Source organism: Salvelinus fontinalis, chromosome 16, assembly GCF_029448725.1.
Source record: "Salvelinus fontinalis isolate EN_2023a chromosome 16, ASM2944872v1, whole genome shotgun sequence".
Taxonomy (NCBI): Eukaryota; Metazoa; Chordata; class Actinopteri; order Salmoniformes; family Salmonidae; genus Salvelinus; species Salvelinus fontinalis.
In genome coordinates, this window is record NC_074680.1 from 46231951 (window position 1) to 46291802 (window position 59852).

Genomic DNA, 59852 nt, shown 5'->3' on the forward strand with positions numbered 1-59852 from the left:
TCCCTCTATCCCTGACCCCAACCCTGACAACACTCCCTCTATCCCTGACCCCAAGCCTGACAACACACCCTCTATCCCTGACCCCAAGCCTGACAATACACCCTATATCCCTGACAACACACCCTCTATCCCTGACAACACACCCTCTATCCCTGACAACACACCCTCTATCCCTGACAACACACCCTCTATCCCTGACAACACACCCTCTATCCCTGACAACACACCCTCTATCCCTGACAACACACCCTCTATCCCTGACAACACACCCTCTATCCCCGACAACACACCCTCTATCCCCGACAACACACCCTCTATCCCTGACCCCAAGCCTGACAATACACCCTATATCCCTGACAACACACCCTCTATCCCTGACAACACACCCTATATCCCTGACAACACACCCTCTATCCCTGACAATACACCCTCTATCCCTGACACCACACCCTCTATCCCTGACCCCAACCCTGACACCACACCCTCTATCCCTGACCCCAAGCCTGACAACACTCCCTCTATCCCTGACCCCAACCCTGACACCACACCCTCTATCCCTGACCCCAACCCTGACAACACACCCTCTATCCCTGACAACACACCCTCTATCCCTGACCCCAACCCTGACAACACTCCCTCTATCCCTGACCCCAACCCTGACAACACTCCCTCTATCCCTGACAACACACCCTCTATCCCTGACAACACACCCTCTATCCCTGACAACACACCCTCTATCCCTGACCCCAACCCTGACACCACACCCTCTATCCCTGACCCCAACCCTGACAATACACCCTCTATCCCTGACCCCAACCCTGACAACACACCCTCTATCCCTGACCCCAAGCCTGACAACACTCCCTCTATCCCTGACCCCAACAACACACCCTCTATCCCTGACCCCAACAACACACCCTCTATCCCTGACCCCAAGCCTGACAACACACCCTCTATCCCTGACCCCAACCCTGACAACACTCCCTGACCCCAACCCTGACAACACACCCTCTATCCCTGACCCCAACAACACACCCTCTATCCCTGACCCCGACCCTGACAACACACCCTCTATCCCTGACCCCAACCCTGACAATACACCCTCTATCCCTGACACCAACCCTGACAACACACCCTCTATCCCTGACACCAACCCTGACAACACACCCTCTATCCCTAACCCCAACAACACTCCCTGACCCCAAGCCTGACAACACACCCTCTATCCCTGACCCCAACCCTGACAACACACCCTCTATCCCTGACCCCAACAACACACCCTCTATCCCTGACCCCAAGCCTGACAACACACCCTCTATCCCTGACCCCAACCCTGACAACACTCCCTGACCCCAACCCTGACAACACTCCCTGACCCCAACCCTGACAACACACCCTCTATCCCTGACCCCAACCCTGACAACACTCCCTCTATCCCTGACCCCAACAACACTCCCTCTATCCCTGACCCCAACAACACACCCTCTATCCCTGACCCCAACAACACACCCTCTATCCCTGACCCCAACAACACACCCTCTATCCCTGACCCCAACAACACACCCTCTATCCCTGACCCCAACAACACACCCTCTATCCCTGACCCCAACAACACACCCTCTATCCCTGACCCCAACAACACACCCTCTATCCCTGACCCCAACCCTGACAACACTCCCTCTATCCCTGACCCCAACCCTGACAACACACCCTCTATCCCTGACCCCAACCCTGACAACACACCCTCTATCCCTGACCCCAACCCTGACAACACACCCTCTATCCCTGACCCCAACCCTGACAACACTCCCTCTATCCCTGACCCCAACAACACACCCTCTATCCCTGACCCCAACCCCAACAGCACACCCTCTATCCCTAACAACACACCCAACAGCACACCCTCTATCCCTAACAACACACCCTGACAGACACACACTATGCCTGATTCCCACTACAGGGCCAACCAGAACCGGTCCACATTGTCCTTTCTTGTATGTGGGTCAAGCAACTATGATGGATGCTGGATATGTAACCAGGCCAGCCTAGTACAGTTTGGCTCAGTATGGAGAAGAGGATACTAGTGTAACACACCACCTGAGCTTTAGAACACCCAGCAGGCTGTCTGCTAACCTCTAACCCCTTTCACAGATGGCTACGGAGACGACGAAATCGAGCCTTACTGAACTCTGACATCACATCCTGTCTTTAATGCACAACGGCACCACTTCTGTTCCCTTGTTCAATATGGTTTCCATGGTTTCAATCAGTCAGTGTTTGCATACTTTTCTTTCAAACCCCCCAGGCAGTCCTACAGAATAACCCTGGGTCTTATTCAAACCCCCAGGCAGTCCGACAGAATAACCCTGGGTCGTATTCAAACCCCCAGGCAGTCCTACAGAATAACCCTGGGTCGTATTCAAACCCCCAGGCAGTCCTACAGAATAACCCTGAGTCGTATTCAAACCCCCAGGCAGTCCTACAGAATAACCCTGGGTCGTATTCAAACCCCCAGGCAGTCCTACAGAATAACCCTGGGTCGTATTCAAACCCCCAGGCAGTCCTACAGAATAACCCTGGGTCGTATTCAAACCCCCAGGCAGTCCGACAGAATAACCCTGGGTCGTATTCAAACCCCCAGGCAGTCCTACAGAATAACCCTGGGTCGTATTCAAACCCCCAGGCAGTCCTACAGAATAACCCTGGGTCGTATTCAAACCCCCAGGCAGTCCGACAGAATAACCCTGGGTCGTATTCAAACCCCCAGGCAGTCCTACAGAATAACCCTGGGTCGTATTCAAACCCCCAGGCAGTCCGACAGAATAACCCTGGGTCGTATTCAAACCCCCAGGCAGTCCTACAGAATAACCCTGGGTCGTATTCAAACCCCCAGGCAGTCCGACAGAATAACCCTGGGTCGTATTCAAACCCCCCAGGCAGTCCTACAGAATAACCCTGGGTCGTATTCAAACCCCCAGGCAGTCCGACAGAATAACCCTGGGTCGTATTCAAACCCCCAGGCAGTCCGACAGAATAACCCTGGGTCGTATTCAAACCCCCAGGCAGTCCTACAGAATAACCCTGGGTCGTATTCAAACCCCCAGGCAGTCCTACAGAATAACCCTGGGTCGTATTCAAACCCCCAGGCAGTCCTACAGAATAACCCTGGGTCGTATTCAAACCTCCAGGCAGTCCTACAGAATAACCCTGGGTGGTATTCAAACCCCCAGGCAGTCCTACAGAATAACCCTGGGTCGTATTCAACCCCCCAGGCAGTCCGACAGAATAACCCTGGGTCTTATTCAAACCCCCAGGCAGTCCGACAGAATAACCCTGGGTCGTATTCAAACCCCCAGGCAGTCCGACAGAATAACCCTGGGTCGTATTCAAACCCCCAGGCAGTCCTACAGAATAACCCTGGGTCGTATTCAAACCCCCAGGCAGTCCTACAGAATAACCCTGGGTCGTATTCAAACCCCCAGGCAGTCCTACAGAATAACCCTGGGTCGTATTCAAACCCCCAGGCAGTCCTACAGAATAACCCTGGGTCGTATTCAAACCCCCAGGCAGTCCTACAGAATAACCCTGGGTCGTATTCAAACCCCCAGGCAGTCCTACAGAATAACCCTGGGTCGTATTCAAACCCCCAGGCAGTCCTACAGAATAACCCTGGGTCGTATTCAGACCCCCAGGCAGTCCTACAGAATAACCCTGGGTCGTATTCAGTAGTCGCAAAACAGAATAAAACACTTTGAAACAGAGAGGTATTAGTTGAACTTGTTTCTGTTTTCCTTGCAAAATGTTTTGCTACGGTGTGCCCAAATGAACAAGGACCCTGGTTTCGCTCCTCCTGTGGCACTGCTGTAAACAGCTTGACCCAGCTGTGGGTTAGTTGGTGTGTGTGTGGCCTTTTAAACTGTGCTTTGTATTAATGGTCTTGATGAGATGAATTAATAAATCACCCAGTCTTTATCACATTCTGCTGTATTCTCATTTCACATTCACGTGTATGCATCCCAAATAGCACCCTATCCTCTATATAGTGCACTACCTTAGACTAGAGCCGGGGCTTTCTGATCTAAAGTAGTGCACTATATAGGGAATAGGGTGCTATTTGGGAAACGTAATCTGGCTTTTCATTTCTCTTGCTGCCTGAATGTTCCAGGGGTCTTTTTGCCCAGGACCTCGGTGTTGGTCGGTGTGACTAGAATGGGTTTTACTTGTTTCAGGTGCTTTCTTAACGACCTTTAGTCTCTGTAAGGACCCTTGTACAGTGGTGCTGAGTTAAACACAGGCAGCTCAAATCTGATCTTTTGACCCAAAAAATCAAAATTACGCTGCCTGTGTAAACGCAGCAATTGTAGCAGAGCTCAGTAATACACGACCGTAGTGCTATATGTTATCGCAACAGATCTGGGACCAGGCTAGTAATTGACAAGACAGCACAAACAGATCTGGGACCAGGCTAGTAATTGACAAGACGGCACAAACAGATGTTGTCGACGGAGCATTGCGCTTTTCCACCAACGTGCATGTGATTGATCCGCCAGGGTTTCATAAAGATGGACCTGTTGTGGTGATTTATCCCAGATAGGTGGGAAGGAAAGGTGGTGACCCTGTTTTCATACTAGGGTCTCACTGGCCCTGGTGTTTGACCCTGTCCCTCCAGGCCCGCTGGTCCTACTTGGTGTCGAGGACTTTGAGGAGAGGGGTGCTGCAGCCTGGGTATTTGCCATCTCAGACTAGAGCTCTGCCGGACATTATACATCGGGTTAGGGCCGGGGTTTTTTTCTCTCCAACTAAGGGTACTGGCAGGGCTCAGGGATCACTAGATTCATCATGAACATTTTGAAACTGAGCCAAGATAAGGTAAAGGAAACCCTTTGTAACTGGTAAATATATTTTCCACAGTGGTAGCATACGTCCTAAATAGAACCCTATTTTGTATGTAGTGCACTACTTTTGACCCTTGTCAGAAAGTAGTGCACTGTATAGGGTGGTATTTTGGTTTGTCCGTACTATGGCTCCAGATCCAACTGAAGGGCAGGAGATGTTCTGTCATAAAGAGCCGAGGTTTAACGTCACGCTTCTATTCTGAGTGGGGAGAGCTGCATAGTCACCTGATGCCTTGCAACTATGGAAGAGAAGCGTGAATATATATATTTTTTTAATACAAACAACTATGAACTTCTAATTGGAAAAAATATTACGAGAATAAAATGTGTTGTAGTTCTGCCAAAGAAAATGGATAATATAAATCTTGTTGATAAAGCATTAAAGTCTCTTTGTTGTTCTGATTTAAGGGCTAAACTGATTCTAGATCAGAACTCCTGAGACACGTTTTATGAATAAACAAGTCAAGGCAGTATTTCCCAAACTGTCTTGGGGTCACCATTTCATTTTTTTTTTTGCCCTAGCAGGCACGACACAGCTGATTCAAGCTTGATGACTGTGTAGTGCCTGCTAGGGCAACAACAACAAAAATGAACGTGGTCACCAGGACCCTAACAAAAAGGTATTTAAAATGTTTAGGGACCCACAAGTCCCCGCGGAGCAGGACGCACCCGGTAGAAGAGGGTGATGGGCTCCTCCCATTCACCACAAGACCTGTATTACTACTCGATAACAAATATATTTTTTTGTGATTTCCCAAAGAACTTCAGAACGAAGTTGACTACCAATGTCTTTGCAATTGTTACAAAGTCATTTTCCTCCTGGTAACAATTGTGTACATTTTGACCGCTCCCGTAGGTGAAGGTTTAGCTAAAATGTATATATACTTTTTACGTTAATGTCCCTTCTAGCCATGACCCTGTTTTCTGGAGGGTGGTAAGTCCACCACCTAGCTCATGTTTTATACATATCAAATTGATTAGCTAGAGAGCTAACAATTAATGTATAGCGGAGTTCTCTCTTTTAAAAACGTCCATCAGCAGTTGCGACATCCCCGCCCGTGTCTGTAAAAAGATGAGGAGAAATGTAACCGCTCAAAATTATAGCTATGGATGCAAGTAGTGACCATCCTCAATATCAAAATTATAGTTTTTACCATGTTTAAATATTGGCGTAAACAACTTTTATATTTTGATTTCTGATGAGGTAGGACAATTTAACTAAAGTTCATGAAGCATGTATAAGTTATATTCGAGGATCAATGATTTATAAATCCAATGCCTAGCAACCGAAAGGTTGTTCGAATCTCGTCACGGACAACTTTAGCATTGTAGCTAACCCGTACTCTGTCACCTAGCGTAGCTAACGTTATCCACAACAAATACATTTTAATTCGTAGCATATACTAAATGGAGGTAGATGGTGATTTAGTTTACATTATCTATGTGCAGCAGAGAGCGTTAAGTCATACTGATGTAGGATCTTAATTTGCTCACCCAGTTGCGGGAAAATGTCAAACTTGTGGCGTATTTTAGGTTTAAAAAATAAAATAAAACACTTCTGAAGTTAGTAGAATTCCACACCCCACACAAAATGTCGTAGTATATCACTCAGATTTAAATAGTTTCTACCCAGCAGCACGTGTGAGTTTCAACAGCCCTAGCTACCTCACTGGAAAATCAAACCAATCTGGTACAGAGTATAGTAGGGGTAGGTTTATTTGGATTCATAATTCAAGTTGTCATTCACTAGGTGAAATGAGCTACCGGTACTCTAGTATAAATACATTGAAGTTAAAGCCCCCCCCCCCCCCAAAAAAAAATATGGATGTAAAACACACAAGCCAACCTCTGATTTTACAGGGTGGGAAAACTGGTAAATACAGAAAAGACTTATATAACATTCTTTTTATAGAGTAATCCCACAATCTGTAAGTACTTGGAGGAAAATAAAACATCACTGCTCCAGCAACATCCGTGTCAGGTTGTAATGTAATTGGAGTGAAACATTCAAGGTGGAGGGGGAAGAACTAAATTAAAATTATGGAATTGGTTTTTCTTTGAGCTCATAACAGGTTCAAATGGTTACAGATATTCCTCGTAAGGAACTTTTCATGAAATCACTTCTTGGGATTTCTATAGCTTCACGCAGCATCTACTGACAAGAGGGGGGGGGGGGGGGGGGGGGGGAACACCTGTTAAAGCAAGGATGTATGACAAGGGCTATAAAAGTAGAATGAGACGACCAGAAAGCATGGCAAACCTAAAACAACCATACTAATGGCCCTCGTCTATGCAACACGTTTTCCATCCGATGATGAAGACTACTCGACCCTTTATACCCATTTAGGTGAGTTCAAGTTTTAAATGTGTCTGGGCAAGAAAACTATTTTATTATGATAAACCCCCCCCATTGCATACCTTAAATACATTTTAAAAGCTTGGCATCTAATTCAAATCCACATTTCCTAATAGTCAATTAAGTGTTAGATTCAGAGCAGCCTGCTTACTATTAACTGACAATGCACATTTGTTCAGTCAAAAGTAGGGATTATTAAATAAAAATGTTAAAAGCATGAAATAATGGAAACAAACGATTCTGAGGTCAGTCATTCTTCCTCTCAAAAAGCATTGTGTTGACTGTTGAACGAGAGGACAGCTGCGACTGAAACCGACAATATTCATTTAAGGAAGAAAAAAAAGGGGGAGAAATGTTTTTGTATAGTAATGGCACACTGCGTTGGTGTTGAGTCAATCCAGCCTCTTGAAAACGGCAGCCATCTTGAATGGTCGGTCTTCGCAGCAGATCCCACTTCAGCTTCTCCTGCGGCCACTAAAACCAGTTTTATCTCCGACATGCAGATCTTTCCCCTCTAAGAGCTCACCAACACATAGATCATCCTGTAAGAAAAATAAATAAATTGTTTAGGGGGAAACTCGTCATTGAAACTAACTGTAACATTCATTAAGACACTTCAGTTAAACTGAGGACATGAGCCCAAAACAAAACTCAGCCTTTAAGGCAGATCAGTTAATACTACATACCCGTAGAGATAACATACCCGTAGAGACAGAAGGAGATGAGGTAGAGAACATACCCGTAGAGACAGAAGGAGAGGAGGTAGAGAACATACCCGTAGAGACAGGAGAGAGAACATACCCGTAGACAGGAGAGGAAGTAGAGAACATACCCGTAGAGACAGGAGAGAGAACATACCCGTAGAGACAGGAGAGGAAGTAGAGAACATACCCGTAGAGACAGAAGAGATAACATACCCGTAGAGACAGGAGAGGAGGTAGAGAACATACCCGTAGAGACAGGAGAGGAGGTAGAGAACATACCCGTAGAGACAACATACCCGTAGAGACAGGAGAGGTAGAGAACATACCCGTAGAGACAGGAGAGAGAACATACCCGTAGAGACAGAAGGAGAGGAAGTAGAGAACATACCCGTAGAGACAGAAGAGATAACATACCCGTAGAGACAGAAGGAGAGGAAGTACAGATAACATACCCGTAGAGACAGAAGGAGCGGAGGTAGAGAACATACCCATAGAGACAGAAGGAGATGAGGTAGAGAGAGACCGGAGAGGAAGTACAGATAACATACCCGTAGAGACAGAAGGAGAGATAACATACCCGTAGAGATAGTAGAAGAAGGAGAGGAGGTAGAAGGCCAGTTTGCACCAGCCCTCCTTTTGACAGTAGGCCAAGACGTCAGCGTTCATGATCGTAGTTGGATCATAGAGGCCTGGACCACTCATCACCGGCCTGCTCGTATACCTGCAGAGAAACATGACGCATGGAAGTCAGCACACATGTTGCTGCATTTCAACAAATGATTAACCAGGAAACGTGTTGGTTCATACCAGTGGGACTATTTAAAAAAAGGTCCACAGGGTTTGAATCTGTTAAAAGTAAAGAGTATGTCCCTGCAGAGAAACACATTTAGGCCTATTTATAGAAACGCATTAAACAGATAGGCTTACTTATAGAAACATGACACATTTAGGTTAAGTCCATTACATTGGTTTCCGCAGAATTTCAAGTGGCGCATTTCCAAGAGAAATTAAATCTGTCATCCAGGCTGAGATTCACTAAATGGTTTTAACAACTCATGAACCATGAAAATTGCCATTGGAAGGTGAATGTCGCAGCAGAAATATATATATATTATGGTTAGAATGTTTTCAAAGAAAGTGTGTTACTGTTTTCACTGGGGGGGGGGGCAAAACAAAAAAATAGCATGTGTACATTGCTTAAAGTGACACATCAAACCCCTTGAACGTACCTCCAGACGTGGTAGGCCAGCAGCGGCATGTTGAGGCCGAGGGTGAGCCACTCTGCAGCACACAGGAACATCACGCAGAAGAACACATGGATGAGATACTCCGGGAGTACCAGCTGGGAGGAACATGTAAACAACACAGTATCCTTACACTGAGGTAGTCATAGCAACATGAGATACTCCGGGAGTACCAGCTGGGAGGAACATGTAAACAACACAGTATCCTTACACTGAGGTAGTCATAGCAACAATAAAATACACTGACATGTACTCACTGCTATGCCAGAAAACAGATACAGTAGAAATTAGAGACAGACTGTAAATGTGTACAAGTCTTGCATATTGCGTTGGCCATAGAATGATTGTTGCCTTTGTACAACAAATGTTCAAGTACAGAGGACACCATGAGCATGAATTAAATAGATATTTGGACTAACAGAACAATTTAGGCCTAAACTGTTTAGATATGCGTTTTAAGCCCTTGATACCGTTCGAGACAGTAGCTTCTGCAGCTGTGCGTCCTATTCCATAAATAGTGCACTACGTTTGACCAGGACCCGTAGGGCTCTGATGTAAAGTAGTGCACTACTTTTGACCAGGGCCCTGATGTAAAGAAGTGCACTTTTTAAGGAACATTCTGTCTGATTCCATCTTTCCCCACAGGTCAGGGACAGAGCTACTGTGACGTCATCTGGTGTAGGCTCAGGCATAAAAAAAAGACATGCATCCAAATGAAGGAGAGGTTGTGGAGAGGTGGGGTGACGACCCACCAAAGCCCACAGATGGAGAGGGGCGGTGTTCCCAGCACTGCTACATTGAAACATGTGATAGTAGATGTCATGTTACACTAGATGTATGTCTACGTCTCAAATGGAACCCTATTTCTTATGAGCCCTGACAAGCACATAGTAGAATAGTTTATCTAGTCGGCTTGTTGTTCTGTGTTCTATGTGAGATAAATATCCCACTCGAATTAACAGAATCTAATATAGGCTGCAAAAATAAACAACATTTATTTAGTAGGCTACTCAAACCTTTGCCAGCTGCACATGTTTACCATTTATATGGCCTGTGTATGTCTAATGAACGAAAGCCTGCATAAAGGAGGCCGCACAGCGGTCTAAGGCAGTGCATCTCAGAGCGAGAGGCGTCACTACAGACACCCTGGTTCGAATCCAGGCTGTATCACAACCGGCCATGATTGGGATAGGGCAGCGCACAATTGGCCCCAGCGTCTTCCGGGTTTGGCCGGTGAAGGCCGTCATTGTAAATAAAGAATTTGTTCTTAACTGACTTGCCTGGTTAAATAATAAATAATTTAATAGGCTTATTAACAATTATTGAAAACAAATCGGCCTACATGCTTGCACTTTGTGCAGGCTGCGTAACCCATCTACCGCGTTGTTGTCCTCGCGCAGCACCCGTTTCCACGGTGACGACGTAACTTAATTCCCTTATCAGAAAGGTTTTTATTTCTCCGGTTAGGCCTACGTTAGATAGCCATTTTAGCATAAACTAGACTAAGGAAAGTAAACTTGGCAACGTGTCGTATTCTAACATGGAGAGAGATTACATAAACGCTGCGCGTCGCAGAACACAAGAGACAATTCCCTACTACACACTATGCTGCTAGCCTTGTCTGCCTCGTCGCTCACAGAATGGAATTCGCAACAAGCTCCAGTGTTGTTAAAAAGTGTATTTTTTTTTCTAATTTGTATTTATTTAAAATGTTTCCGACCTGCAATATAATTGTTGTGACCCACGAGCCAACACCCACACGTCGAAAGTGTTTTCATTCCACCCGCCAGCTGATTTGGTTTCCAGCTCACCTTGCTACTAACGATCAAACCAACAGACAGGCGACCCCATATTTCAGCCCGTTTATAGCAGTTGGGCTACAGGTGATAATGCTTATTGCTAATAGCATACCTGATCACTTATTTAAATAAAAGGTTAACTAGGCAAGTCAATAATATGGACCATGCATAGGCTAAATAGATGGTCCAATATGTTAAAACAATTTATCAATATGTTATTGGGCTCATTTCTGGAGGTGGAAATTATATTTTAGATGGCATCAGTATAATTTTATTTTCATTTATTTTAAGAGTAGAATGTCCTCTAAAGTCACCAGAACTGAGCTTCTCAGTCCTCCTACATGAACATGATCCAGGGGGGACCCTGGACCCCCCCAAAACATGGGGATCCACAACCCCCGCAACACATTTTTCAAGGCGGAAACACTATAGTGCACTATATAGTGAATAGGGAGCTATTTTGGACACATTCTATATAAATGTCCATAGCAGAGAACTGAGTGAACATTGACCGAAACCATTTAGGGCAAAATTGCCAAACCCGAGGTTAAACCGTAATGTAAAAAAAAAAACTGCAAGTGTGCTAACGTCCACCTTGAACAGAAATACAAAAGTACGAGTGCTTCTCATATGCCACCATACTACCTATATATTAGTGCCCTACATTTGACCAGGGCCCATATGCCACCATACTACCTATATATTAGTGCCCTACATTTGACCAGGGCCCATATGCCACCATACTACCTATATATTAGTGCCCTACATTTGACCAGGGCCCATATGCCACCATACTACCTATATATTAGTGCCCTACATTTGACCAGGGCCCATATGCCACCATACTACCTATATATTAGTGCCCTACATTTGATCAGGGCCCATATGCCACCATACTACCTATATATTAGTGCCATACATTTGTCCAAGGCCCATATGGCTCTGGTCTAAATTGCCCTGGACAAAAAGGTAGTACCCTATATAGTGAACCGGTTGCCATTTGGGAGGTGTACTACGCCTAGATGAATCATTTGGTTTTATGTAAGGTAACTCCTCCTAATGTCTTTACTATCCAATCAGTGACCTCCTAATGTATTGACTATCCAATCAGTGACCTCCTAATGTCTTGACTATCCAATCAGTGACCTCCTAATGTCTTGACTATCCAATCAGTGACCTCCTAATGTCTTGACTATCCAATCAGTGACCTCCTAATGTCTTGACTATCCAATCAGTGACCTCCTAATGTCTTGACTATCCAATCAGTGACCTCCTAATGTATTGACTATCCAATCAGTGACCTAATGTCTTGACTATCCAACCAGTGACCTAATGTATTGACTATCCAACCAGTGACCTAATGTATTGACTATCCAACCAGTGACCTCCTAATGTCTTGACTATCCAATCTGTAACCTCCTAATGCCTTGACTATCCAATCAGTGACCTAATGTATTGACTATCCAATCAGTGACCTAATGTATTGACTATCCAATCAGTGACCTAATGTATTGACTATCCAATCAGTGACCTAATGTATTGACTATCCAATCAGTGACCTAATGTATTGACTATCCAATCAGTGACCTAATGTATTGACTATCCAATCAGTGACCTCCTAATGTCTTTACTATCCAATCAGTGACCTCCTAATGTCTTTACTATCCAATCAGTGACCTCCTAATGTCTTTACTATCCAATCAGTGACCTCCTAATGTCTTTACTATCCAATCAGTGACCTCCTAATGTCTTTACTATCCAATCAGTGACCTCCTAATGTCTTCACTATCCAATCAGTGATCTCAAAAAATAAAAAAGGCTGAGCTTCAGGGTGTTAAGATTCTCCGTTCCCGAACGACAGATGTGAATATAAAAAGGTTGAGCCAAAAATCACATCTACTGTCGTGTTCGCAAACGACCCTTAAAAAAACAAGTCTAGAAAGCAATTTGAGAAAAAAAATACTCAACATTTTGAAGCATTACATTATTTTGTTACTGATTCTTCCCCAGCTGCTCTTTTGTATTGGCTGCCTTAAGTCATAGAGAAGGCAGTAGGGTTGTCGTACGACACTACAGCTGAATAGTCCAGGCGAGGGTAACACAAAGCACGGATTAACCCGTCCTGAGAACCACAGTTAATGTGTTGTTTAATCCCATACACTCCTGGTTTAAAGAGCCTCCTGTCTGTCCTCACAAAATCCCACAATCAACTGTAGGACATCTGTCAGTGTGACTAGAATACTTTAAATATTATAGGCACCCTAGCACCCTAAATGTAGGCTAACCCCTACTTCAAAAACATTGACTTAATAAAATAATCTCCTTGGGAAAAGACGGTATTATATAATAGTAAATCCTGGTTATAACGGGTCATTTTATAGTAGGGATATTACAAAGGTACTCTTTTTTTTTTTGGTAACCTTTATTTAAACTAGGCAAGTCCGTCAAGAACACATTTTTATTTACAATAACGGCCTACCGGCGAACACTGCCTTGTTCAGGGGCAGAACGACAGATTTATTTTTTTACTTTGTCAGGTCGGGGATTCGATCGAGCAACCTTTCGGTTCCTGGCCCAACGCTCTAACCACTAGGCTACTTGCCGCATCTTATCCAAACACTACATGCAAACAGAAGTTGGCTGTCATGCTCTGAGCATTTGCAAGTCTTTTCAGTTAACCTCTGTATATGTAGCACTACGGTCATCAATAACAACATTGGTACCTACGTCCATGTGTCTCTGCACGTCCCAATGCTTTTGATGAACCCTCTTCCTGTGTAATATAACTAAACCTCCTACTGACCAAGACCGCCCCAAATGGGACCCTATTCCCTATATAGTGCACTACTTTAGACCAGAGCTCTATGGCACCCTATTCCCTATATAGTGCACTACTTTAGACCAGAGCTCTATGGCACCCTATTCCCTATATAGTGCACTACTTTTGACCAGAGCTCATAGGGATCCAACCTTAATGTTTAGAATAAAAGTGTCCCCAAATACATTTCAGCCCAACTTGAAAAGAGGTTTCTCTTAAAATGGTTTAATCTTCACCCACTTTCATTACACTTTGATGTTTAAAAAAAAAAAAATTGTATGAAAAAGCCCTTACATCAGCTGATGTCTCGAAGTGCTGTACAGAAACCCAGCCTAAAACCCCAAACAGCAAGCAATGCAGGTGTAGAAGCACGGTGGCTAGGAAAAACTCCCTAGAAAGGCCAAAACCTAGGAAGAAACCTAGAGAGGAACCAGGCTATGAGGGGTGGCCAGTCCTCTTCTGGCTGTGCCGGGTGGAGATTATAACAGTACATGGCCAAGATGAAAACAATGAAGTCAAGAGCCCTTTACATACATGGAAGTCTGGTAAAACGGGTTCAAACTCCCGTCTACCCTGTACTTTCCAATCGTTAAATATCTCATGGAGAAAATACACTGGGTGACACAGCAGGCACACACACACACATACACAGGAAGCAATGCAACGTAGTGACATTGAGACCTGTTGTACACATGACTGTTTTTTTCCCCCCACATTTACTTGACTTCCTCATTGGACTCAACTCTTGAGGATGTTAGGCTGACTGAGTCGAGGTCTAACGGTCTTAGACAAGACATCCTATGAACTGCATAGAGCCAAGGTCATTTCTAATACCAATGAGCACAGAAAGTTCAGGCTTGAATCAATAACCCTGCTGTAAATTAGTCCAACACTTCTTGAGATTTGTTGACTGAAAAAGACATTTGCAAAACACTCCCCCTGTGCAGAACGACAGACTGGAGACCGAAACGGCATTTTATATCAGAGATTGGTACAAACGTTCAATTCTTTTAGACCTTTTCAACTGTCTTTATGCCATTAAAAATGGTACATAAAAAAATGCAGATTACAAAAAACAAAGTGTTAAGAGTTTGACAACTGACAAGATCACTATAGATTAATAACAGTTAGGTTATAATCTGGCCTGACCGCAACCTCATCCGGCCTGACCGTAACCTCATCCGGCCAGACCGTAACCTCATCCGGCCAGACCGTAACCTCATCCGGCCAGACCGTAACCTCATCCGGCCAGACCGTAACCTCATCCGGCCAGACCGTAACCTCATCCGGCCAGACCGTAACCTCATCCGGCCAGACCGTAACCTCATCCGGCCAGACCGTAACCTCATCCGGCCAGACCGTAACCTCATCCGGCCAGACCGTAACCTCATCCGGCCAGACCGTAACCTCATCCGGCCAGACCGTAACCTCATCCGGCCAGACCGTAACCTCATCCGGCCAGACCGTAACCTCATCCGGCCAGACCGTAACCTCATCCGGCCAGACCGTAACCTCATCCGGCCAGACCGTAACCTCATCCGGCCAGACCGTAACCTCATCCGGCCAGACCGTAACCTCATCCGGCCTGACTGTAACCTCATCCGGCCTGACTGCACATATTATAGAAAGCAGATCAGTATACAGTCAAAGAAGTCCTGAGAAAGATGTTCCCTGCGACCATTAAGTCTCTACTTACCGGATTTAATGTGTTACATTGGTCTATCGGATTCTTGTAATCGGTCTTCAGTTCATCAAATGCAATGATCTGGAGAGAAAGAGAGAACATGTGTTAAGTAAATGACTTCCCCATTCATTGAACAGAAACAAAAGGCAATGGCCATAAGCAGTGAGGGGAAACATTAACAGCTGTTGTCTTTCATAGAGAACACATATCCTCCTATTTATTTTTTTCAATGCCCTCCGGGTACAACTCGCCTACAACAATGGCTGGTACGACAAACCATAACACGCTGACCACACCACTTACGTTGCGTGCGTGCGCGAGCGTTGCAAAATAAATTTAAACACACGTTATTCAATTATTGCACACACACTGCTCACCAACGACCGTCTGCGCTGCCAAGCGCTAAAATAGAAGTCAGTTCTATTTGTGACGTTGAACGAGGTGCAAGTCCTGCCTCTCCCATCTCATTGGTTTATAGCAGCATATACCCATGTGGGTGATTGACAGACAAACTGAGTTTGGTCGGTCGACATGGTAACTATGAGATGCCAATCGCCATATAAAGTCCAAAGAAGAAAAAGCCTGGAAGGAGGAGAGATGACTAGAAACGAGTCGGTTGACCGTTTTGTGTGTGGATTAATTGTAGGAGTATAAACGTTGAGTTGTTACATATCCCAGGACAAATTAGCTAGCAACCGCAAGCTAGCTAGCTTAAATTGCCATAAATGTTTAATGCTTTTCGACCTGTCCCCAAATTAATATAATTGGTTCAGAGTTTGTTTTGATATTTTCCTGATAACATTTGGTGTGGGAGGGACAAAATCAATTTGCGCACACGTGTGGACAGTTTGGGTACAGTGTTAGGGCCAGCAACATTATGTGAGTCTGGGGATTAGAAAATGAAATCCCAACACAGTAAGTCTTTAGCTAATGGGACGATTCAAAGGGATCGAAAATATCTAGGTAGAATTGAAAGGTTAGAATATAGATGACTGGGACAAAAAAAAGGTAACATGACCGAGAATTTCCATCACCTAACAACGAGGCCCCGGTTAATTACTGCATAAGCTAGCTAGTTTAGCTTGCTAGTTAACTACCGTGTTCACCCGTTTGAAATGTATGAAGCTAATGTTAACTACACTGAACAAAAATATAAACTCAAAGTGTTGGTCCCATGTTTCATGAGCTGAAATAAAATATCCCAGAAATGTTCCATACGCACAAAAAACTTAATTCTCTCATTTTGTGCACAAATGTGTTTACATCCCTGTTAGTGTAACAGTATAACTTTAGTACGTCCCCTCGCCCCGACACGGGCACGAACCAGGGACCCTCTACACACATCAACAACGGTCGCCCACGAAGCATCGTTACCCATCGCTCCACAAAGGCCACGGCCCTTGCAGTGCAAGGGGCAACACTACTTCTAGGTTTCAGAGCAAGTGACGTAACTGATTGAAACGCTACTAGCGCGTACCCGCTAACTAGCAAGCCATTTCACATCCGTTACACTAGTGATCATTTCTCCTTTACCAAGATAACCCATCCACCTGACAGGTGTGGCATATCAAGAAGCTGATTAAACAGCATGATCATTACACAGGTGGACCTTGTGTTGGGGACAATAAAAAGGCACCTAAAATGTGGAGTTTTGTCACATCAATGACAAAGATGTCTCAAGTTGAGGGAGCGTGCAACTGGCATGCTGACTGCAGGAATGTCCACCAGAATTTCTCTACCATAAGACAACTCCATCGTTTTAGAGAATTTGTCAGTATGTCCAATCTTCATCAAAACAGCAGACCACGTGTAACCACGCCAACCCAGGACCTCCACATCCGGGTTCGTCTGACAAGCCATCCGGACAGCTGATGAAACTGAGGAGTATTTCTGTCTAATAAAGCCCTTTTGTGGGGAAAAACTAATTCCGATTGGCTGGGCGTATGGCTGCGATTAGGGCCCAATGATGGATTTATTTCAATAGAGATTTCCTTATATGAACTGTAACTCATTAAAATCGTTAATTGTTGCGTTTATATTTTTGTTCAGTATAGTTGACTACCTAGCTAGTATAAACTGATAGCGTTACCATTTAGCTTGCTCTGGTAACGTTAACGGATGTCGATCTAATTTGCTAGCTGGCTGACGTTTATATAAGGAGTTTAACAAAATGTTAGTTTAGAAAGGTAGGACAGACATTTTTGATAGCGAATGAAAACAATGATTCGGTCTTTTCGGTCAAACAGCACGGATGGGTGCCATTCATTCTTGGTTAGTTTAACGGATGACAAGCCTCTTCGCAACTGGTTCATTGCAAAACGTTGGTTATCTATATTGCCTAGCTAGATCATTATAGTTCAAGTCATACTGTTTGATTATGATACCAATATAGCTACTTACATGCCAAATAGCGAAGAAAATGAGAGCGGCCGTAAGCAATAACGCAAGCATGTAACAAAAGGCCGCGAATGTGAACGCCATTTTTGTGTTGCTTGTTGGCTGATTTCTAGCCACAGAGATCTGTCACCCGTTGCCTTCTAGAGTGAAGCAAGAAACTACAGAACGCAGACAGGGAAAGGGATGCTGCGTTCAAAACACCTGGGAACTCGGGCATCTCTGACTTCAGTGCTTCCAAGACAACTGGGTAGTCGGGAAGAAACGAGCTCCAACGGGGGAGGGGATATTTCTTGAACTGTCATCCAACTCGGAATTCCAAGTTTATAAATTCGGGCATCTTTCTAGAGCTCCGACCTGATGATCACAGACTTCATGATTTTACTTCGTTTTTTTTCTTCAAATTCGCAGTTCTTCTTGGATGAGGTTTAACGGCGGTTTGGCATCCAAGAAATGTTGCATTACCGCCACCTACTAGACTGGAGTACAACTCCCTTGTACTTCACTTTTTTTTTTAATAAAAAAAACTACCATCTAACACAGGGGTGGACAATTCCAGTCGTCGAAGACCTGATTGGTGTCACAGTCTAACACAACACTCACACTTTTATAAATAATAATAAATAAAATAATACAAAATAACACCACCCTACTCAAATCAAATTTATTTATATAGCCCTTCGTACATCAGCTGATATCTCAAAGTGCTGTACAGAAACCCAGCCTAAAACCCCAAACAGCAAGCAATACAGGTGTAGAAGCACCTGCACTATTTAAATATATTTAATCCTACTTCAGACCAACAACCTGAAAGGATGGGACACCACCACTTAACACACCCTGTAACTCTACTGATGTCAAGTCTCACACACCCAAATACCTCTCTGTAGCTGCCACCACAACCTCTGATTCAGAGGGGTTAAATGCAGAAGACTCATTTCAGTTGAATACATTCAGTTGGACAACTGACTAGGTATCCCCCTTTCCCAACCTCCATTTTCTGCGACTTATGTTCCATCGCTGCAGTACAGTTGATAACCATTGCTATAAATGCTATAAATCCAATCTTACTGAAACATATCACTTGTTGGTTTATCCCTCTGTACTGGTACAGATCTACTAATCACACCAGTCCTCTCAGGATCCCTCCCTCTGTTCCTGTACAGATCTACTAGTCACACCACTCCTCTCAGGATCCCTACCTCTGTTCTGGTACAGATCTACTAGTCACACCAGTCCTCTCAGGATCCCTCCCTCTGTACTGGTACAGATCTACTAGTCACACCAGTCCTCTCAGGATCCCTCCCTCTGTACTGGTACAGATCTACTAGTCACACCACTCCTCTCAGGATCCCTCCACCTTGACCCATCTTCCTCTACTTTCTTCACTGCCTCAGCATATGACAACTTCTTCACTACTGTAACCCTGGAAACCTCAACCTGCCTCTCTCACACGGGACATTTCTGATCCCCAGCCCCATGGGCACCCCTACAATTAACACAGACCACTACTTTCCCCAATGCTACACATTCCTTTGTCTCATGCACTTCTGCACACTTCTCACACCTAGGAACCTCCCAGCTACACACTGCTGCCACATGCCCATAAACTTCACACCTGTAACAACGTAATGTATTCGGCACAAAAGCTCGTACAGGATTGCTTATATATCCTAACATCACTTTGTTGGGCAAAGACAACATCAAAACTCAAAAGAACAGACAATGACTGTTTCCCTCTGACCAGCAGAAACACAAACAATTATCACAAGACCACTTCTGGTTACCGTCACTGATTCCACAGCAACCAACTTTGTTTTCACCCACCCGGAAACCACAAATGGATCAGCCAAAAGGCAAGGGTCCACTTTTTCCAAAAACGTCACTCCTACTGTCACGGACTCATCTTTAACCTGACCCTCGGTGCCAGCCTCAGGCTCTGAGAACTTCACCACACCGACCACCTCCGATACTTTGACCTCATTCACTTCCATTTCTCCTCCTGTCTTCCTCTGCTAACACTTTCTACCATTCTTTAACAAACCATCTCCCCTTTTCCACAATTTTTAACCGACTCAAGCTCAACCTCTTCCTCCTCCTCCTCCTCTCTCTTAGACCTCCTCTTCCTCCCTCTCTCTCTCAGACCTCTTCCTCCCTCTCTCTCTCTCTCTTAGACCTCCTCTTCCTCCCTCTCTCTTAGACCTCCTCTTCCTCCCTCTCTCTTAGACCTCCTCTTCCTCTCTCAGACCTCTTCCTCCCTCTCTCTCTTAGACCTCATCTTCCTCCCTCTCTCTCTTAGACCTCATCTTCCTCTCTCTCTCTCTTAGACCTCCTCTTCCTCTCTCTCTCTTAGACCTCCTCTTCCTCTCTCTCTCTCTTAGACCTCCTCTTCCTCCCTCTTAGATCTCCTCTTCCTCCCTCTCTCTCTCAGACCTCCTCTTCCTCCCTCTCTCTCTCAGACCTCCTCTTCCTCTCTCGCTCTCTTAGACCTCCTCTTCCTCCCTCTCTCTTAGATCTCCTCTTCCTCCCTCTCTCTCAGACCTCCTCTTCCTCCCTCTCTCTCTTAGACCTCCTCTTCCTCTCTCTCTCTTAGACCTCCTCTTCCTCCCTCTCTCAGACCTCCTCTTCCTCCCTCTCTCTCTCAGACCTCCTCTTCCTCCCTCTCTCTTAGATCTCCTCTTCCTCCCTCTCTCTCAGACCTCCTCTTCCTCCCTCTCTCTCTTAGACCTCCTCTTCCTCTCTCGCTCTCTTAGACCTCCTCTTCCTCCCTCTCTCTTAGATCTCCTCTGCCTCTCTCTCTCAGACCTCCTCTTCCTCCCTCTCTCTTAGATCTCCTCTTCCTCCCTCTCTCTCAGACCTCCTCTTCCTCCCTCTCTCTCTTAGACCTCCTCTTCCTCTCCCTCTCTCAGACCTCCTCTTCCTCCCTCTCTCTCTTAGACCTCATCTTCCTCCCTCTCTCTCAGACCTCCTCTTCCTCCCTCTCTCTCTCAGACCTCCTCTTCCTCCCTCTCTCAGACCTCCTCTTCCTCCCTCTCTCAGACCTCCTCTTCCTCCCTCTCTCGCTCTCTTAGACCTCCTCTTCCTCCCTCTCTCTTAGACCTCCTCTTCCTCCCTCTCTCTCTCTCCCTTAAACCTCCTCTGCCTCTCTTTTTCCCTCCATTCCTCCTCCGCATTCCAAGTATACGTCTCCTTATGATAATACTGCACTTCTCCTGACATACATCTTGTTCTTGCCTTCTCAAGGGATGCCATTTAACCGGCTGTCACAACCTCCGTACGATCAGCACGAACCCCTCGGGATGTAGCGCTCAACAGTTCATCCCACTTATAAAACAGCTGCTTCGTCTTGATGTCCTTCTTTATCGAAAGCTACCGCCAACGCTTTTCCATTTCAAACAAGCGCGCTCTTCCAACCACCATAAACCGTCTCGCTTCACCGCAGCCCGAGAACAAACTCAGCCCAAGTTCCCAGTTGTCCTGAAAGCCCCAACTAAAAGAGATTCCTTGAGACGGCCCAACTCTGATGACACCCCATTGAAGTTGAAATGTAAAATGGGGCCTCCCGGGTGGCGCAGTGGTCTAGGGCACTGCATCGCAGTGCTAACTGCGCCACCAGAGTCTCTGGGTTCGCCCCCAGGCTCTGTCACAGCCGGCCGCGACCGGGAGGTCCGTTAGCGTCGTCTGGGTTAGGGAGGGTTTGGCCGGTAGGGATTTCCTTGTCTCATCGAGCTCCAGCGACTCCTGTGGCGGGCTGGGCACAGTGCGCGCTAACCAAGGGGGCCAGGTGCACGGTGTTTCCTCCGACACATTGGTGCAGCTGGCTTCCGGGTTGGAGGCGCGCTGTGTTAAAGAAGCAGTGCGGCTTGGTTGGGTTGTGCCTTGGAGGACGCATGGCTTTCGACCTTCGTCTCTCCCGAGCCCGTACGGGAGTTGTAGCAATGAGACAAGATAGTAATTACTAGCGATGGATACCACGAAAATTCGGGAGAAAAGGGGCTAAAATAATTTTTAAAAAGAAATTTTAAAAAAAGAAATGTAAAATGGGTTAAGGGTAGGGGTTAATGCAGGGTTCAAAACAACTGAGAACTCTGAAAAAAGAACTGGGGAAAAATCAATTTGAACAGTCATCCAACTCGGAATTAGAACTCAGGAAATCAGGCCTCTTTCTAGATTTAAACTCGTATTTTTCCGAGTTTCCAGTTGTTTTGAATGCAGCATAAGACAAAGATTATTAGTGTTTTCAAGACAACTGGGAACGAGGTCAAATCATGACGTCAGTGATCTTCAGGTCGAAAAGTCGGAGCGCTACAAAGAGGCCCGAGTTCCCGAGTTAGAATTCCGAGTTGGATGACCATTGAAACCAGTTTTTCCAAGTCAGAACTACCCCCCCCCCCCCCCCCAAGTTTTTATGCTGCATTCAAAACAACTGGGATCTCGGAAATCTCAGGCTAAAGTGTCTTCAAAACAACACACTTTTGTCCAGATAATTATCGTTGTGTTCCACCCAGAGAGAATAAGCCGTTTCTTGATGTGAGTGTTCCCGGATATCAGGACACATCTATTGATAGCTGTCGTTGATCAGTTCCGGTGTTATGAGACTGATGTTTTCTTGACACAGATGATTTGTTTACATAACAGGTTAGTATAATTAACGTGGCAGGTTAGTATAATTAACGTGGCAGGTTAGAATAACTAACGTGGCAGGTTAGAATAACTAACGTGGCAGGTTAGTATAATTAACGTGGCAGGTTAGTATAATTAACGTGGCAGGTTAGTATAATTAACGTGGCAGGTTAGAATAATTAACGTGGCAGGTTAGAATAACTAACGTGGCAGGTTAGAATAACTAACGTGGCAGGTTAGAATAATTAACGTGGCAGGTTAGTATAATTAACGTGGCAGGTTAGAATAATTAACGTGGCAGGTTAGAATAATTAACGTGGCAGGTTAGAATAACTAACGTGGCAGGTTAGAATAATTAACGTGGCAGGTTAGAATAATTAACGTGGCAGGTTAGTATAACTAACGTGGCAGGTTAGTATAATTAACGTGGCAGGTTAGAATAATTAACGTGGCAGGTTAGAATAATTAACGTGGCAGGTTAGTATAATTAACGTGGCAGGTTAGTATAACTAACGTGGCAGGTTAGTATAATTAACGTGGCAGGTTAGTATAACTAACGTGGCAGGTTAGTATAACTAACGTAGCAGGTTAGTCTAATTAACGTGGCAGGTTAGAATAACTAACGTGGCAGGTTAGAATAACTAACGTGGCAGGTTAGTATAATTAACGTGGCAGGTTAGAATAACTAACGTGGCAGGTTAGTATAATTAACGTGGCAGGTTAGAATTATTAACGTGGCAGGTTAGAATAACTAACGTGGCAGGTTAGAATAATTAACGTGGCAGGTTAGAATAACTAACGTGGCAGGTTAGTATAATTAACGTGGCAGGTTAGTATAATTAACGTGGCAGGTTAGTATAACTAACGTGGCAGGTTAGTATAATTAACGTGGCAGGTTAGTATAATTAACGTGGCAGGTTAGTATAATTAACGTGGCAGGTTAGTATAATTAACGTGGCAGGTTAGTATAACTAACGTGGCAGGTTAGTATAATTAACGTGGCAGGTTAGTATAATTAACGTGGCAGGTTAGTATAATTAACGTGGCAGGTTAGTCCAATTAATGTGGCAGGTTAGGTGAATTAGTGTGGCAGGTTAGGAGACTGAGGTTAAGGTTAGGAAAAGGGTTAGGCTCAGCTACAATGCTACAGTTGTCAACAACTGTCGTCCCCAACGCGAAAGAAACGGCCACGGACCACCACGGACCAACCACCCTCTGGAGAGCCCTGAGGTTGCGGGCGGTGCAGTTACTGTACCAGGCGGTGATACAGCCTGACAGGATGCTCTCAATTGTGCATCTGTAAACGTTTCTGAGGGTCTAATTGAACAGAGCAATACTTAATCATGCGGCATCAAAGCCAAAGGAACTACACAATATTAAGAAATGCTATAGATGGAAATAATGCAGTGTAAAAACCTAGCAAAAAACAATTATGCAACAACAAATTCAATCCGTTTTAGACAACTTCCTGGACAAAACATTCCACTGTAATAGTGAAGGTTAAAACTTCACAGTAGTGTCACGGATCCCCCCCGGTTCTGCTGCTCATCCCGTTCACCAGCTCCAGAGGTCTACGTCACCGGGCCTTCTAGGAGTCACGGAACTGGATTCATCACCACCGACCCCGGACTGTCTTGTCTCATTACGCACACCTGGGTTCCTGTTCTCCCTGATTAGTATGTGTATAATTCTGCCCTCTGTTCCCCATTGTCTTCGTTGATTATTGTTCCATATCTGTTGGTCTTGTGAGTACCTGTGCTCTGTGGTATCGGCTTTCTGGCTACGTTTACTGTACATTGTATTACGGTTTACATACCGTGTTACTTGTTATTACACCTCGCTCTTTTGTTTGGGTTATACAGTTGAAGTCGTAGGTTTACATACACATAGGTTGGAATCATTAAAACTAGTTTTTCAACCACTCCACACATTTCTTGTTAACAAGCTATAGTTTTGGCAAGTCGGTTAGGAGATCTACTTTGTGCATGACACAAATCATTTTTCCAACAATTGTTTACAGACAGATTATTTCACGTATAATGCACTGTATCACAATTCCAGTGGGTCAGAAGTTAACATACACTAAATTGACTGTGCCTTTCAACAGCTTGGAAAATTTCATAAAATAAAAGTCATGGCTTTAGAAGCTTCTGATAGGCTAATTGACATAATTTGAGTCAATTGGAGGTGTACCTGTGGTTGTATTTCAAGGCCTACTTTCAAAACTCAGTGCCTCTTCACTTGACATCATGGGAAAATCAAAAGAAATCAGCCAAGACCTCAGAAAAAAAATTGTATAACTCCACAAGTTTGGTTCATCCTTGGGAGCAATTTCTAAACGCCTGAAGGTACCACGTTCATCTGTACAAACAATAGTACGCAAGTATAAATACCATGGGACCATGCAGCCGTCATACCGCTCAGGAAGGACTCGCGTTCTGTCTCCTAGAGATGAATCTACTTTGGTGCAACTCAATCCCAGAACAACAGCAAAGGACCTTGTGAAGATGCTGGAGGAAACAGGTACAAAAGTATGTATATCCACAGTAAAACGAGTCCTATATTGACATAACCTGAAAGGCCGCTCAGCAAGGAAGAAGCCACTGCTTCAAAACCTCCATTAAAAAAAGCCAGACTACGGTTTGCAACTGCACATGGGGACAAAGATCGTACTTCTTGGAGAAATGTCCTCTGGTCTGATGAAACAAAAATAGAACTGTTTGGCCATAATGACCATCGTTATGTTTGGAGTAAAAAGGGGGAGGCTTGCAAGCAGAAGAACACCATCCCAACCGTGAAGCACGAGGGTGGCAGCATCATGTTGTGGGGGTGCTTTGCTGCAGGGCGGACTGGTGCACTTCACAAAATAGATGGCATCATGACGGAGGAAAATTATGTGGATATATTAAAGCAACATCTCAAGACATCAGTCAGGAAGTTAAAGCTTGGTCGCAAATGGGTCTTCCAAATGGACAATGACCCCAAGCATACTTCCAAAGTTGTGGCAAAATGGCTTAAGGACAACAAAATCAAGGTAGTGGCCATCAAAAAGCCCTGACTTCAAGCCTATAGAAAATGTTTGGGCAGAACTGAAAAACATGTGAGAGCAGGGAGGACTATAAACCTGATTCAGTTACACCAGCTCTGTCAGGAGGAATGGGCCAAAATTCACCCAACTTCTTGTGAGAAGATTGTGGAAGGCTACTTGAAACGTTTGACCCAAGTTAAACAATTTAAAGGCAATGCTACCAAATACTAATTGAGTGTATGTAAACTTCTGACCCACTGGGAATGTGATGAAAGAAATAAAAGCTGAAATAAATAATTATATTATTCTGACATTTCATATTCTTAAAATAAAGTGGTGATCCTAACTGACCTAAAACAGGGAATTTTTACAAGGATTAAATGTCAGGAATTGTGAAAAACTGAGTTTAAATGTATTTGGCTAAGGTGTATGTAAGCTTCAGAACAGTCTGCAGCACCCGGCCTCACCCTACTAGAATCTGAAGTCAAATGTCCACTATTTGCTGATGATCTGGTGCTTCTGTCCCCAACCAAGGAGGGCCTACAGCAGCACCTATATCTTCTGCACAGATTCTGTCAGACCTGGGCCCTGACAGTAAATCTCAGTAAGACAAAAATAACGGTGTTCCAAAAAAGGTTGAGTTGCCAGGACCATATTAGAGACACATATTTCCCTCAGATTACACAGACCCACAAAAAACAAATCCAATTTTAATAAACTCTATTGGGTGAAATACCACAGTGTGCGATCACAGCAGCAATATTTGTGACCTGTTGCCACAAAAGGGCAGCCAGTGACGAACAAACACCATTGTAAATACAACCCAGATTTATTTTAACTATTTGCACATCGTCACAAAACATGGGAAAATTATAGACATAATATGACATTTGAAATTTCTTTATCCTTTTGGAACTTTTGTGTAATGTTTACTGTTCATTTTTGATTGTTTATATCCCTTTTGTTTATCTATTTCCCTTGCTTTGGCAATGTTTGCCAATAAACACGTCATACTCATCGTCGACTTCTCTCAAAGCCCCGATTCTGGGGCACTTTACATACAGCTTTCTCCAGCACTTTGGATGACTTCAATCGATTCACCAAATCGGTTGTACATCATCTCAGAAAATGTAGGCTACTTCTACCAGATACGATGGGGAATTAAAAACAGTGGCCAAAATTTCCACACATCGATTTTGCTTATTTTTCCATTTATTTTGAAAAAAAAGTCCATTCTTAATTTCCACCGCCAACCGATTTAAGCGCCAAACTCCATCTCTGTTTCCGCCATCATGACCACCTGACCGAAAAATGCTCAGAACAGTATGTTGTTCTTCTTTTTCTTTAAATTCGTATTGGCGTATCGCAACCAACTGAAAGGTGCATATAACAGCAACTACTGTACTGAAGTGTGAGGCAGTCACTATTTCTCTAATCTAACCCTGTTCTGGAGTGGGAATTCATTACACTTTGTGACACCAAGGGGAAGGGAACAAGGATGGAGAAAAGGGAAGACAAATTTCCCTACTAACTAACCCTACACCCATTAAAACCTCAGCACTATACCAACTAACCCTACACCCATTAAAACCTCACCACTATACCAACTAACCCTGCACCCATTAAAACCTCACCACTATACCAACTAACCCTGCACCCATTAAAACCTCAGCACTATACCAACTAACCCTGCACCCATTAAAACCTCAGCACTATACCAACTAACCCTACACCCATTAAAACCTCACCACTATACCAACTAACCCTACACCCATTAAAACCACACCACTCTACCAACTAACCCTACAGCCATTAAAACCTCACTACTATACCAACTAACCCTACACCCATTAAAACCTCACCACTATACCAACTAACCCTACACCCATTAAAACCTCAGCACTATACCAACTAACCCTGCACCCATTAAAACCTCAGCACTATACCAACTAACCCTGCACCCATTAAAACCTCAGCACTATACCAACTAACCCTACACCCATTAAAACCTCACCACTATACCAACTAACCCTACACCCATTAAAGCCACACCACTATACCAACTAACCCTACACCCATTAAAACCTCAGCACTATACCAACTAACCCTGCACCCATTAAAACCTCAGCACTATACCAACTAACCCTGCACCCATTAAAACCTCAGCACTATACCAACTAACCCTACACCCATTAAAACCTCACCACTATACCAACTAACCCTACACCCATTAAAACCTCAGCACTATACCAACTAACCCTACACCCATTAAAACCTCAGCACTATACCAACTAACCCTACACCCATTAAAACCACACCACTCTACCAACTAACCCTACACCCATTAAAACCTCAGCACTATACCAACTAACCCTACACCCATTAAAACCTCACCACTATACCAACTAACCCTACACCCATTAACCTCACCACTATACCAACTAACCCTACACCCATTAAAACCACACCACTACCAACTAACCCTACACCCATTAAAACCTCTATACCAACTAACCCTGTACACATTAAAACCTCAGCACTATACCAACTAACCCTACAGCCATTAACCTCACCACTATACCAACTAACCCTACACCAATTAAAACCTCAGCACTATACCAACTAACCCTACACCCATTAAAACCTCCCCACTATACCAACTAACCCTACACCAATTAAAACCTCCCCACTATACCAACTAACCCTACACCCATTAAAACCTCAGCACTATACCAACTAACCCTACACCCATTAAAACCACACCACTCTACCAACTAACCCTACACCCATTAAAACCTCAGCACTATACCAACTAACCCTGCACCCATTAAAACCTCCCCACTATACCAACTAACCCTACACCCATTAAAACCTCAGCACTATACCAACTAACCCTGCACCCATTAAAACCTCAGCACTATACCAACTAACCCTACAGCCATTAAAACCTCACCAGTATACCAACTAACCCTGCACCAATTAAAACCTCCCCACTATACCAACTAACCCTACACCCATTAAAACCTCCCCACTATACCAACTAACCCTACACTGTAACGGCGTTCCTCTCTCTCTTCATAAGAGGAGGTGTAGTGATCGAGCCAAGGCGCAGCGGGTTGTGAAAACATGAGTTTTATTTATAAGACAAAACAAAACAAACTATACTTGAATAAGCTAACAAAATAACAAAACGAAAATAGACAGACTAGTACGACGAACTGACATAACACACGCAGAACGAACGAACGAACAAGTACTTACTACAAAAACGCACGAACAAACCGAAACAATCCCGTATGGTGTAACATCGACACAGACACAGGAGACAATCACCCACAAACAAACAGTGAGAACACCCTACCTAAATATGACTCTTAATTAGAGGAGAACGCAAAACACCTGCCTCTAATTAAGAGCCATACCAGGTAACCAAAACCAACATAGAAACAGATAACATAGACTGCCCACCCAAAACACATGCCCTGACCTAAACACATACAAAAACAACATAAAACAGGTCAGGACCGTTACATACACCCATTTAAATCTCACCACGATACCAACTAACCCTGCACCCATTAAAACCTCACCACTATACCAACTAACCCTGCACCCATTAAAACCTCACCACTATACCAACTAACCCTACACCCATTAAAACCTCAGCACTATACCAACTAACCCTACACCCATTAAAACCTCACCACTATACCAACTAACCCTACACCCATTAAAACCTCAGCACTATACCAACTAACCCTACAGCCATTAAAACCTCACCACTATACCAACTAACCCTACACCCATTAAAACCTCACCACTATACCAACTAACCCTACAGCCATTAAAACCTCAGCACTATACCAACTAACCCTACAGCCATTAAAACCTCAGCACTACACCAACTAACCCTACACCCATTAAAACCTCCCTCACCACTATACCAACTAACCCTACAGCCATTAAAACCTCTATACCAACTAACCCTACACCCATTAAAACCTCAGCACTATACAAAACTAACCCTACACCCATTAAAACCTCAGCACTATACCAACTAACCCTACACCCATTAAAACCTCACCACTCTACCAACTAACCCTATACCCATTAAAACCTCACCACTATACCAACTAACCCTACACCCATTAAAACCTCAGCACTATACCAACTAACCCTACACCCATTAAAACCTCACCACTATACCAACTAACCCTACACCCATTAAAACCTCAGCACTATACCAACTAACCCTACACCCATTAAAACCTCAGCACTATACCAACTAACCCTACACCCATTAAAACCTCACCACTATACCAACTAACCCTGTACCCATTTAAACCTCAGCACTATACCAACTAACCCTACAGCCATTAAAACCTCACCACTATACCAACTAACCCTACACCCATTAAAACCTCCCTCACCACTATACCAACTAACCCTACAGCCATTAAAACCTCTATACCAACTAACCCTACACCCATTAAAACCTCAGCACTATACCAACTAACCCTACACCCATTAAAACCTCACCACTCTACCAACTAACCCTATACCCATTAAAACCTCACCACTATACCAACTAACCCTACACCCATTAAAACCTCACCACTATACCAACTAACCCTACACCCATTAAAACCTCACCACTATACCAACTAACCCTACACCCATTAAAACCTCAGCACTATACCAACTAACCCTACACCCATTAAAACCTCAGCACTATACCAACTAACCCTACACCCATTAAAACCTCACCACTATACCAACTAACCCTGTACCCATTTAAACCTCAGCACTATACCAACTAACCCTACAGCCATTAAAACCTCACCACTATACCAACTAACCCTACACCCATTAAAACCTCACCACTATACCAACTAACCCTACACCCATTAAAACCTCTATACCAACTAACCCTACAGCCATTAAAACCTCCCTCACCACTATACCAACTAACCCTACACCCATTAAAACCTCAGCACTATACCAACTAACCCTACAGCCATTAAAACCTCACCACTATACCAACTAACCCTACACCCATTAAAACCTCAGCACTATACCAACTAACCCTACACCCATTAAAACTTAAGCACTACACCAACTAACCCTACACCCATTAAAACCTCACCACTATACCAACTAACCCTGCACCCATTAAAACCTCACCACTATACCAACTAACCCTACACCCATTAAAACCTCAGCACTATACCAACTAACCCTACAGCCATTAAAACCTCACCACTACACCAACTAACCCTTCACCCATTAAAACCTCACCAGTATACCAACTAACCCTACAGCCATTAAAACCTCACCACTATACCAAGTAACCCTGACCCATTAAAACCTCAGCACTATACCAACTAACCCTGCACCCATTAAAACCTCACTACTATACCAACTAACCCTACACCCATTAAAACCTCACCACTATACCAACTAACCCTACACCCATTAAAACCTCACCACTATACCAACTAACCCTGCACCCATTAAAACCTCACCACTATACCAACTAACCATGCACCCATTAAAACCTCACCACTATACCAACTAACCCTACACCCATTAAAACCTCACCACTATACCAACTAACCCTGCACCCATTAAAACCTCAGCACTATACCAACTAACCCTACACCCATTAAAACCTCACCACAACACCAACTAACCCTACACCCATTAAAACCTCTATACCAACTAACCCTACACCCATTAAAACCTCAGCACTATACCAACTAACCCTACACCCATTAAAACCTCTATACCAACTAACCCTACACCCATTAAAACCTCCCTCACCACTATACCAACTAACCCTACACCCATTAAAACCTCTATACCAACTAACCCTGCACCCATTAAAACCTCAGCACTATACCAACTAACCCTACACCCATTAAAACCTCTATACCAACTAACCCTACACCCATTAAAACCTCTATACCAACTAACCCTACACCCATTAAAACCTCTATACCAACTAACCCTACACCCATTAAAACCTCAGCACTATACCAACTAACCCTGCACCCATTAAAACCTCTATACCAACTAACCCTACACCCATTAAAACCTCCCCACTATACCAACTAACCCTACACCCATTAAAACCTCAGCACTATACCAACTAACCATGCACCCATTAAAACCTCACCACTACACCAACTAACCCTACACCCATTAAAACCTCTATACCAACTAACCCTACACCCATTAAAACCTCAGCACTATACCAACTAACCCTACACCCATAAAACCTCTATACCAACTAACCCTGACCCATTAAAACCTCACCTTACTACTATACCAACTAACCCTACACCCATTAAAACCTCATCACTATTCCACTACTTGGCCTTATCTGATCCTAAACCAGGCCGGCAGCCTGGGAGGTCGTGACACTAGTGGTACGCGGGTCAGCTGTTTGTTCACCCATCCGCAACCGCCAGAATATTCACTATGTATACAAAAGTATGTGGACACCCCTTCAAATTAGTGGATTCGGTTATTTCAGCCACACCCGTTGCTGACATGTGTATACAGTGCATTCGGGAAAGTATTCAGACCCCTTGACTTTTTCCACATTTTGTTACAAATGTATTACAAATAAAAAAACATACCTTATTTACATAAGTATTCAGACCCTTTGCTATGAGACTTGAAATTGAGCTCATGTGCATCCTGTTTCCATTGATCATCCTGGAGATGTTTGTATAACTTGATTGGAGTCCACCTGTGGTAAATTCAATTGATTGGACATGATATGGAAAGGCACACACCTGTCTATATAAGGTCCCACAGTTGACAGTGCATGCCAGAGCAAAAACCAAGCCATGAGGTCGAAGGAATTGTCCGTAGAGCTCCGAGACTCTATTGTGTTGAGGCACAGTTCTGGGGAAGGGTGCCAAAAAAAGTCTGCAGCATTGAAGGTCCTCAAGAACACAGTGGCCTCTATTATTTTTAAATGTAAGAAGTTTGGAACCATCAATACTCTTCTTAGAGCTGGCCGCCCAGCCAAATCGGGGGAGAAGGTGACCAAGAACCCGATGGTCACTCTGACAGAGCTCCAGAGTTCCTCTGTGGAGATTGAAGAACCTTCCAGAGGGACAACCATCTCTGCAGCACTCCGCCCATCAGGCCTTTATGGTAGAGTGGCCAGACGGAACCACTCCTCAGGAAAAGGCACATGACAGCCCGCTTGGAGTTTGCCAAAAGGCACCTAAAGACTATCAGACCATGAGAAACAAGATTCTCTGGTCTGATGAAACCAAGATTGAACACTTTGGCCTGAATACCAAGCGTCACATCTGGAGGAAACCTGGCACCATCCCTACGGTGAACCATGCTGGTGGCACCATCATGCTGTGGGAATGTTTTTCAGCGGCAGGGACTGGGAGACTAGTCAGGATCAAGGGAAAGATAAACGGAGAAAATTACAAAGAGATCCTTGATAAAAACCTGCTCCAGAGCAATCAGGACCTCAGACTGGGGCGAAGGTTCACCTTCCAACAGGACAACGACCCTAAGCACACAGCTAAGACAACACAGGAGTGGCTTCAGGGACAAGTCTCTGAATGTCCTTGAGTTGCCCAACCAGCGCCCGGACTTGAACCCGATCTAACATCTCTGGAGAGATCTGCAAATAGCTGTGCAGCAACGCTCCCCATCCAACCTGACAGAACTTGAGAGGATCTGCAGAGAAGAATGGGAGAAACTCCCCAAAAACAGGTGTGCCAAGCTTGTAGCGTCATACCCAAGAAGACTCGAGGCTGTAATCGCTGACAAAAGTGCTTCAACAAAGTACTGAGTAAAGGGCCCGAATACTTATGTAACTGGGATATTTCAGTCTAAAAACCTGTTTTTTCTTTGTCATTATGAGGTATTGTGAGTAGATTGATGCGGGGGAAAAAACGATTTAAACAATTTTAGAATAAGGCTGTAACGTAATCAAATGTGGATCAAGTCAAGGGGTCTGAATACTTGCACTGTAAAATCGAGCACAGCGCCATGCAATCTCCATGGAGCTGTGCTCGAATGTAGAATGTGCCTTACTGAATAGCTCAGTGACTTTCAATGTGGCATCATCATAGGAAACCATCTTTCCAACAAGTCAGTTCGTCAAATACTGCCCTGCTGGAGCCACCCCGGTCAACTGTAAGTGCTGTTATTGTGAAGTGGAAACTTCTAGGAGCAACAACGGCTCAGCCGGGAAGTGGTAGGCCACACAAGCTCACAGAACAGGAACGCCAAGTGCTGAAGTGCGTAGCTCGTAAAAATCCTCTGTCCGCTGTTGCAACACTCACTACCGAGCTCCAAACTGCCTCTGGGAGCAACGTCAGCACAATAACTGTTGGTCGGGAGCTTCATGAAAAGGGTTTCCATGGCCGAGCAGCCTCACACAAGCCTAAGATCACCATGCGCAATGACAAACATCGGCTGGAGTGGTGTAAAGCTCACCGCCATTGGACTCTGGAGCAGTGGAAACACGTTCTCTGGAGTGCTGAATCACGCTTCACCAACTGCCAGTCTGACATACAAATCTGGGTTTGGCGGATGCCAGGTAAATGCTACCTGCCCGGTTCCATAGTGCCAACTGTAAAGTTTGGTGGAGGAGTAATAAAGGTCTGGGGCTGTTTTTCATGGTTCGGGCTAGGTTCCTTAGTTCTAGTGAAGGGATATCTTAATGCTACAGCATACAATGACATTCTAGACAATTCTGTGCTTCCAACTTTGTAGCAACAGTTTGGGGAAGGCCCTTTTCCTGTTTCAGCATGACAATAGCCCTGTGCACAAAGCGAGATCCATATAGAAATGGTTAGTCCAGATCGATATGGAAGAACTTGACTGGCCTGCACAGAGCCCTGACCTCAACCCCATCAAACACCTTTGGGATGAATTAGAACGCAGACTGCAAGCCAGGCCTAATCCCCCAACATCAATGTCAGACCTCACTAATGCTATTTCCAAAACATTACTTTTCTGGACCTCCCTTCTCTTTATTTTCAACTCTGCATTTCGTAGCTTTTCTCTTATTGAATTAATCTCTGACATTGCCCCTTTAGCGTCCGTGGATCGATGTTAATTAACTTGTTCTGCCCATTTGGCGAATGGCGTATTTGGAGCGTTTACAGTTTGGACCTAACGTTTATGCACCATTGCCAGATAACCTAAAATAGTTAAAGAAAAACCTCAAAGTAGGCTATAGATATAAAATGCACAATAATTATACGTTGATGGATTTTTTAAAGGTATAGTTTTCTCTTTATTCAACCCACCATTTCATCCACACAATATTTAATTACCCTAAACCCGCCCCGCGTAACAGCGAGTTATGAGTCAATCCGCACATCACTACGGAACACTATCATTCAACACACTTGTTAACCTATCTGCAGTAAAATCTCGTACATCTCTGCAGCTGGCACCACAACATCTATTTTCTGTAATTTAGGTTCCATTTCTGCGGTACAGTTGATAACCATGACTATGAAGCCAAGTTTACTGAAACACATGATGTCCAGCGAACAAAACAGTATAACGCCCCACACAAATTGGAAGTCTTTCATTGACATATTTTCGCATCATTTCACACTGTACTAATTGAGTTTTACTCATATAAAGTTGAGGGAGAAAAGGTAGATTTACTTCGTTTATTCATTTTTTTTTTTTTTACTCTGCGGTAATCTTCAATTGCTGACTGGCTTCAATTCAAGAAAATGCATGTGACTCTGGAACGCACCCATTTGGTTCCACCCGATGTTTACGTCATATTCTAGGCGTGTGCAGACTATGCACTTCCTTTCAGGAGTTTTGTACAGTATTTTTAATCTCAACCTGGTACATTCTAATTGTATCTAACTATAGAATTTGTTGAAAGACGTCCCTCTTTTGTCGAGGTAACGTTGAATAATCTAGCTACCGTACTTTTGAAACATGTGTTGATTGTACTTTGATCGTTGAACATTATAAATGTGTCTAATCAGCTAGCTAGCAAACTAGCTAGCTAGTGTTTGCTAGCTAGTTAACTACGTAAGTGTACATCGAGCCACTAGCTACGCGGCTAGCTTCTAGTTTTCTGCATGTGTGCAACACTAACCAGCCTGTAATCCATCCAGTTGAATAAAAAGCTTATAGTTAGGTAGCTTGTGATAGCTAGCTAACTAGCTACTTCAGGCTGTTATATGTCAAGTTTTAGTCTATGGTGAGCTTCAGACCTAACAACTTTATTTTAACCCCATTACCTTTCAGGACATGGATTTCTCGGTGAGTTAGCAATTTTTATCAATCAAGTTTATCATCAATGTACAAGTTATTTAAGCTGGTAAATGTGTTGGTGAAGATCATGGTACCAATGAGTCTCCCTTTCTGGTATGCAGCTGGCAGATGCCATACCGGACAATGTCCCGGGCCAAGCTGAGAAAGCGAGTAACCCCAACCCAGCCGCCCCTCCGCCCACTAACCCAGGATGGCCTGGTGCAGCTCCTGGAGCCCCAACACAGCCCTCTGCTCCTGGGGGATTCCCTGGGGGCCCACAGTCTGGTCCCGGAGCCCCAGGGCAGTTCCCTGGAAGCCAAGGACCGTTCTCTTCCGGTCCCGGAGCGCCAGGGCAGTATCCTGGAGCTCCCTCTGCTCCTGGTGGGTTCCCGCCCGGACCAGGGGTACCGGGACAATACCCAGCTGGGCCCGGAGCACCTGGACAATACCCAGCTGGGCCCGGAGCACCGGGACAATACCCAGCCGGGCCCGGAGCACCTGGACAGTTCCCTGGGCAGTTCCCCCCTGGTGGAACCCCCGGTCATTTCCCTGGAGGCCCCATGCAGTACCCATCTGAACCCTTCCAGACTAGCCCCGGAGCACCCCCAGGACCCTACCCCAACGTGCCTTACCCAGGAGCCCAGCCTGGTGGGGGGATGTATGGGCCTGGAGGTCCAGGAGCTGCCTTCCCTCCTGGAGGAGGCACCTTCCCTGGGTTCCCTGGTGGGGCTTTCCCTCCAATCCCCCCTGGATCATGGAGTGCTGGGGGCGGTGGAGTTTTCCCTCCTCAGCCCGGTCACCCTGGCTCTTTCGGTCCAGGTCCCATGGGACCATACGGGGGATCAGCAGCTCCAGGAGGCATGTTGGTGAGTAAACACATGATTTTAAAACACGACGCATTGCTTGCTTGCGCATTTCTATCCTCGTCTTCCCCGCAGTGTCTCTGTCCACGCAGTGTGGCTCTATTGGAGGGTTTCTAGCCTTGTTTGACCAATCCCGATCTCACCAGCTTACACTGAGTGCAGTGGTCAGGATGGTGGATCAGACTAGGGATTTGCTGCAGGGCTTGAAAAATGCTGTTGATATTCTAGAAACTGCAATAGCATTATATTGGTCTCAGGGCTACGTTTTAGTGTCACTACTGACCACTCTGGACGTGGTAACTAATTAATAATAATTAATAATTGATTGTATTTATATGGTGATTTTCCAGTGCAGTAATTGTGGTGAAGTACTGTGGTATCTTTTAAATGTGCACTTTTACATTAGATATGTTGACAAGACAGTTTAGACCTGTTATTGTATTATTCCTGAGACACTTCCGGTAGTGCATCTGATGATGACATGTAATGTAACGTCTGTTTCAGCCGGTGCCGTACGAACTGCCTCTCCATGCTGGCATCATGTCCAGGCTGTTGATCACCATTGTAGGGGAACCCATCGTTGGAGGAGAAAGGTAGGTACTCACACACACACCATTCATCCATTAATTCATTAATCCATTCATTTATCTGTTCATTCATCGGGACAATGGCTTCATTCATCCATTCACACATTCATTCATACCCCTTATCTATAGTCAAAAGCATTGTCTTTATGTACAGTGCCTTCGGAAAGTATTCAGATCCCATGACTTTTTCCACGTTTTGTTACATTACACCCTTATCCTTAAATGGATTCAATAAAAAAAATAAAAAAACATCCTCATCAATCTACACACACTACCCCATAATGACATCACCATACCCCATAATGACATCACCATACCCCATAATGACATCACCATACCCCATAATGACATCACCATACCCCATAATGACATCACCATACCCCATAATGACATCACCATACCCCATAATGACAAAGTGAAAACCGGTTTTTAGAAATGTTTGCAAATGTATTAAAAGTAAATAAACAGAAATACCTTATTTACATAAGTATTCAGACCCTTTGCTATGAGACTCGAAATTGAGCACAGATGCATCCTGTTTCCATTGATTATCCTTGAGATGTTTCTACAACTTGATTGGAGTCCACCTGTGGTAAATTATATTTATTGGAGCAAAAACCAAGCCACGGGGTCAAAGGAATTGTCCGTAGAGTTCCGAGACAACCTGATGGTCACTCTGACAGAGCTCCAGAGTTCCTCTGTGGAGATGGGAGAACCTTCCAGAAGGACAACCATCTCTGCAGCACTCCACCTATCAGGTATTTAAGGTAGAGTGGCCAGAGAGAAGCCACTCCTCAGTAAAAAGCACATGACAGCCTGCTTGGAGTTTGCCAAAAGTCACCTAAAGACTCTCAGACCATGAGAAAAAAGATTCTCTGGTCTGATGAAACCAAGATTGAACTCTTTGGCCTGAATGCCAAGCGTCAAGTCTGAAGGAAACCTGGCACCATTCCTACGGTGAAGCATGGTGGTGGCAGCATCATGCTGTGGGGATATTTTTCAGCGGCAGGGACTAGTCAGGATCGAGGGGAAAGATGAACGGAGCAAAGTACAGAGAGATCCTTGATAAAAACCTGCTCCAGAGCACTCAGGACCTCAGACGGGGGTGATGGTTCACCTTCCAACAAGACAACGACCCTAAGCACACAGCCAAGACAATGCAGGAGTGGCTTCAGGACAAGTCTCTGAATGTCCTTGAGTGGCCGAGCCAGAGCCTGGACTTGAACCCGATCAAACATCTCTGGAGAGACCTGAAATAGCTGTGCAGCAAAGCTCCCCATCCAACCTGACAGAGCTTGAGAGGATCTGCAGAGAAGAATGGGTGAAACTCCCCAAATACAGGTGTGCCAAGCTTGTCGCGTCATACCCAAGAAGACTCGAGGCTGTAATTGCTGCCAAAGGTGCTTCAACAAAGTGCTGAGCAAAGTGTCTGAATACTTATGTAACTGATATTTCAGTTTTTTTTATTTGATAAATTAGCTAAGATGTCTTAACCTGTTTTTGCTTTATCATTATGGGGTATTGTGGTGTCATTATGGAGTATTGTGATGTCATTATGGAGTATTGTGATGTCATTATGGAGTATTATGATGTCATTATGGGGTATTGTGTGTAGATTGATCGGGGGGAAAAAATATTTAATCTGTTTTAGAATAAGGCTGTAACGTATCAAAATGTGGAAAAAGTCAAGGGGTCTGAATACTTTTGTAGGGCGCTGTATATCCATTCATGCTCCTTATATATAGTAAAATGCATGGTCTTTATGTATATTAGTGATGATAAATGAAAACAAAGTTGTTGATTTTTTATTCCAGGTTCCATGTTGACTTTTTAAAAGAGGAAGATGAGGAGGACGACGAAGAGGTTGTGTTCCACCTCAACCCTCGTTTCTATGAACAACAGGTTGTCCGTAACTCCCACCTGGATGGGGGTTGGGGTCCTGAGGAGAGAGATGGAGGCTTCCCCTTCGTTCCTGGACAACGTTTTGAGGTACAGTAGGGTTGGGGAAGAGCAGGGTTGGGGTCCCCTGGTGTTTTGAGGTACAGTAGGGTTGGGGCAGAGCAGGGTTGGGGTCCCCTGGTGTTTTGAGGTACAGTAGGGTTGGGGCAGAGCAGGGTTGGGGTCCCCTGGTGTTTTGAGGTACAGTAGGGTTGGGGCAGAGCAGGGTTGGGGTCCCCTGGTGTTTTGAGGTACAGTAGGGTTGGGGCAGAGCAGGGTTGGGGTCCCCTGGTGTTTTGAGGTACAGTAGGGTTGGGGCAGAGCAGGGTTGGGGTCCCCTGGTGTTTTGAGGTACAGTAGGGTTGGGGCAGAGCAGGGTTGGGGTCCCCTGGTGTTTTGAGGTACAGTAGGGTTGGGGCAGAGCAGGGTTGGGGTCCCCTGGCGTTTTGAGGTACAGTAGGGTTGGGGCAGAGCAGAGTTGGGGTCCCCTTGTGTTTTGAGGTACAGTGTTGAGCAGGGTTGGGGTCCCCTGGTGTTTTGGGGTACAGTATTAAGCAGGGTTTGGGTCCCCTGGTGTTTTGAGGTACAATATTGAGCAGGGTTGGGGTCCCCTGGTGTTGTGTAATATGTGGGTAGAGAATGTCAACCATTAAACATAAAGTAGTGACATTACTTATATAGATGATGTACTGTAACCTCACCTATAGATAATCACTTACCTGTACTGTAAATTAAATTAATGACCATCTCTAATACATTTTTCTGAAAAAGATCAGTAACTATTAAAGATTGCACCTTTTTTAAGCTCTGTATTCATGTTTGAACACTAACGTTATTTAATTGCTGAGTTGTTGTTGTGCCCCCCCCCCCCCCCCCCCCCTGCAGCTGAAGGTGCTAGTCGAAGAGGACTCGTTTAAAGTAGCCGTGGATGGGAACCATATTCTGGAGTATGAGCACAGAGCCGGAGGGTTTGAAGACGTCACCCTGCTACGTGTGGTGGGGGATGTCACTCTCTACAGCGTGGCCCCGAGCATGATCTAACACTCAAGAGACTACGACTGAGTCCCAAATGGCACCCTATTCCGATAGGCTCTTGTCAAAAGTAGTGCACTACATAAGGAATAGGGTTCCATTTGTGACACGGTACCTGGTCAAAAGTAGGGCACTACGTAGGGAATAGGGTTCCATTTGTGATGTAGTTCACTTCACCTGACTGACACTGTGGCCAATGATCTGGTGGGGGGGGGCTGGGGGGGGGTGCAGCTCACATACCTCTTTTCACACTATCGTGCTGACCCAAACCAAACTGTGCTAGCTAGCATGGTTCCAGCAACTATGGCGGATGGGTAACCAGGCCCGGCTCAGTTTGGCTCGGGTTTAGCTCAGTGGTCTGAAAAGCCCTACACAGCATGTCCTATAGGCTATAGGTAAAAGAAATCTAATTATTTGACTGTGTCATTTATCGTGGTAATAATCTATACAAATGAGGACAAGGAACTTAGGCTATGTAACACTATCAGAGAAGGAGATATCTGCTTTTTAACAGCAGTTCTAGGGAAAGTAACCATATTTATTCTGCATGAAATGTCTCTAGGACAAAGGGGACGTGTCCTTTAGCATTTCACAATGTTGTCATGATGTCAGCAAAGTAGACTGTATATTGTTTTGTATGTCTATAATTACAAATTAGCCTTTCAGGGTTATGATGCATGTTGTGTGTGTGTGTGTGTGTGTGTAACCAATGGACTGAACATCCTTGTAGCGTTTTTTTGCTTTGAAACACTTTATTTTATTGCAATGCTCTTCTGCAAGGCTGAATGGACATGGCCTATAGAATATAGAAGGATAGAGAGAGCCTCTGTGTACTGTAAACTGGTCTAGTGTTCATTTAGCTAAGATCGGAACAAAAAGTGTTTAGACATTTTTCCAGTATTAATCCTCTAGGTCTCGCTGATTTTAAGGTCCGTAAATGTTATTAAGTAGTCAGAACTACAGCTAAAATGAAATGTAAACTGTAGTAGCTAAATCAATGTAACACTTTTGTAGATGTTACCAAAGACTTGAAAGTATTATTTTCAAAAATGAAGTTTTGTCAATAAAGAATGAAGAGAGCTGATACATGTTATCAATGGTTTCTTCAGCAGTGGTTCTCAGCAGTCACATATTTCTCTGCCTGAAGGACCCGCTCATGTGCAGCTGCCTAGATGCTGATCTTGGATCAGTTTGTGGATTTAACCCATTCATGGATTGGGGGGAGAGGAAGCTGATCCTAGATCTGTAACCCGAGGGGAAACCTGAGCGCTGATCATTATGCCTTGATGATATATTCAAATCAGTATTCATAAGGAATACCCCCTGTGGATAGGCCAGGGGTGTAATCATCAGTCCAAAACGTTTTTGCAATGGAAATTGTTTACTCCAAATGGAAAACGGTTTGCAATGAAAACTAGTTTCTATTGGACAAATTTAGGTAGTTCACGCCCCGTTTTGTCCATTTGGTTCTGTTTGGTTCCTAGTGAATACACCCCCGGATGAGAACCACTGGTCGACAGAAGCTGTTGTTCCTTTTCTTACGCTTCCGACACAGGGTCAATGCGCAAAATAGTACGCAGCATCATCTGGATATGTGTCTTAACAAAAGTTCAACATTCACCTTCTGCTACCCTTTCTGTCAAGCCTTCTACGCATATAGTTTGACGCATACGTTAGATAAATCCAACGTACACACCACGCAGCGTGTCATTGGGAAATGTATGTAATTCTGGTGTACAAAAATCGCTGTCGGTGTGTTAGTAGTGGTGGTTACAGTACATAACTCATAAGCTTCACTCGCATTGCACTTTTGGAAACCTCTGTTTCCTGTTTGCACTTGAACGACAGAAACATTGCTGGGTGGTTCAATCAAAGGTCATGATGATAAGTAGAGCAGTAGATTGATGAACCGTCTGGGAAGTGCAGTTCTCGTCCAACAGAGGGCAACAAACTGCAGGAGGTGGCAGGCAGCACAGACACAACTCCTGCATGAGTTCACCTTCATTTTTATAACTACCCCCCCCCCCAAAAAAACAGTTATTTATCTTGTCCTTCGGATTTCCTTACATCATGAACGGGTCAGCAAAGTATACTGCGCCTACCGTGCTGGGTATACAGTTGAAAAGAGGACCACAAGGTAAGAAAATAGCTTTCAGTCGCAACTCCCGACAGCTATCTAGCTTGCAAACTGATGGCCTGGCTAACTAGGTAGCTAGCTAACTTGCTGATAAGCTGTTGCTAGCTAGCTTAGCTGGCTGTCTTTATTAAACTTTTGCCAACTTGGTATCTAATCTGGTCATTGCAAATAGGCTGTAACTTGAACGCCACCGATATTGAGTTTTCCACCTCTAGTTACTGAGCCAAATGAGAATCGAGCTAGCAACTAGCTAGCTATGTTAGCTAACTGATAGCCCCTAAGTTACTCATTCATTTTGTCGCAATAGCATTTCTCAACTAATCAGAAGTGACAACCCGATCCCTGTAAAGTAGTATTAGCTACTACTCCTACCAATATTTTAGTCCGATTTTAGCCGTCAAAAACGGAAATGTGTGTGCTTGCAAGTCTTTGTCCCAGAACCATTTGTTCTCAAGTTTTAGCTAGTCACTTCCAGTGAAAACCGTTATGGTGATGTCATAAAATTGCATAATACCTACATGACAAGAAGCCTGATTGCATGGAAGGGCATTTTATAGGCTATTATTGGAGTGATTATGATTGTACCTTGTCCCACATAGATACTAACATTCTAATCAGAAGACTTCCCATTCAGTCCACACCTCTCCTGACCCGTCTCCAACATATACTACTTGCTGCATTACCATAGTGTTACATAGCCTTCCCCATAGAATTAGAATGATTTATATTTCTCTATGGCCTCTCCTCCTTTGAATATCCAGACAGTTATCAGTAGGCTGTTTCACTTTCACTTACTGTACCCTCTCTCTCACCCCCTCCCCCTCTCTCTCTCACTCACTCACTGCCCCTCTCTCTCTGTCTGTCTCTGTCTCTCTCTGTCTCTCTTTCACTCTCTCTTTCTGTCTCTGTCTCTCTGTCTCACTCACTGCCCCTCTCTCTCTCCCTCTCTCTCTCTCCAGGTCTAGGGTTTAACATAGTGGGAGGTCTGGACCAGCAGTATGTTCTGAATGACAGTGGGATCTATGTGGCTAAAATCAAAGAGAATGGCGCAGCAGCCCTGGATGGAAGATTACAAGAGGGAGACAAGATATTGGCGGTAACGGATAAAGATGGACTTTAAATTTTAGAGTTTGGGAAGCCGATAACCTCGTCTCCACTAGTTCAACTGCTAGAGAGCCGACTAGCCGACTGGGGAGCAGAGGGGTTAGGAGGAGGAATGTGATGTTTGAATCAATAAATGAATCAAGTAGTCTATCTGGGGAAATGTGTGTTATGCTTGAGGTTTTATCCATCTACTGCAGAAGACTCCAGTCTTATCTCTGGAAGGGATATGCTAAATTAACTTATCGGTCAACTTTAGGTCTAGTATTTGATCACAGTACTATGTATTAAGCTCTGTGATTTTATTTTCCTCTGTTTTTTTGTTTTATGTAGATAAATGGCCAAAAGCTGGAGAACCTGTCACACAGTGCTGCGGTGGAGCTCTTCAGGTCAGCAGGAGAGGATGTGCAGCTACGCGTACAGCAGAGGGTGAGTGGGGCTACGGCAGGCTCTTTTTCACTCATCTGGACCTCAATCAACATCTTAGGCAGGGTGGGTCGTGTTCATTAGGGAACATTGTAGCAAAGCGTTTTGCAATTGAAAACCCCCCCAAAAATGAGCATTTTTAGATAGCACCTACCTTCCCCGTTTCACTTTTCGTGCCTATTGAACACACTCGGATGTGTTGTAACATGTCACTTTGTTGCCAGTGAAGAAGTCTCTCTTTCCCCAACAGCCCACCATGGCCATGAATGGTCCCACCAGTTCCAGGCCTGACGGTGAATCTTCTGTCTCCTCCTTGGGAATACTTGTGGCTGTCCTGGGAGCTGCTGCAGCCGTTACTTTCCTCTACATGCGCTTCCAGCCACAACTGAAGAGGCATTTTTAAACCTATGTAACTTTATCCTCAAAGCATTTTTTTAAAGCAAAACCTAGGACTGAAAACTTTGCTGAAGGACCCCCCCCCCCCCCCCCCCCCCCAAAAAAAGAAAGAAAATATACAGTACCGGTCAAAAGTTTGGACACACCTACTCATTCAAGTTTTTTTCTCTTTATTTGTACTATTTTCTACATTGTGGAATAATAGTGAAGACATCAACTATGAAATAACATATATGGAATCATGTAGTAACCATAAGTGTTAAACAAATCTAAATATATTTGAGATTCTTCAAAGTAGTCACCCTTTGCCTTGACAGCTTTGCACACTCTTGGCATTCTCTCAACCAGCTTCACCTAGAATGCTTTCCAACAGTCTTGAAGGAGTTCCCACATATGCTGAACACTTGTTGGCTGCTTTTCCTTCACTCTGCGGTCTAACTCATCCCAAACCATCTCAATTGGGTTGAGGTCGGGGGATTGTGGAGGCCAGGTCATCTGATGCGGCACTCCATCACTCTCCTCCTTGTTCAAATTGCTCTTACGCAGCCTGGAGGTGTGTTGGGTCATTGTCCTGTTGAAAAACAAATGATAGTTCCACTAAGCGCAAACCATATGGAATGGCGTATCGCTGCAGAATGCTGTGGACGCCATGCTGGTTAAGTGTGCCTTGAATTCTTAGTAAATCAGTTTCATCAGCAGAGCACCCCCACACCATCAACACCACCTCCTCCATGCTTCACGGTGGGAACCACACATGCAGAGATCATCCGTTCACCTACTCTGTGTCTCACAAAGACACAGCAGTTGAAACCAATGATCTCACATTTGGACTCCAGACGAAAGGACCGATTTCCACCGGTCTAATGTCCATTGCTCATGTTACTTGGCCCAAGCAAGTCTCTTTTTATTATTGGTGTACTTTAGTAGTGGTTTCTTTGCAGCAATTTGACCATGAAGACCTGATTCACACAGTCTCCTCTGAACAGTTGATGTTGAGATGTGTCTGTTACTTGAACTCTCTGAAGCATTTCTTTGGGCTGCAATCTGAGGTGCAGTTAACTCTAATGAACTTATCCTCTGCAGCAGAGGTAACTCTAGGTCTTTCTTTCCTGTGGTGGTCCTCATGAGAGCCAGTTTCATCATAGCGCTTGATGATTTTTGCAGCTGCACTTGAAGAAACTTGCAAAGTTCTTGGAAGTTTTATGGATTGACTGACCATGTCTTAAAGTAATGGACTGTCATTTCCCTTTGCTTATTTGAGCTGTTCTTGCCATAATATGGACTTGGTCTTTTACCAAATAGGGCTCTCTTCTCTATAACACTCCTACCTTGTCACAACACAACCGATTGGCTCAAATGCATTAAGAAGGAAAGAAATTCCACATATACATTTTTAACACGGCGCATCTGTCAATTGAAATGCATTCCAGGTGACCTCATGAAGCTGGTTGAGAGAATGCCAAGAGTGCAAAGGGTGACTACTTTGAAGAATCTCAAATATAAAATGTATGTAGATTTTTTTTTTTTAATGTTTGGTTACTACCTGATTCCATATGTGTTATTTCATAGTTTTGATGTCTTCACTACTATTCTACAATGTTGAAAATAGTAAAAATAAAGAGAAACTCTGGAATGAGAAGGTTTGTCCAAACTTTTGACCGGTAGTGTATGTACATATTTTTGTTGTGAATATCGTCATTGCGTAACCCAAATGCTAAACTTTACTTTTTTTGCTACGGTGATAACACCGACGAGATAATGACAACTTTGTAATTGTTAAAATAAATGAAAAAGTCGTCCGCATGGCGTTCACTCTGCTGGGCAGAGCTGTGCTCCTCAGACAGAAGGACTTGGCTGACCTAAAAAGCTTATTTATCCCAAAGATATCGTTCTCCATCAGCATAGAGTTTCTAGGCAGAGGTTGAGCCTGACTCACTCAAGGGGCCTGGCTGCTCACCAGTTTCCTGTTCTTTACAGGGTCTTTTTGGAAACTGGAAGGCCATGTTGTGTTCAGTCACTCAGAGTAGCCTTTGTAACTGAACGGCGGATCTTTTTTTTGGGGGGGGGGGGGGGTCCGGTAGGCTGAGAACTCACTGGTACACTGTGTTTTGATTTGGTTAGTCCGTCTGTACAGATGCTTATTAGCTATGTGTTTTTGTTTTCATATTGTTCATGTTTTGTCCCTCCTGTGGTTAAACTCTCTCTATAATTGTACCAGAATCATTCCAGGTACAGTAGCTGTATATGTGTAAAGATAACATTTGAGCTTGTGGTGTGAGAGGTGGAACAGACTAGTCACACTGAGGCTCGTGATGGATGCTGAATCAGTGATGTTGTGAACATAGTAGCCTGGTCCCAGATCTGTTGTCTCCTCCTTCTATAGCCTGGTCCCAGATCTGTTGTCTCCTCCTTCTACAGCCTGGTCCCAGATCTGTTGTCTCTTCCTTCTATAGCCTTGTCCCAGATCTGTTGTCTCCTCCTTCTATAGCCTGGTCCCAGATCTGTTGTCTCTTCCTTCTATAGCCTGGTCCCAGATCTGTTGTCCTCCTATAGCCTGGTCCCAGATCTGCTGTCTCCTCCTTCTATAGCCTGGTCCCAGATCTGTTGTCTCCTCCTTCTATAGCCTGGTCCCAGATCTGTTGTCTCCTCCTTCTATAGCCTGGTCCCAGATCTGTTGTCTCCTCCTTCTATAGCCTGGTCCCAGATCTGTTGTCTCCTCCTTCTATAGCCTGGTCCCAGATCTGTTGTCTCCTCCTTCTATAGCCTGGTCCCAGATCTGTTGTCTCCTCCTTCTATAGCCTGGTCCCAGATCTGTTGTCTCTTCCTTCTATAGCCTGGTCCCAGATCTGTTGTCCTCCTATAGCCTGGTCCCAGATCTGCTGTCTCCTCCTTCTATAGCCTGGTCCCAGATCTGTTGTCTCCTCCTTCTATAGCCTGGTCCCAGATCTGCTGTCTCCTCCTTCTATAGCCTGGTCCCAGATCTGCTGTCTCCTCCTTCTATAGCCTGGTCCCAGATCTGTTGTCTCCTCCTTCTATAGCCTGGTCCCAGATCTGTTGTCTCCTCCTTCTATAGCCTGGTCCCAGATCTGTTGTCTCCTCCTTCTATAGCCTGGTCCCAGATCTGTTGTCTCCTCCTTCTATAGCCTGGTCCCAGATCTGTTGTCTCCTCCTTCTATAGCCTGGTCCCAGATCTGTTGTCTCCTCCTTCTATAGCCTGGTCCCAGATCTGTTGTCTCCTCCTTCTATAGCCTGGTCCCAGATCTGTTGTCTCCTCCTTCTATAGCCTGGTCCCAGATCTGTTGTCTCCTCCTTCTATAGCCTGGTCCCAGATCTGTTGTCTCCTCCTTCTATAGCCTGGTCCCAGATCTGTTGTCTCCTCCTTCTATAGCCTGGTCCCAGATCTGTTGTCTCCTCCTTCTATAGCCTGGTCCCAGATCTGTTGTCTCCTCCTTCTATAGCCTGGTCCCAGATCTGTTGTCTCCTCCTTCTATAGCCTGGTCCCAGATCTGTTGTCTCCTCCTTCTATAGCCTGGTCCCAGATCTGTTGTCTCCTCCTTCTATAGCCTGGTCCCAGATCTGTTGTCTCCTCCTTCTATAGCCTGGTCCCAGATCTGTTGTCTCCTCCTTCTATAGCCTGGTCCCAGATCTGTTGTCTCCTCCTTCTATAGCCTGGTCCCAGATCTGTTGTCTCCTCCTTCTATAGCCTGGTCCCAGATCTGTTGTCTCCTCCTTCTATAGCCTGGTCCCAGATCTGTTGTCTCCTCCTTCTATAGCCTGGTCCCAGATCTGTTGTCTCCTCCTTCTATAGCCTGGTCCCAGATCTGTTGTCTCCTCCTTCTATAGCCTGGTCCCAGATCTGTTGTCTCCTCCTTCTATAGCCTGGTCCCAGATCTGTTGTCTCCTCCTTCTATAGCCTGGTCCCAGATCTGTTGTCTCCTCCTTCTATAGCCTGGTCCCAGATCTGTTGTCTCCTCCTTCTATAGCCTGGTCCCAGATCTGTTTGTGCTCTTGCCTACTCTACTCCTGTCCCTATTAAGAGAAACTATTTGGTGGCACAAACTGGCATCAGGCTACTATAAATCAGGCTTTTCATTAGAATGTATAGTGATGACAGTTACACTGTCATGTTGTAAAGTACGAGAGATATGTTTATATCTGTCTGGACTATGTCACTAATGTGTGTCCCTGAAAGAGAGATGTTATTTGAAATGTTTCCAGGTTCACATTGAGACTGGGTTTATTTGTTAATGAACATTTTTATAATTTTCTGTTAATCTAATCCAGGTGGTGTGCGTCACTTACACATTAACAGCAGTGAGCGAATTGTTTTATGTAAAAAGGGAAAATGTATCGCTTTATCTACTTTAGTATTGTAGCCCGATGCTGCCACCTAGTGAATGTTTAGCAGTCCTGCAGCTCATCCAATCACTGTAATTTTATTTTTATTTTTTTATCTTTATTTAACTAGGCAAGTCAGTTAAGAACAAATTCTTATTTTCAATGACGGCCTAGGAACAGTGGGTTAACTGCCTGTTCAGGGGGCAGAACGACAGATTTGTACCTTGTCAGCTCGGGGATTTGAACTTGCAACCTTTCGGTTACTAGTCCAACGCTCTAACCACTAGGCTACCCTGCCGCCCCAATAATAGAGGGGTTGGATTAAGGGTGTGCGTATAAATCCTTTTTTATTTTGTCATAATTAGAACCCTATTCCCTAAGTAGTGCACTACTTTTGACCAGAGCCCTATGTAGAGAATAGTGTGCCATTTGGGACTCGAATCATGGTTGATGTTTAACATTTACCTTCCATATGTATGTATTATCTGTATATAGGTGTGTGTGTCGTCACCCTGCTGACTTGTATGAAGCAAAATTTAAGTACATTCTTTATTATCCAACGAATGCCAATAAAGAGAGAGCTCAGGACAGTAGCACTTCAAGTAATGTGTGTTTCATGATGATCAGGGTTTTGTTGGCTTGGGGTGCGCCAGCGTGAATCATTGTCATGTAAATTTTAGACTGTTCGAGCGTTTCCTTGGAAACGAGCCTGGAGTCGGGACACCCGACTGTTTCCTAGCCAGCCGCTGAGTTGGAGCCAATTGCTGTATAGGTTATATAATCATACTGTATATAGGCCTATATTCGGCCCAGGCTATTGGGACACTGTCCGTTCACTTGAGTATAGAATATCACCTCTCAAATGGCATTGATTGAGTTGATAAATGACTGTGGCGCCACAGCCTTTCTGGGTTTCCACTTCTCTACACCCACTGTCCATGAAACAATTTATCAAGCTAGAATGAAAATAGATGAAATGTCGACCAAAAAAAGCTGCCCTGTCCACGTTCTGTTTCTATATCAACATTTGCACATAAAGGTGTTTTCCACTGCTATTTCTTGCGTAATTAATTCTACAGACACAAAAAAAAAATCCCACCAACTGTCGACATCTCCTGTTTCCGTAAGCCCCTGTCATGACTTCTTAATGCGTCAGTTAATTCATCTGCATTTAAATGGTTGGATGGAAACCTGGTTACTGCAGAGATTACAGTAATTCGGTGTACAGTCATTCCAACTCTTTTCAGTGCACTAGTATGTCTCTGAGTGAGTGAGTCAACAGTATCTCTTCTGTTCCACAGTAAAGTTCATCGATCCAGTTTAATACTGTAGAAATTCGAGGTTTCATTTAATCAAAAGCTGAACACTATCAGGCCAAACACATTGGTCTAGTATTGTGTATGTCAAGTTACTATTTATTTATTTTGTTTCGCCTTTATGTAACCAGGTAGGCTAGTTGAGAACAAGTTCTCATTTACAACTGTGACCTGGCCAAGATAAAGCAAAGCAGTGCGACACAAACACAGAGTTACACATGGGATAAACAAAAATTCAGTCAATAATACAATAGAAAAAGTATATATACAGTGTGTGCAAATGATGTAGGATAAGGGAGGTAAGATAAGGGAGTTGAGGCAATAAATAGGCCATAGTGGTGAAATAATTACAATATAGCAATTAAACACTGGAGTTATAGATGTGCAGAAGATGAGTGTACAAGGAGAGATATTGGGGTGCAAAGGAGCAAAATAAATAACAGTATGGGGATGAGGTAGTTGGATGGGCTGTTTACAGATGTGCTATGCACAGGTGCAGTGATCTGTGAGCTGCTCTGATAGCTGGTGCTTAAAGCTAGTGAGGGAGATATGAGGCTTCAGTGATTTTTGCAGTTCGTTCCAGTCATTGGCAGCAGAGAACTGGAAGGAAAAGCGGCCAAAGGAGGAATTGGCTTTGGGGGTGACCAGTGAAATATACCTGCTGGAGCGCGTGCTACGGGTGGATGCTGCTATGGTGACCAGTGAGCTGAGATACGGCGGGGCTTTACCTACCATAGACTTATAGATGACCTGGAGCCAGTGGGTTTGGTGACGAATATAAAGCAAGGGCCAGCCAACAAGAGCATACAGGTCGCGTTGGTGGGTAGTATATGGGGCTTTGGTGACAATGGATAGCACTGTGATAGACTGCATCCAATTTGCTGAGTTGGAGGCTATTTTGTGAATGACATCACCGAAGTCAAGGATCGGTAGGATAGTCAGTTTTACGAGGGTATGTTTGGCAGCATGAGTGAAGGATGCTTTGTTGCAAAATAGGATGCCGATTCTAGATTTAACTTTGGATTGGAGATGCTTAATGTGCTTAGTCTGGGAGGAGAGTTTACAGTCTAACCAGACACCTAGGTATTTGTAGTTGTCCACATATTCTAAGTCAGAACCGTCCAGAGTAGTGATGCTGGACGGGCGGGCAGGTGCGGGCAGCGATCGGTTGAAGAGCATGCATTTAGTTTTACTTGCATTTAAGAGCAGTTGGAGGCCACGGAAGGAGAGTTGTATGGCATTGAAGCTCGTCTGGAGGTTAGTTAACACAGTGTCCAAAGAAGGGCCAGAAGTATACAGAATGGTGTCGTCTGCGTAGAGGTGGATCAGAGAGTCACCAGCAGCAAGAGCAACATCATTGATGTATTCAGAGAAAAGAGTCGGCCCGAGAATTGAACCCTGTGGCACCCCCATAGAGACTGCCAGAGGTCCGGACAACAGGCCCTCCGATTTGACACACTGAACTCTGTCTGAGAAGTAGTTGGTGAACCAGGCGAGGCAGTCATTTGAGAAACCAAGGCTGTTGAGTCTGCCGATAAGAATGTGGTGATTGACAGAGTCGAAAGACTTAGCCAGGTCAATGAATACAGCTGCACAGTATTGTCTCTTATCGATGGCGGTTATGATATCGTTTAGGACCTTGAGCGTGGCTGAGGTGCACCCATGACCAGCTCGGAAACCTGATTGCATAGCAGAGAAGGTGCGGTGGGATTCGAAATGGTCGGTGATCTGTTTGTTAACTTGGCTTTCGAAGACCTTAGAAAGGCAGGGTAGGATGGATATAGGTCTGTAACAGTTTGGGTCTAGAGTGTCTCCCCCTTTGAAGAGGGTGATGACCGCGGCAGCTTTCCAATCTTTGGGGATCTCAGACGATACAAAAGAGAGGTTGAACAGGCTAGTAATAGGGGTTGCAACAATTTCGGCAGATAATTTTAGAAAGAGAGGGTCCAGATTGTCTAGCCCGGCTGATTTGTAGGGGTCCATATTTTGCAGCTCTTTCAGAACATCAGCTATCTGGATTTGAGTGAAGGAGAAATGGGGAGGCTTGGGCAAGTTGCTGTGGGGGGTGGAGGGCTGTTGATCGGGGTAGGGGTAGCCAGGTGGACAGCATGGCCAGCCGTAGAAAAAAGCTTATTGAAATTCTCGATTATCGTAGATTTATCGGTGGTGACAGTGTTTCCTAGCCTCAGTGCAGTGGGCAGCTGGGAGGAGGTGCTCTTATTCTCCATGGACTTTACAGTGTCACAGAACTTTTTTGAGTTTGTGCTACAGGATGCAAATTTCTGTTTGAAAAAGATAGCCTTAGCTTTCCTAACTGCCTGTGTATATTGATTCCTAACTTCCCTGAAGAATTGCATATCACGGGGGCTATTCGATGCTAATGCAGAACGCCACAGGATGTTTTTGTGCTGGTCAAGGGCAGTCAGGTCTGGAGTGAACCAAGAGCTATATCTGTTCCTGGTTCTTAAATTATACTTTTGTACCAGAAATATTTTCAAGAATTGGACCAGGCTAAAGGTGAATGCCATCAGGTAGAACAAGTGTGGCATCAATGTGCTGCTCATGTACAGGTAACTGCCAAAATAAAGGGAACACCAGAGTAAATGAGGGATACAAAGTATATTGAAAGCAGGTGCTTCCACACAGGTGTGGTTCCTGAGTTAATTAAACAATTAACATCCCATCATGCTTAGGGGTCATCTATAAAAATGGCCACTTTCCCAAATATTTTTACTACCTTGGCTAAAAGAAGAGAGCTCAGTGATTTTGGAAGAAGGGTCTCAAAAGAGCATAGGGGTTTAAAGTGTGTGTGTGTGTGTTCTTCCCTCACCTCCAGTCCGTATGCTAGGTTCAGGTTTGCTCGACTTGCCTCAAGAAAACATTTTGTGTGAGCGAACAGCCGAAACATCACATTTTGTCAAAATATATGCGCAAACTGTTTAGACTGAGAGTGTGTCTGTCTCAGTCACCAGATCTCAACCCAGTTGAACACTTGTGGGAGATTCTGGAACGTTGCATTGAGATGGCGTTTTCCACCACCATCAACAAAACACCAAATTGTGGAAGTTCTTGTGGAAGAATAGATTTGCATCCCTCCAATGGAGTTCCAGACACTTATAGAATCTATGCCAAGGTGCATTGAAGCTGTTCTGGCGGGATTGTGGTGGCCCAAACGAGACTTAAGACTACATTTACCATGGCCCATAGTGCACTATATAGGCAATAGGGTGCCATTCATTCTATATCGAGAGGACTCGTGATATCTCCAGGAGTAAGTATAATTGTGTTGTCTTTATCTGTTGTGGTCTAGGACTGTCTTTTTGTCTTTATCTGTTGTGGTCTCGGACTGTCTTTTTGTCTTTATCTGTTGTGGTCTAGTACTGTCTTTTTGCTAGCTAGGACCATCTACTTTAAGTGCCGCCTGTCTACCCAGTAGCCTCCTGCTGTGTGAACTGCTTCCTGTCTTCCCAGTAGGCTACTTAATGTGTGAACTGCTTCCTGTCTTCCCAGAGGTCTACTTAATGTGTGAACTGCTTCCTGTCTTCCCAGTAGCCTCCTGATGTGTGAACTGCTTCCTGTCTTCCCAGTAGGCTACTTGATGTGTGAACTGCTTCCTGTCTTCCCAGTAGGCTACTTGATGTGTGAACTGCTTCCTGTCTTCCCAGTAGGCTACTTAATGTGTGAACTGCTTCCTGTCTTCCCAGTAGGCCACTTGATGTGTGAACTGCTTCCTGTCTTCCCAGTAGGCTACTTAATGTGTGAACTGCTTCCTGTCTTCCCAGTGGTCTACTTGATGTGTGAACTGCTTCCTGTCTTCCCAGTGGTCTACTTAATGTGTGAACTGCTTCCTGCTCATCATTTGCAGATAGTTGTTGCCACATCAACCAGGATTAAGAGGTGGGGCCATTTGTAACTTGTTTGGTAATCAGAGGCTGTATTGGAGGGGGAGGGGTTTCTCCTCTCCTAGGCAATCAGCGATTAGTACACGGCTGTGTACTCTTCACCTCTGCTAGGTAATTAGCTTTAGTTCAGTCTCCCCTGGTTTCATAGGGTTCAGCTGTAAGCGACGGTCGTGTCAGTTTTGTTGCAAAACTAAGACCGTCGCCGAAACAGACTGTTCTGCGGAATTGTGGTCGAGGAAAGAGAGGAAGTCTCCACTCTCACTTGAGTATCTTACCAAGTTATTTACAGATCTTGTTTTGCTCTTTTGTGGCTTTGTCAACTGTGTGTGTTTCTATACCTGTTCACACATCTCCCTGTAGGATTTACAGACGCTCCCCACCCCTTGGCAGCAACCCTTCTAATTTAGTGTACCCTGCGCGCACAACCTGGGTCTCTGGCAGCGGTTTGAACTGCCGATCTGTGGTCAAGAACGCTGAGTTCATCTCAGCCGACGCTGACTTTCAGTCCTTTGACTTATTGGCCCTGGCGGAGACATGTCACCCCATAGAACACTGCTACTCCAGCTGCTCTGTCTTCATCTGACTGTTCTCTCATAGTTCGAGAGCATCTGGTCACCCACCAGATGAGCTTGACACCCTGATAAGATCATTTCCTTACGATGGCTCATCATTCGTCGTTCTTGGCGACTTCAACCCCCCGACATCTGCCTATGATTCTTTTCTTTCCAACTCTTTCCCCTCCTTGCCTCTTTTGACCTCAGGTTTTTTTAATCATCTACCTCTCACAAGACAGTTAATACGCTTGACCTCTTTACATGAGGCTGCTCGCCGACTGATCTCTCTGCAACCCCCTCCTCCAGGTCTCAGATAACTATTTTGTTTCCTTTTCTGTTTCCCTCTCCTCCAACCCTAACCACTCAGTCCCTACCCCCTCCAGGTCTCCCTCTCCTCCAACCCTAACCACTCAGCCCCTACCCCCTCCAGGTCTCCCTCTCCTCCAACCCTAACCACTCAGCCTCTACCCAGATGGTCATGTGCCGTCGCAGTCTTTGTTCTCGCTCTCTCCCACTACTCTCTTCTATCCTATCATGTTTGCCGTCTGTTAAATCCTTCTCCCTCCTGATTCTGCCTCTTCGACCCTTCTCTCCTCCCTTTCCGCATCCTATGACTCGCACAGTTCCCTTTCCTCCCGGCCCTCCCCTCCTGCTGAGTGACTCATTGCATGTTTACAGAACAGGGCTGCAGACAGCTGAGAGAAAATGAAGGAAAACTCAACTTCCGGAGGACCTATCATCCTTTCACTCCTCCTTCTCTACCTTCTCTTCCTCTGTATCTGCTGCTAAAGCCACTTTCTACCACTCGAAATGTCGAGCTTCTGCCTCTAACCATAGTGTGGTGGCAGGGATATGTTCTGTAATGTTATGTCTTTCTACACCCTAACACAAAGCCATTGTGTTTCCGTAACGGTTGCTTGTATTGACAAAACTGTTGTGTAAACAATATTTTATCACCTCCCACTATATAAGGGACATGTAACCATTTATTATTTGAAATCCGAGTTAGCTCTTCCCTGCAGTAGCTTGATTAAAGATATTTCTATGACATAATTAAATAGTCTCTGCCTTGATCTTTTGGATCGGATTTTCCACAACATTAGGAAACTAGCGGACCGCTCCTACCAGGTGACGTGGAGAGGATCTGTGTCTGCACCACGTACTCTCACTACTGGTGTCCCCCAGGGCTCGGTTCTAGGTCCTCTTCTCTGTATACAACAAGTCACTAGGCTCCGTCATATCCTCACATGGTCTCTCCTAACATTGCTATGTGGATGACACTCAACTACTTTTCTCCCTCCCCCCATTCTGAAACCCAGGTGGTGTTGGAGATTTTCCAGTCATCTGATGATTCTCAGTAACCTATTACTGTTATCTTTGAAGTAGAAAGACTAATCAATATAAGTTTAAATATTAGACATGTGTCAGCAGAATGATGGCTGAAAGCCCATGTGAGTGTACAAAGCTGGATCAACATCGAATTGACCATTGGACAATGTAAAAAAACAGAACGTAAGCAGAATCTGTGTAGATGAGGCAAGGTAAACTAACAAGACGTGACTTGTCTGGGCCATATCTGATCTTGTGAAGGCTACTGGACACGTACATACATAAGTTAAGCATACATAGATTTAAGCATACATAGACAATCTAGACCTTTGGACAGGAACATTAGCTAAGGGGTATGTATGCATGTCACGGCCACCAATAGAATCTATGCCCCAATCTCTGAGCCAATTTAGAGAATGGAAACTAAGTAAGACAACAAGATTCGTAAAAATTGGGTGATGACTTTATGTAAGTGTAAGACTGTATCAAAACCAAGCACTAAGAATAAAGATTCAGCTGTTTCATGAACTAACTCGGCTTTGTTGCTCTCTGTGATAAAGTCTAATTGATTTCACAAGCTCTGGTATCTGAGAAGTATTTGAGTCCATATTTTTTTTTTCACAACAGTGGTGACATGCGTCTCTGCGTGCCTGGCAGATATCACAACTTGGATGTTGGCCCACCACCTCGAGCTCAACCTGGACAAGATGGAACTGCTCTTCCTCCCGGGCCAGGCATGCCTGCTCAAAGACTAGCCTAGCTCACTCAGGGAGTGGTACAGGTCCTAATCCAGTCACTTCTCCCGTCTGGGCTACTGCAACTTCGCTGTTGCCTCTGCTCCCTGCATATGAAAACGAATGCATTCACTACTGTAAGTCGCTCTGGATAAGAGCGTCTGCTAAATGACTCAAATGTTAGTGATGTTAAACCCTTGCAACAGCCCGCTTTGTTGTCAACCTTCCCAAGTTCTCTCATGTCTCCCCGCTCCTCTGCACACTCTATTGGCTTCCAGTCGAAGCACGAATCCAGTATAAGACCATGGTGTTTACCTACGGAAACAGCAAGAGGAACTGTCCCTCCTTTAGCTTCAGGCTATGCTCAAACCCTACACCCCAACCTGAGCACTTCGTTCTGCCACCTCTGGTCTCTTGGCCAGCTCACCACTACGGGAGGTCAGCTCCCTGCCCATCTTCTGAAACCATGCCTTTTCAAACATTATCTTTAATTATCCTCCTCTTCACCTTGACTTCCCTCCACAAAAATAAACGAACCAGCTCTTGACCCCCCCACCCCATCTAGTTCTTACTACTGATAGCTACATTGAGGAAATGTTTACTTTCTATGCCTGCAATATGTGGTTGTCCCACCTAGCTATTTTGAGATCAAATCGAGTGTTATTAGTCACATGTGCCAAATACAACAGGTGTAGACTTTACTGTGAAATGCTTACTTAACTCAATTTTCTACACTGCAGTAAGAAAATATTTACAAAATTAACTAAAGTAACAAAATGACAATCAAAAGGCTGTGTGCAGGGGGTACCAGTACTGAGTCAATGTGCAGGGGGTACAGGTTAGTCGAGGTAACTTGTAGGTATGGGTGACGTGACTATAAATAGAAAATAATTAAAAAGGCTGTGTTCAGGGGGTACCAGCACTGAGTCAATGTGCAGGGGGTACAGGTTAGTCGAGGTAACTTGTAGGTATGGGTGACGTGACTATAAATAGAAAATAATTAAAAAGGCTGTGTGCAGGGGGTACCAGTAATGAGTCAATGTGCAGGGGGTACCAGTAATGAGTCAATGTGCAGGGGGTACCAGTACTGAGTCAATGTGCAGATGTAACAGTATAACTTTACGGCGTCCCCTCGCGGGCGCGAACCAGGGACCCTCTGCACACATCAACAGTCACCCACGAAGCGTCGTTACCCATCGCTCCACAAAAGCCGCGGCCCTTGCAGAGCAAGGTGCAACACTACTTCTAGGTTTCAGAGCAAGTGACGTAACTGATTGAAACGCTAGTAGCGCGTACCCGCTAACTAGCTAGCCATTTCACATCCGTTACACTCACCCCCCTTTCAACCTCCTCCTTTTCCGCAGCAACCAGTGATCCGGGTCAACAGCATCAATGTAACAGTATAACTTTAAACCGTCCCTAGCCATTTCACATCCGTTACACAGGGTTACCAGTACTGAGTCAATGTGCAGGGGGTACAGGTTAGTCGAGGTAACTTGTAGGTATGGGTGACGTGACTATAAATAGAAAATAAACAGCAAGAAGCAGCAGTGTACAAAAAAAGAGTGGGGGGGAATGCAAATATTCCGGGTGGCCGTTTGATTAATTAACCCGGAATATTTGGCTTTTGCCCCCCGCCCCCCCTTTTTGTACCCTGCTGCTTCACTAGGCTCCGTCATGACTTGCCTCGTTAAATAAAGGTAAAATATAAACAAATGCATATTTTACATTGTAATTATTTATCAGCCGCTCTGATCTAGATTGCCTTTACAGTTCATTCATCTTCCAGCCTCAAGCCTTATCTGACGTGACTATACATAGACAATTAACAGCAAGAAGCAGCAGTGTACAAAAAGGGGGGGGGGAATGCAAATATTCCGGGTGGCCGTTTGATTAATTGTTCAGCAGTCAGATAAGGCTTGAGGGTAGAAGATGAAGACACTCTAGATCAGAGCGGCGGATAAATAATTACAATGTAAAATGCACATTTGTTTCAATTTGACCTTTATTTAACTAAGCAAGTCAGTTAAGAACAATTTCTTATTTTTAATGACGACCTAGTGGGTTAATTTCCTTGTTCAGGGACAGAGTGACAGTTATTTAAAAAAAAAAATACAGTTATACACTTTTTTTTACCTTGTCAGGTCTGGGATTTGATCTTGCAACCTTTCGGTTACAAGACCAGCACTCTAACCACCAGGCTATCTGCCTTGTATACACATGACAAGTGTATGAAATAATCACAATGAGGCCTTGAAATAAGTTATATTTGTCCCTTTTATTGTTACTTATCTGTATGAGACATAACTGTATGCAGCACATTGAAGTTCACAATTCATGTACGTTTTGTCCGACGTTGTTGCTTGGCAATAATATGCGTGCAGATTTTCAATGTTATGGACTGTATAAATTTTATCCTTAAAATAAAGCAGTTTGTTTTCACAATGGATAAAACAATCATAAAGAAATCAACCTTTATGGTCAGCATGTGCCCCTTTTCTTTATTCTTGCAAATATTTGTTCATCCTCGTCTCCTTATATATCTTCCAAGCAGCAAGTATTTATTTGTGTTATGATGTAGCCTAATACATGGGTCCTCCATAAAGACTCCTAGTGGAAATTCCCCAAATGACTTGCTCTGTTAAATGCCGAGATGATGTTAATGAGGGTTATGATAATTCATGACGATGATTAAAAAAAAAAAAAAAAAGTGAAAAGTTACAAATAAAAGCATAGTAGATCTCTCGGTAAACGCTCTGTTGACATCTGCAACAACCCGCCCCCTATCCTCTCTGGTGTAATGCAATCCATTGTCAATTGGTGGTGGAGGGATTGGGGGGTGGGAGGGGAGGATGCTTGGACCTGAGGCAGCCAGTAGCACTGGCACGATGATGTAATCAACATTTTTTTCCTCCTCACTCATTGAAGGGGGGGGTTCGATAAATCTGTCTCGGGCGCCCGTGTAGGCGTGTTTTGCACCGGGTGAAAATTGATTATATTCGTTTTGGGAACCGGGCTGCCTCCCGGGCGTTGAGTCATACTGTGTTCAAAAACAACTGGCAACTCGGGAAAAATACGAGGTCAAATCATGACGTCAGTGATTTTCAGTTCGGAAAGTCTGACCTCTGGAAAGAGACAGAGTTCAGGAGTTGGTTGACTGTTCAAATCGATTTTTACCAGTTGGAGCTTGTTTTTTTTTTCAGTGGTGGAAAAAGTACACAATTGTTATACTTCAGTAAAAGTAAAGATACCTTAATAGAAAATGACTCAAGTAAAAGTCACCCAGTAAAATACTACTTGAGTAAAAGTCTAAAAGTATTTGGTTTTAAATATACTTAAGTATGAAAAGTAAAAGTATAAATAATTTCAAGTTCCT

At 44.5% G+C, this 59852-nt stretch overlaps 3 protein-coding genes across 3 annotated transcripts; 2 read left to right on the forward strand and 1 right to left on the reverse strand.

Moving 5' to 3' along the window:
- Nucleotides 1-7065: 7065 nt before the first annotated feature.
- Nucleotides 7066-18104, reverse strand: LOC129813254 (protein cornichon homolog 1-like). Its single transcript, XM_055865554.1, has 5 exons — nt 17901-18104; nt 15513-15581; nt 9185-9297; nt 8533-8676; nt 7066-7793 (listed from the first exon to the last, which is right to left on the reverse strand). The coding sequence occupies exons 1-5, from the start codon at nt 17979-17981 to the stop codon at nt 7766-7768; spliced, it is 435 nt and encodes a 144-aa protein (XP_055721529.1). The 5' UTR covers nt 17982-18104; the 3' UTR covers nt 7066-7765.
- Nucleotides 18105-35329: 17225 nt separating this feature from the next.
- On the forward strand, nt 35330-41327 carry lgals3a (lectin, galactoside binding soluble 3a). The gene is made up of 6 exons (XM_055865555.1): nt 35330-35465; nt 35818-35832; nt 35946-36689; nt 37191-37279; nt 39088-39262; nt 40097-41327. Exons 2-6 carry the CDS (start codon nt 35821-35823, stop codon nt 40250-40252), a joined length of 1176 nt encoding a protein of 391 aa, XP_055721530.1. The 5' UTR covers nt 35330-35465; nt 35818-35820; the 3' UTR covers nt 40253-41327.
- Nucleotides 41328-42133: 806 nt separating this feature from the next.
- Nucleotides 42134-44390, forward strand: LOC129813261 (synaptojanin-2-binding protein-like). Its single transcript, XM_055865569.1, has 4 exons — nt 42134-42380; nt 43340-43476; nt 43815-43910; nt 44158-44390. The coding sequence occupies exons 1-4, from the start codon at nt 42314-42316 to the stop codon at nt 44308-44310; spliced, it is 453 nt and encodes a 150-aa protein (XP_055721544.1). The 5' UTR covers nt 42134-42313; the 3' UTR covers nt 44311-44390.
- The last annotated feature ends 15462 nt before the right edge of the window (nt 44391-59852 follow it).

Excerpts from the sequence above, each read along its gene's own strand:
- LOC129813254 (XM_055865554.1), bottom strand. The coding sequence starts at position 17,981 with ATGGCGTTCACATTCGCGGCCTTTTGTTACATGCTTGCGTTATTGCTT. Across the intron at positions 9,298-15,512 it reads AATGTAACACATTAAATCCG|CTGGTACTCCCGGAGTATCT; the intron begins GTAAGTAGAGAC and ends TGTTCCTCCCAG. Across the intron at positions 7,794-8,532 it reads TTCTTCTACTATCTCTACGG|GATGATCTATGTGTTGGTGA; the intron begins GTATGTTATCTC and ends TTTTTCTTACAG.
- LOC129813261 (XM_055865569.1), top strand. The coding sequence starts at position 42,314 with ATGAACGGGTCAGCAAAGTATACTGCGCCTACCGTGCTGGGTATACAG. Across the intron at positions 42,381-43,339 it reads GTTGAAAAGAGGACCACAAG|GTCTAGGGTTTAACATAGTG; the intron begins GTAAGAAAATAG and ends CTCTCTCTCCAG. Across the intron at positions 43,477-43,814 it reads AGGGAGACAAGATATTGGCG|ATAAATGGCCAAAAGCTGGA; the intron begins GTAACGGATAAA and ends TGTTTTATGTAG.
- lgals3a (XM_055865555.1), top strand. Across the intron at positions 36,690-37,190 it reads CAGCTCCAGGAGGCATGTTG|CCGGTGCCGTACGAACTGCC; the intron begins GTGAGTAAACAC and ends CGTCTGTTTCAG. Across the intron at positions 37,280-39,087 it reads CCCATCGTTGGAGGAGAAAG|GTTCCATGTTGACTTTTTAA; the intron begins GTAGGTACTCAC and ends TTTTTATTCCAG.